This window comes from Arachis ipaensis, chromosome B5, assembly GCF_059453495.1.
Source record: "Arachis ipaensis isolate K30076 ecotype BB chromosome B5, ASM5945349v1, whole genome shotgun sequence".
In the NCBI taxonomy this organism is placed as follows: Eukaryota; Viridiplantae; Streptophyta; class Magnoliopsida; order Fabales; family Fabaceae; genus Arachis; species Arachis ipaensis.
In genome coordinates, this window is record NC_142440.1 from 152377784 (window position 1) to 152449872 (window position 72089).

Genomic DNA, 72089 nt, shown 5'->3' on the forward strand with positions numbered 1-72089 from the left:
ACTGCCGCAGTCGCCGTTCACCGCCGCAGCCCCTTCTCTCCACCACCACCGCAACCCTTTTCCTCTGTTTTAATTTTTTATTCCTTTTTCTTTAATTTTTCAAATTCAAAAGATTCCATTGTTGTTGTTGTTGATGATGCTTCTGGTTGTTTTTGTTTATTCCTTTTATTTCATTGTTGTTGTTAATGCTTTGGTTGCTTCTATTTCCGCCTGTTTTTGCTTCTGACTGTGTTTGCGCTTTTGCTTCTGTTCCTGGTTGAGGAAGAAGAGGGAAGGGAGGTTTGCGCTTCTGCTTCTGGTTGAGGAACTGGTTTGCTTCTGTTTCTAGTTGAGGAAGAAAAGGGGAGGGAGGTTTGCGCTTTTGCTTCTGGTTGAGGAACTGGTTGAGGAAGAAGAGGGGAGGGAGGGGTATTTTTGTCCGAAGGACCATTTTAAAACAAACTGAAACCTTGGGGGACCATTTTGGAGCGAAAAAAAGGCGAGTGATGAAAAGAATTTTCAGCCCCTACGTTGGGGACCAAAATCATACTTATCCCCAATAAATAAGTAGGGATATAATGGTAAATGATTAATATTGAGTTATTCTTGTAATAAAGAAGAGATATAATACTAATGTTGCAATAATAGGCTGAGGGTGTTTTTGTAAAAAAAAAAAAAATTCAATTGTGTTAGACAAAAATTATGAGGGACCAACGTAAATGCCACCCTCTCAATGCGTCTCACCTTTCAACGCATGCTCTCTCTTCTCTCACCGCCTTGGTTCCTTTTTTTTTTTCATTTCCTTCTACTTATTTAATATAATATATACTTTTTTTTGAAAGATCTACTGTATATATCTAAAAAAATATACACACGTATAGATTTTAAGTGTTTAACTTATATTAATGACACCAACCATTTGCCAATAAGTCGGAACATTTTAAGTGAAGTTGTGTCAATCATGACACTAGCAAAAAGTGGCATAATTTTGTTCCATTTTAATAACATGAATTAGTAGCTATAATTTTTTTTTGTTTTCTACGGTATCCCCCAACCCAACAGGTCAATGACTAATTCGTCGCGGATCACCCTTGACACTTGTTTAAGCAGACAAGTGAGCTGACCACTCGACCAACCCAAGTTGGTTAATTAGTTGCTATAATTTACTATTAATAACTAGTCCTTTTTTTTTACTTGCTATGTCATTAGTCCACTCAACAAATTGCTTTTTGATAGTTCATATTTATTTTTTATTGTTGGTTTGTCGTTAAAATCAACCATGAAGAATTATTTAATTTTTTAATTAATAATAATATTTTTTAAATATAATATTTTTAGATATATTTTACTGATTTTATATAATTTAATAAATATATTTATTATAAAATTTTAATTCATATAAATATTTCAAAAACTGAAATTCAATTCAATTATATAGTTTTATTAATTTATTTTAGACTCTAAAATTCAATTTAAGATTGAAATTCAATTTTTGATAGAATTCAATTTAATTTTATACCATTAAAAATTTTTAAACAGACTATTAGCCGAATTAATTCATTATAGATTTAAACTCTATTTAAAAATTTTTCGTTAGCCAATATATTTATTTAAATAAATTAATGAACCAACCTAACTCCATCCAACTTAGTTAACAACATAGATCACTCCAATACCACTCACATGTAGATCCGAAACTTGAGCTACGGACATAATCCACTTTTTTTTTTTTTGGACTTGGGACATAATCCACTTGATTTGGCAAATTTTGAAGAAAAAGAAAAGATTGGTAGGCCCAAAAGTTTGAGCCATTTCTGTCCAAACAATATTAGAAAGAAGCATGACCAAAAAAGTGTTGTAGTTGGAGGCTTGATTTAAGTGATATATAAACCAAAAAAAAAAAAAAGTGATATATTTTATACTTTTCAAATAATTACATTCTAATTTAAAATCTTGCTTTAGCCCGTGGTGGAAAAAGAAACTCATGTAGTGTTTTTGAGTGTGTATGAGTGTGTAGTGTAAAAATATTGTGTTGTAAAGACTAAAAAAAAAAGAAAAAAATAATAATATTAGAAACTAGAAAGAGGAAATTTTGTGTATAGTATTGGCCTCGATGTTAATTTGAATGTCCACATCCAAACTGAATTGACCATTCCCCATAGGCCCATACACAAAAGTCAATAATAAATTCTTACAATAAATAAACAAGAGCAACTGAGCATTGTGGAATTTGTGGTGAACTCTTCCAAAGTGAAATAGCTAATAGGGACATTCACCCCTACCCCCATCCTAAGAGACGGTAGAAAAAACAATTCACATAGAAAAAGAAAACATCCAACTTGAATTTAATTACTTCTCTCAAACGTTTCTAATGTTTACTAATTAACCTATCAATTCAAGACTTCAAAAAATATTTTATTTTTGTTCTTCCGTACATCCTTACTTCCAACTCCTCTAGGACTATTATTAGGTGAGCCTTAATTTTTTTTGGTAAAGTATTAAATTGGTCTCAAAAATTAGGGTATAATCATGTTTTAGTTTTTGAGGTTTAAATTCTTTTATTTAAATCTAAAAAAGTTTTATTTAGCTTTAATGTAGTTCCACTGTGAAGTCAAAGTTAAATAATTAACAGAACATCTTACATGACAGCAGTACAAGAATAAGGTCGATAATCTGAAAAACAAATACAAGTTCTAAAGGCAAAAAATCAACCGTAGATGCATCAATATATTTATTTATCATTCTCCTTAGTTGTATAAAAAATATTTCATTTAAATTGTAAGAAAAATTATAAATAAATATATTGATGCATTCACAGTTGATTTTGTGCATCTAGAGCTTATATTTGTTCTCCAGATTATCGATCTTATTCTTGTATTGCTGTCGTGTAAGACATTCCGTTAATTATTTAACTTTGATTTCATAGTGGGACTACGTTTAAGTTAAATGAAACTTTTTTAGATTCAAATAGGATACTTTAAACCTTAAGAACCAAAACAGAATTACACTTTTGGACTAATTTAATACTTTACCCCTTTTTTTCGAAAAAAATTGAACATATAAATAATAAAAGAAACAGATTTTATTATTATATAATAGAATTGTTGAAATTGATTAGTGGGACTTTAAAGCAAGGAATTTTATAAATTTATGAAGTAAGAAATTTAGTATCATTTGATTAATTTTTTTTTTATTATAAGTGGGTTTCCAAAAATATGAGTAATTATCCATCTTGATTTATTATTTTATAAGTTTTTTTTTTAATTTTAAAAGATCAAAATATGATCGAGCAGTATTATTATAAAAGGTAAAAATATAATCAAAATATTTCAAAGGTCAGAAATAAAATTAAAATTTAATTCATTAACAATTAAGTAATTTATTTTATTTTAAAATTAAATTATATTTGTTAGAGAATAAATTAGAATTAATATTATATCACTTAGTATCATTTATATTTATATAGCATATATGTATATTAATTATAGGATTGTATACTTTTATTACTCCAATTCTTCTGACACCTATATATCTCTTGTACATTGTACTTTTTCACAACCTGAATAATACACTCTTTTATATTACTCTCTTGTTTCTAACATGGTATCAAGAGCATAAGTTCTTTTTTTCCATGTAAATTCGTTTATAGCCCCTTTGTTTCTTCTCCTCCAGCAGTATTCTTTAGCCTCGCTTTTTTATCCTTTCCCGACGCTTTGATTCATCATAACCGTTCTCATTGTGTTCGTCTCACTGTTGTGATTCCAACGCATCTAGATTCACCGTCATCCGCCGCCGGACGTGCCACCAGAACCTCCCTGCCCGCATCCATTGTTCTCCTTCAGCAACCGTTGGATCTTTGGTGACGATCGTACGGTCCACAGGCTTTCACATGTCGCGCCGCAACCCTTCCAGCAACCGGTGTATGACCCGATCCGACCCGCTGTTTTGACCCGCGTTCCAACCACCCTTCAGTGTGTCTTCTCCTTCCAATCAAACGGTGTCACGTGTCATTCCTTACTGACGTGGTAGACAGTGGGACCCTCCCTAAGTTTTTTTTGGTGAGCTCTTTTCGATTCTGCACTCCATTTTTTCATTTTCTGCTCTGAAACTACAGTTTTCTCTCCTCTCTTTGATCTCTGTGTCTGCTATTATGAAAAAGTCAGATGTTTTTGCGGCCACAAATAGAAAGGGTAAATTCTGTCAAAACTGTAACCGTTTCGGGCATCTCTTCTCTGACTGTCCTTTTGTTGAAGGTCGCACATGCCACCAAAAAGGTCGCATTAGCTACCATTATTCACAGCTGTTCTGCCATTATTACAAGCTCTCGGGACATTTGATTACTACATGTCCTACTCGCCCACCATGTCCTGATCAACTCAAGTATCATTATCGTCCCAACTTCTCCAATATTGTGCTTGCTTCTGCTGTTGCTGCTACTACTAAATCTACCACCTCTTCTCCTCTCAACCCGTCTCCTGTCTCTCTATCTGATATTATGTCTCTTCTTCAGCATCTTCTCTCCCTTTCTGGTAATACTCCTGCTGCTTTTTCGACTCCTCTAGGTAATTCTAAATGGTATTTTGACTCGAGTTGCTTCAATCACATGTCTCTGTTGTGTAATATTTTCTCGTCTCTGTCTACCACTATAAATGCACCTTCTGTCAATACTGCTAATGGTTGCCTCTTGCATGTAACACACAAGGGTTCTAACTCCCAATCGACTCTTAATCTACCTGATACTTATTATATTCTCAAATTTAACTTTAATCTTATTTCTGTTGGTCAACTTGTTGATTTGGGTTTTGATGTCACTTTTTCTATTTTTGGTTGTCATGTACAGGATCGTCGGACAAGACAAATCATCGGGACTGGACGTAAGGTCGGAAGGTTGTTTGAACTCAAAAATCTTCATATTCCTCCTGTGCCAAATCTCTGTGCTGCTTCTTTGCCATCTACCCTTCACTTATGGCATCAACATCTTACCCATAGCTCCTTAGGAAAATTGCGTCCTCTTGTATCTCAGGGTGTTTTGGGTTAGGTTCCTAATGAGTCTTTTGATTGCATTTCTTGTCAAACTGTCAAACAACCTGCTTTATCTTTTCACAATAATTTCTCTCTTGCTTGCTCTTCTTTTGATCTTATCCACTCTGATGTTTGGGCCCTACTCCCACCGTTTCTATGGGAGGAGCTCAATACTTTGTCGTTTTCATTAATGATTATTCACGCTTTACTTGGGTTTATTTGATGACTAATTACCATGAGTCACCTCAGATTTATATTAACTTTGTCACTATGATTAAAACTCAGTTTTCCAAGGTCATTATGGTTTTTCGACGTGATAATGCTATGGAATACCGTGATTCCAAACTTTTAACCTTTCTTGCAGAACATGGTACTTTGTTTGAGTTTTCTTGTGCTGGTACGTCTCAACAAAATGGATGAGCTGAATGCAAACACCGTCACATTCTTAACTCTGTTCAGGCAATGCTTCTTTCTTCTTCGTGTCCTAAGCGTACTTGGGGTGAAGCTGCTCTTACTGCTATTCATGTTATCAATAGATTCCCTTCTTCTGTTCTTGGTAACGTTACTCCCTTTGAGCATCTTTATCATACCTCTCCATATTACAGTTCTCTTCGAGTTTTCGGTTGGGTCTGTTTTGTTCTTCTTCAGCCTCATGAACATAGTAAACTTGAACCTCGGGCTCGTATGTGCTGTTTCCTTAGTTATGGCACTGAACACAAGGGTTATCATTGTTGGGATCCTCTCTCTAAACGTATTCGTATATCTCGTCATGTTGTCTTCTGGGAGCATCACATGTTTTTTCGGTTCTCCACCTTTGAGTCCATTCTTCCTAATCAGTCACCTTTTTTCACTAACCCCAATGTTGATCTTTTTCCTAGTGATGATTCTATAGGTTCTATCTCGAGTCACCCTCTACAGCCTCCTATTCTTTTACCTTCTCCATCTCCCGATGATTCCAGACCAGACGACGATCCTGCTCCTACCGTCATGCCTCCTCCTTCCACTCGTTCTTCTAGAGTAAGAAATTCACCTCTTCATCTTCTTGATTATCATTTTTTTTTTTTACTATTCTTCATCAACATGAACCTCAGTCATAAGTCTCTACAAATCCAAATTGGCAACAAGCAATGCAGGAAGAAATACAAGCACTTGAGAAAGTACACACTTGGGATTTGGTTGATCCTCCTTCTAATCAGGAAGTTGTGGGAAGTAGATGGGTATACAAGATCAAGACTCGCTCTAATAATTCTATTGACCGTTATAAGGCATGTTTGGTTGCTCAAGGTTGTACACAAGAATATGGTATTGACTATGAAGAGATTTTTGCTCATGTTGCTTGTCTCACATCTTTTCGAGCTCTTCTTGTCATTGCTTCAATAAAAAAATAGTCTCTCAGTCAGATGGACGTGAAGAATGCATTTCTTAATGGAGATTTGAAAAAGAAGGTCTATATAAAACCCCCTCCGAGTTATCCTTGTCCTTCTAGCAAAGTTTGTCTCATTCGCAAGGCACTTTATGATCTTAAGCAAGCTCCTTGCGAATGGTTTGACAAGTTCAGCACCACTATATGTAATCTCGGTTTTGCTTGCAGCTCTCATGAGAATGCTCTCTTTATTCATAAAAGTGAACGTGGAGTTGTTATTCTACTTTTGTATGTTGATGATATGATCATTATTGGAGATGATATTGATGGTATCTCTAATCTTAAAGACTCCCTTCACCGTATTTTTGAGATGAAAGATCTTGGTTCTCTCAGTTATTTTCTTAGTCTCAAGGTCATATCCACAGATGATGGTATCTATTTCTCTCAAACTAAGTATGCTTCAGATCTTCTTGCTCGAGCCAGTGTTACAGATAGTCGCACTGAGTCTACTCCTCTTAAGCCTAATGTTCATTTTGCTCATATAGATGGCACTGTTTTGGATAATCCTACTCTTTATCGGCAGTTAGTAGGAGGACAAGTCTTCTTAACTGTCACCCGATCAGACATTGCCTATATGGTTCATGTTCTTAGCCAGTTCTTGTCAACTTCTCGTACTACTCACTATGCGGCAGTTCTTCGCGTTCTTCGCTACGACAAAGGCACCCTATTTTATGACCTTTATTTTTCTGCTCATTCATCTTTATCTCTTCAGACGTACTCAGATGCTGATTAGACTGGTGATCCCACTAATCGTTGTTCTACTACTGGTTATTGTTTGTTTCTTGGCGGATTTCTCATTTCCTGGCGAGCTAAGACGCAAACATTCACTGCTCGATCAAGCACGGAAGTTGAATACCGTGCTCTCGCTGACACCACTGTTGAGGTGTCTCGATTCGTTGGCTTCTCGAAGACTTGAGTGCACCGCAATCGTCCTCCACTGATTTTTTTATGACAACTACAGTGCTATTCAAATTGCCCATAATGATGTGTTTCATGAATGCACCAAGCACATTGAGATTGATTGTCAATTTGTTCGACAACACATCCTTATTAATGTTGTTCGTCTCATCACTATTGAAATACTAGATCACACTGCTGATATATTCATGAAGACTCGTTATCTAACTCGTTTTTAAATTTTTTCCAATACATAAGAAAATAATAAGAGTTTAGTGTTAAGCTTAGAAATCATCTTTGAGATTAATATTTACACACCAAAAAAATATCGAGTTTTCAATTGCACGTAAATATCTTTTAATTGAAAATATAGCATTACATTAATCTCCTATTCCTTTTTTATCGAGGAATCTGAAAGTGAAAATAGATAAGCTATTCGACGAAAATTTGTGGCTCGACTCGATTTAACTTGGTTCATTTTATTGAACAAGTTAGGTTTGGATTTTTTTTTAAAATTATTAATTAAAAAAGTCAAATAATAAATTTATAAAAAAAATCTATAAAAATCGTTGGACTGGTTCATTAATTTGTTTTTTATAAAAATAAATTATTTTTAATTTAGACTTTTAACTATTCACTTGTATTAAATACAAAACAAAATTAAAAAAATCAATGGTCAAGATTAGTTAAAATTGTTATTTTTTTTTAAAAAAAGTTTATAAATTGTAGGTATGATTATGATATGTGATTAACGATTGATATATAAATGAAGAGCAAAGTACTAAATTAGTCCTCTATATTTGAGCGTAATTCTGTTTTGTTTCTTAAGGTTGTCTTATTTGAATCCAAAAAAGTTTCATTTAACTTCAATATAGTCCCACCGTGAGGTCAAAGTTAAATAATTAACGGAATGTCTTACATAGCAGTACAAGAACAATGTCAATAACCTAGAGAACAAGTACAAGCTCTAGAAGCACAGAATCAACCATGGATGCATCAATATATTTATTTATCATTCTTCTTAGTTCTATAAAAAATATTTCATTTAAATTGTAAGAAAAATGATAAATAAATGCATTGATGCATCCACTGTTTGTGTTTCTAGAGTTTGTACTTGTTTTCTAAATTATCGACCTTGTTCTTGTACTGCTATCATGTAGGACATTCTATTAATTATTTAACTTTGACCTCTCGGTAGGACTACATTAAAGCTAAATGAAATTTTTTTGGATTTAAATAGAACACTTTAAACCTTAAGGACTAAAACAGGATTACGTCTAAACGTAGATGACCAATTTAGTACTTTACCCTATGAATGAATTATGTTTTATAAATGATGAATTATAAATTTTGGAATACATTTAATGTCAATTTAAAATTTTTAAATTTATTGTTTTGAGTTATAATTCATAAAACAAATTTTTTAAATACGTTTGTAGATTTGTCAGGTTTTAATCAGGTCGACGAATTTGAGTCTAAGAAAATGATGAGATAATAGATCTAGACTTAAACCATCTATTTACGACATAGAATAGGCTCGTTAAAAATAAAATTTGATTTAGCTCGGTCCATTTTCATTCGTAGACCATTTTTAAATTTAAGCCTTCGATATTATTTTTATTATTCGCAATATTTTTTAGCTTGACAAATTACAGATTAATTTATTATAAATTTAAACTTTTTTTAAAAACCTGTTACTAATCAATAAACTACTATATACACAAGTCACCAAAATTACTATATACACAATTCAACATTTAAATTTTTGATACTGATTAAGTGCTTGTTTGGACGTCATTATTTTGATAAAAAAAAAGATTTTTTTGTAATGAAAAAATATCTTTTTTTTAGCGTATTTGGCAAATTTTGAGTAGTAAAAATAAAAGTATTAGAAAAATCAGAAAAACGTCTTTTTTGAAAAGTTGTAATTTACATCTTTTTTTAAAAGATATTTAAAAAAAAGATATTTTTTATGTAATAAAAAAATAAAAAAGTACTTTTATATTGTTATATCTAAACATAATTGATAGATAAAAAGATCTTTTTGTATGAAATACCCAAACATAAAGTACATGTTTGGGCGCCATTATTTTGTTAAAAAAAGATTTTTTTCAATGAAAAAAGATCTTTTTTTTTTTAACGTATTTGGCAAATTTCTAGTAGTAAAAGTAAAAGCACTAGTAAAATAAAAAAAAAAGATCTTTTTTGAAAAGCTATAATTTACATCTTTTTTTAAAAGATCTTTTTTCCTTAAAAAAAGATGTTTTTCATGTAATAAATAAACAAAAAAGTATTTTTATATTGTTATATCCAAACATAATTTATTGATAAAAAACCTTTTTATACGAGATATCCAAACATAAAATTACTTTTATTTCTCTATAAGATTTTTAAAAAAAAGATAACTCAAAAAAAAGATGTTTTCTTAGAAACTCACCTAAATTTTCTATAAAAGGGGCGGAGTGACTCCGACTCGACCAGCTAAAGTTGGTTGCATTTCTTAATCTTATGTTTCTTAATCTTATATGCTAAGTATCCGACACGATACACTAAGTCACTAACCCCACAACGATACTCGTTTCTTCTTAGAAGCCCAAATCCATTAAAACCATTTTCCATTTTTACCCTTTTTCCCTTCTCTTCTTCCTTTCTTTTCTTTCTATCTCATCTGTCAGTTTGGTTCAGTTGAACAGAATTGGGTTTGCCGTTTGCCGTTTGCGTTGCACCGATGAATACGACGCCGTTTATGGACAAGCAGATTATGGATCTCACCCACTCTGGTTCTTCACAGAGCAAGGACCTCATCGACCTCATCAACAACAACAACCATAATCACAAACACAACAACACTGATGACGAAGATGAACGCGTTGAATCCCAACTAGAACATCATCGTCAAGAAACCCTAAATAATAATCTCAATGGGATTGGGGTCACCAAAGATGACATCATTCCTAGCTACGATTTCCAACCCATTCGCCCCCTCGCCGCTTCTTCCCCTAATTACGATTCTGCCCCCAATTTAGCTGCTTCTGCTGCTTTCTCAACTAGGTCATGGAACTCCGATTCCAATGCTAACACTTCCCCTCCGCGCCCTCTCATCAAGGTAAGACTTCACACTTGTTTTGCCCAAGTTTTAATCTTTTCGTGATTTCCTCATCTGGGTAATTGCCTGCTGTTTGAGGGTGAGGTGTGATTTGATTTGTTGCTCCCACTTACCAATGATTTGGTGGTTATGAATCATGGAGTCATCACTTAGTGGAGTTTACATGACTACTAATTTTGGAATTGTGTGTGGTTGAATAAAATTGAATGTAAGATTTTCAGTTTGTGAATATGACAAGTTTCAGCATTGGAAGTTAGGTTGTCCCGGGTTTCTGTCCAGCATCTTTGCGGTTTCTAGTTTCAACCATATTGCCATATGTCATGCTTTGTTATAAGATTTTGATATTGTTGTGTAACTTCGAATAGCAAGTTGAATCTTCATGCTTCCAGAGCTTTCAAACCCTGTGTGTAAGATGTTGATATCATTTCGATAATTATCTTCTGACTCATTTGATCAAAGTTAGCTGATAAGATTGAAACCATGTGATTTGTTTCTTGAGCCTTTATAGTTTAATAACATGCATGCTGAATTGTCTCACTATTTTGTAGTGTCATGAAAGGTTTGAGCATTTGAAAAATCTTGTGATCTTATATAGTTTGGTATAGGAGAGAGTAAATACTTAATTTACCATTTCTAGTGTCTTGTTTGCCCTTAAATATTAAGTATTATCCTATTTTGTACAGAGTTACAGTTCTCTGGATACTATTGAACCTACAAAGGTTGCTGCGGTAGGAAAGGACCAAAAGGCTCTTGATGCAATAATTTTGTCTGAAATTGATCAAACCATGAAGAAACATATGGAAAATCTGCTTCATGTTATGGAAGGTGTTAGTGCGCGGTTAACACAGCTAGAAAGCCGAACCCACCGACTTGAGAATTCTGTGGATGATTTCAAGGTATCTGTTGGAAACAATCATGGAAGCACTGATGGAAAACTAAGGCAATTGGAGAATATTCTGCGAGAGGTATATTTTTAATTATTATTTATCAATCATGTTCCCTCGTAAGTCTTCCAACCTTAATGGTTAGCAGCATTTATTATGTTGAATCAATTAACAAAACTAGCTGTAATAAACCAATATTTGTACTAGGTGCTATTGATATGATCTGACTTTTACTTTGTGTGCTACGCTTCAATTCATGTTTTTGTTATTGTTTATTCTCATCCTGGTTCTTGCCTAGTCATCTTACTGTTTGATGATACAAAATATACAGGTGCAATCAGGGGTGCAGACCGTCAAGGATAAGCAAGATATATTGGAAGCTCAGCTGCAGCTGGCAAAGCTGCAAGTGTCGAAGACGGATCAGCAGTCAGAAACACAGACTAGTGTAGTTACAAATCCCATTCAGCAAGGTGCATCTGCACCCCAGCAATCTCAGCCACAGTTTCCTCCTCCCGCTAATCTCCCACAATCAATTCCTGCAGTCCCTTCCCCAAATGCGCCTCCTCAACCTCCCCCTCAACAGGGATTGCCACCTCCAATTCAACTTGCAAATCAATTCCCACAGAACCAAATCCCAGCTGTTCCTCAGAGAGACTCATACTTTGCTCCACCACCACCTGTTCAACCTCAGGAGGCCCCAAATCAGCAGTACCAAGTGCCTCCAACTCAGCAGCCGCATCCTCAGCCAGGGGCACCCCCACATCAACAGTATCAACAGAGCCCTCATCCCCAGTTCTCACAGCCAGCACCTCATATACCTCAACAGCAGCCAGCACCTCATTTACCTCAACAGCCGCCAGCAATTACGCCCGTAAATCTGCCGCAAATTCAATCTTCACTTGGCCAGCATGTTGAGGAAACACCTTATGTTCCTTCTCAAAACTATCCACCCACTCTGCACCAGCCAACATCTCAGCCACCTAGTGGGCCTCCGCCTACCCAACAGTACTATGGCGCACCAACCCATGCGTATGAACCACCATCAAGTAGACCTAATCCAGGCTATTCTTCTGGATATGGTACATTATCGGCTCCTGCTGAGCCGTACCGTTATGGTGGATCATCACAATATGGTGGCACACCTGCACTTAAGCCACAACAACTACCTACTGCTTCATCAGTGTCTCCAAGCAGTGGAAGTGGCTACCCACAGCTCCCGACTGCTCGTGTACTCCCTCAGGCATTACCAACTGCATCTGTAGCAAGTGGGGGTTCAGGTTCTACCGGAGGTGGGAATAGGGTTCCCATTGACGATGTAGTTGACAAAGTTTCTAGTATGGGATTCCCTAGGGACCACGTAAGGGCAACGGTTCGGAAGCTGACAGAGAATGGACAATCAGTTGACCTGAATGCAGTTCTGGACAAGCTTATGAATGATGGTGAACTGCAGCAAAGAGGTTGGTTCAATCGGTAGCACAAGGTAAATTGACCGAACTTTGTATAGAAGAATCACTTATTTCCTGAATCCTGATGAAGGCTTATGAGGAATGGGGACTTTTTATGGTTGGATTGTGCCAAATTGGATGCCTTGACTCTAATTTTTCTCTTTTCCCCTTGTTCTTGTTTCTTGGAAATTTGAGATTGTTATGTTTGCTTGTCTGGATCCAATTATGACTTGATCTTGTTCTGTATATTCACAATAAACATAAGTGGATTTGCAAAAAATTGATTTGGACATAGAACTGCTCCATGTTCTGCCACCCAACTAATTGTCATCAGATTTGGTGACTAGTTTTTCATGTTAACATCTCTGATTAGGCTTTATGAGAGGCCTTTCTTTTCCCCATGATGACCAACTGAAGCTGTTAAGTGTTAATGCCAAGTTCTTCTCTAAGTATCTTCAAAACTTGTTGACTTTGGTGACGAGACCAACTAAATGCAGAAACAATTGGCTTGTGCAGATTTATAGCCTCATAAGTGGAACGGCATAACATGATAAAATTGGTACCTCATTACTTGATTCAAAACAAAAAGGGAAGTCAGTGATACATGGTTTTCATTTTTACAAGTGTATAAAATGCAGAAAATATATACATATGCATCAATATGTATTAGTTATTATTTGTAAATCTATTTAAACAAAATCTGAATATTCAATACAAGCAAGGGGTTTTTGTGTGATACCAAACTTGGTTAACTCCAAAATGCTAAAAATTGGTTACTTTGGTGGAATTTAAAATCTACGAAGACCCTATTCTTCTTAGTTGATGGAGACTTTTGTCCCTTACGACTTTTTTATAAAAGTAGTTTGATAACTTTGATTTTACAAATCTTTTATGCCATAATCAATGTCAGGACAAAACCGACGTAATTTTAAAATATTTATACAATAATGCTCCACATTCATGCAAAAAATCTAACCAAGTTATCCAAAGTAAAATTTCATTCACGCACCCCCTTCCCTCCCAAGTTATGTGAAATACATGCGCGCCCCCTTCCCCCTCCTATTAACGTACAGAATTATGTAAAGCTTCTTCTTCAACGTAAACATTCTTAAATGTTAATGATCTGCATTGCAATTTTCGAATCTGCTCTCATCGTTCTTCTTTGTTGCTCGCTATTCTTCTACTTTTTCTTCTCTGTTACTTGTCGTTCTTCTTCCTATTTTTCTTCGTTTTCTTCTTCGATCTGTGAATTTATCTTCTTCGCTTTCAGATTTCAATAGGCTATCAAAACAATGAATGATTCAACTTCAAATCAGTTGAATGAGAGCGATTTGGATTATTCTTCTTGATCCTATCAAGCGGACGAGGTTTGGATTATTCAATTTTGAATCGAATTGAATGGACGCAGGTGTTTTGAATTGAATTGAATTGAATTGAATTGATAATATCTAAATTGTAGACACATGTGTTTTGAATTTGATTTTATATATACAATGTTTGATTCATTTAGCATTGTCATTGTTTTCACATTGATTTATATTTTCGTTTCATTCTGCAGGCAGGTGTTCTGAATTTATATAATGGACGATGTTTGGTTCATTTAGTATTATACAATGGTTTCGCTTTAATAATATTTTCGGTTCATTCTGCAGTCCAGTTTGTTGTAGATGAACAATTTGTCCCAAAGGTTGGGATGACTTTCATGACACTAGAAGAAGCTGAAAAGTTCTACAAAAATTATTCTAAACTTGCCAGTTTTTCTACCAAAATAAGGAACACGACTCGGAAGGGAGACGAAATTAAGAATCAACTAATTGTATGCAGTAGAGAGGGGAAGTGGAAATCCAAGATATTTCCAACTCTGAAGACAAACCCCTTAGCCGGCATAAACTGTCTAGCCAGGATTTACGTACACATATTGAATGACGTCAGTCTTTGGACAATTTCCAAAGTTGTTTTGAATCATTCACACCCCTGCTATCCAGACCGAGCAGAGAGGCTCAAACAACACAGGGAGTTAAGCATGTTTGTGCGACGCACCATCGAAAACAACGGGAAAGCCGGAATCAGACCGAGCAAAACATACCAATCATTCGTAGCAGCAGCGGGCAGTCATCAGGAACTAAGTTTTATAAAAAAAAACGTGAGAAATTACATCACAAGAGAAGTATGAAATATTTTCGAACAAGATGATGCCAAAGAATTTGGGAAGTACCTATTAAGAATGAAAGAGAAGAATAAAAATTTCTCTTTCGAGCTCAACTTCGAAGGCGATCACTCCATAAAAAAATGCATTCTGGGCCGATGCAAGAAGCATGCTGCATGCGAGTATTTTGGAGACGTTTTATTTGACACCACTTACAATACAAACAGGTATTCGGTTCACCGAAATTAAGTCTTAGGTTCACACAGGCAACACATTTCAGTTCATAACTGTTGCCAGTGTCCATTTTTGCAGGTATAATCTGGTTTTTGATTCTTTTGTGGGCATGAATCACCACGGTCAGTCGACACTTCTCGGATGCGCTCTGATGAAAAATGAGGACATTCAATTATTCAAATGGCTATTCGAGTGTTGGCTCCGTTGCATGGGAGGGAAAGCACCAAAAGGCATTCTCATCGACCAATGCGCATCGATGCAAAGGGCCATCGAGATGTGCATGCTAACAACAATTTACCGGTGGTGCATCTGGCATATCATGAAGAAGATCACAAACAAATTAAACAGCTACAAGTGACACGAAGAAATCGAACAAGAGATGAGTCACATCGTTTGAAACTCGTTCACAAAAGACGCATTCGACAGAAACTGGAACGATTTTGTCACAAAGTTTGGCATCGGAAGCAATAAGTGGCTCTCAGGTAACCGACATTTTTAATTTAAATTATTTTGATGCTGTTACTTTTTTAGTTAAAACGAGCATAACTTTTGGTTTATCGGAGCTTATATTTTCGGTTCATTATGCAGAGCTACACGAAGATCGCCATTTATGGATTTCAGTTTACCTAGATCACTACTTTTGGGCCAGAATGAGAAACACACAAAGGAGCGAGAATATGCACGCATTTTTCAACAAGTTCATCACACGGAACAGCTCCTTGATTCAATTTGTGAAGCAATACGATAATTGCCTAGCAAGCAGAGAGCAAAGAGAGAGAGAATTTGATGCTGCAGATTTTTACACCGGAATACCGTGCGCAACAAAATCGACAATAGATGCTCAATTTCAGCATGTATATACCCACTAGAAGTTCAGAAAAGTTCAAGCACAATTCAGAGGAAAGGTGAACTGCATCACAAGATCAATGCATTCCACCATAGGTTTTACGACATACGAAGTCGTAGAGTAAGTTTCTAACTCCACATTCAACAGGTTTTTCGTCACCTACGACGTAGTATCACAAGAAGTAAAGTGCATGTGCCTGTTGTTCGAGTCAAGGGGCATACTTTGCCGCTATTCCTTGAGCATCTTAAGCTTTGAGCGAGTAGATAAAGTGACACTGAAATATATACTGGAACGCTGGAGTAATAACATAAAGAGGACGCACACACACATCAAGAGCAGTCAAGATGAGCCTCTATTGGAGCTGAGAAGCAAGAAATTCCACGATTTAGTGTTTCGGTCACACAATATTTGCGAATTTGCGTCAGAGTCCGAGGAGCTGACCAAAATTTTGCACCGGGCTTTTGACAATGTCATGGCCGAGATACAAGAATATCAAGCGAAAAACAAAGGAAAAAGTTCGTTATCTCACGAAGAAGTGACATTGAGCGATGTGAACAACCTTCAAAGCCCGCCATGTGTGGGAACAGGAGGCCGCCCCAAGAACAGACCTGGATCGAACTTGAAAAAAAAGGTCGCAAACGCCACAAAGAAAAAGAAAAAGCCAGCTCCAAGCGAGGTAACATTGATTCACTTTCGATTAGGGAAAAATTCGTTTGTGCATTTTACTAATATACCATTTATTTTGTCTTTTGCAGTTGAACCTTTTAGACGGTGGATCAACGATTCAATCAAGCTCCAGCCTTTACAATGCACAGGATATGAATTATCCCGGAGAGGATTATAGGAGTTTCAGTTTTTGTTAACATAAATTTTCATTCATGTATCAACAAATTTCGGTTCATTAAAGTTATAGGAGGGTTAATTTCTAATTGATGTTAGTCTTTATTGAATAGTCATTTTTTTTGTTTTCGAATTTAGCTTTTTAAAATTCTTTATTGAATAGTCACTTTTTTGTTTATTGAATAGTCACTTTATTTTGTTATGTCAAAGAGTTTAGGTGTTTCTAAAACTAACATTTTTTCCAAATTAACTTTCTGCAATAGTGATATATGCACTTTTTCGGTTTATCTGGTCTATTAATTTCGGTTCATTGGTGTTTTTTGGGCTCTTAATGTTTGATAAATATCCTGAATCCATTCACTGTGAACCTAGAAAAAAACAGCAGCCAGACAGTTCCAATAGATATATACATTAACATTAGAATTTTCATTAACATTAGATTTTTAATAACATTTACATTAATATTCACATATATACATTAAAGAAGTAGTGTTTGTTTTTTTAAAAAAGTTAAACAAAATAGTATTAATTACAACCAGTCAAAAAAACTATAACCTATTTAATATCTATATCCCCATATGTGAATTTACAAAAATGGTTGGAAAGGGCAGCAGATGGCTTCGGGAGTCTTATGGCTTCAGATGCCTGAATTACTTGGTCTCTGATTTTGTTCATTTTGTGTAACAAAATGTTTGGACCATATTTGTGCCTAAAAGCATCAATTTCTTTCTACAATTCAATTGAAAGGAATTAGTTACATAAGAAATGAACCAAACTGAAATAAGGAATGAAACGAATTTTATTAATTTAGAAATTACTTACTTGTATCCAGTTTTTATATTGATACCTCTTCCTTTTTTTGATCTTTTGAGGATCAATTATTTTCAGCCATTTCATGACGTATATTGCGCAATCATAGCTAAGCAAGAAATAAGTAAAATATGATTAATAGTTTAAAAAATAAAATACATTAAAAATAGCATTATAGCAGAGAAAGATTTTTACTTTGTTCATTGACCACTGAGCCTGATATATTCTAGTTCTACTCCCTTTCCGTCCTCCATTAAGAGCCCTCATCTGGAAGACTATTAATCCCTGAAAAGGATACAAAAAGTAAAATCAGGCACAAGCAGCGATTGAATAAAACGTGATAAACATTCAATCAGCAAAATATGTATGATGTAAATAACTTACAACAAATTTGTTCAGTTTAATTCTTAAGTCAGGTATTTCATCTTTCTTTTTGTTGACAGAATCAAGCACATAGAATGCCTTCTTCTTGACATTGGCAATCCACAACCACCAGTGTCTTCCGTTGCAAATCGGCACAAACAGCTGAAGTTTGAGAAAATAATAGAATATTTCAATCTAAATGATAGCAAACAACAGAATTATCAAAGAAGTTTTAGAAATCATAACCTACAGATGGATGTGTTAGGATTTGGTTGAATTAGTCCCACATTGCTTAGGATAGCAAATGGAGTGGGTGGCCTAGGCTATAAATATGAGGCTAAGTTCTCCATTTGTTTTTGCACCAGTCAGAAACACTTTAAGCTTGTATCTGATTTTTCTTTTCCTCTGTACTCTTTGATTAGAAAGTGTTGTGAGGTGTAGTTAGATATTTGCTTTGAGAGAGTGTGGGTGTACTGGGGTGCCGGTGTTAGAGAGAAAGAAGTCTATGTGTTGTAACAATTTTCACATAATGATATTCTCTGGTTGTCATTTGACAACGGCCGTGGTTTTTTCTCCGGTAATTGGAGTTTCCACGTTAAATTCTTGTGTTGTGATTGTGTCTATTTTATTTCTCTGTCAAAGGTGTTTTCTCAAGGGGGAATGGTGTCTTATTCCCAACAAGTGGTATCAGAGCTTCGGTTCGGTAGGATTTATTCTTAGTATGCTCTGTGGTTGCAGCCTAGTCTGACCTTCCACATCAAAAAATAATTTTGTCCTATGGCTTGAGGTTGATCTTTGGTTGCTGTTGTTGTTGCTGGAAGGCAGTGTGACACTGTGAGAGTGCTGTTTGGAAAGGTTCTAGCTAAGGAAAGACTTGGTATTTAAGTGTGTCCATTGTGACCCACCTCTCTTTCCTGGGGACCCTTCCTAGTGCACAGTTGAGTTATACTATTCCAGTATACAGTTGCAACAATGTCAGGATATTCAAGTGCTGTGAAGCTTGAAATAGATAAATTTGATGGAAGAATCAATTTTGGCCTGTGGCAAATACAAGTCAAGGATGTGTTGATACAATCAGGTTTGCACAAGGCGTTGAAGGAGAAGATCTCTGGTTGCTCTCTCTATGAGAGAAGATAATGTTCTCTAGAAGACAAGAAGTATCCTCATGGTATTACCGCACTGCCATGGATAAGGATAAGTTGTGGCAATCGGGTCCACAATTGCACACGGGCATTGGTTGGCGTTGAGATGCAAGGTGTGTGGCGGAGTTAGGTCGATGGCTGAAGAACTTCCAGGAAAAGCCAATTTGGAAGTTGCACCATGAATTTTCAGCAAGGTTTCGATCTGTACCAAGGCGAAATGCTTGGAGTGGTCTAATTCCAAGTGAGTATACTTTCATGGTGGAGTATGATAGTTCTCTGAACTATGATTGTCGGTATAGACAATGGCAGCAAAGAATTGTCGGTGTTGACAATGGAAGCTGAAGATGTGTGACTATTTCAATCAAGGTGGAGATTGTTAGGATTTGGTTGAATTAGTCCCACATTGCTTAGGATAGCAAATGGAGTGGGTGGCCTAGGCTATAAATATGAGGCTAAGTTCTCCATTTGTTTTTGCACCAGTCAGAAACACTTTAAGCTTGTATCTGATTTTTCTTTTCCTCTGTACTCTTTGATTAGAGAGTGTTGTGAGGTGTAGTTAGATATTTGCTTTGAGAGAGTGTGGGTGTACTGGGGTGCCGGTGTTAGAAAGAAAGAAGTCTATGTGTTGTAACAATTTTCACATAGTGATATTCTCTGGTTGTCATTTGACAACGGCCGTGGTTTTTTCTCCGGTAATTGGAGTTTCCACGTTAAATTCTTGTGTTGTGATTGTGTCTATTTTATTTCTCTGTCAAATGTGTTTTCTCAAGGGGGAATGGTGTCTTATTCCCAACAGGATGCAATGCCAGTTTTATTTTGTCAAGAAAACGGCGGTAGTGCGCATATTGATCGATATCGATCCGATAGGCCTTGTTGGTATTTGGATCAATGTAATTCTCGCCATGGTTTTCCAACATAAAACTCTGCAAAATGAATCTCAATTAAATCACAAATGAACCGAATTATTTATCAGAACTAGTAAATTACTTAGGGAATAAAAAATTTGGCTTACCAAAATATCCGTCGGCACACAATAAATTTCTTCCTCAAACCGGCGATATTTTCTGTCGTTGAGAATCATACACACGGCATTGACCACCTACATGAAGAAAAGTTATGAGATATACGGCATTGACCACATATTATGTTCAGTTAACATAATAGGCAAAGAATTTACCATGTTTTCTACATCTTGTCCAGGCATTAGAGACAAGAAATGATGTATAAGCCCATCCAAATGCGCTTCATGGTTCAAGACGAATATGACGTCATATTCATTGGTAGTATCTTTGGTTTCCTTTACATGTATCATCCAATGATAACACTTCTCCTTCAATTCTTCCGTGATTTTTTTTTCTTTTTCCGGAGTTTTGTACCCTGCAGAGGTGGTCAAGCTCGGCTCAGCACTTGCTTCCTGAGCAAATTTCAATGATGCCGTCACTCCAGCAACAATCACCGCATCCGCCAGCACTTCAAGTTGCGTAACTGTCAATTGAGAGGCCGGGGGAGTTGGTTGAGATGTTGGAGGACTTATCCCAAGGCTGAAGGAAGGTGCATCATCTTCCCAGTTCTAAAGAGGAGCAGCACTGCAAGACGACAGACAAAAGTTTTAAGTAATAATGAAAAAGCAGTATCATATAACATGAAAGCTAATAAAAATGATATTAATTAAAACTTACACATTCAACGGAGGTTCTGGCTCTGTCTTTCTTGGGAAAGATTAACAAACAGAAGAGAGTCCAATAAAGAACACATCGAATTGATTTCTGGATTCAAATGAACCACAAGTAAACCAGGTAATGAACCGAAATTACCCAGATTTGAACAAGCAGTAAAACTTACAAATCAAGCTGTGCTTCTTCTTCCGATTGCCCTGCCACCGGAGCTTATTGGCACGATTGTTGTTGTTCTTCCGGAGGGCTGGTGCATCAAACAGAAAAGAGTTCAATAACGATCCGAAATTAATATCCTATACTATTAAAACTAATAAAAAGAATTTTAAGCACAACTTACTCATTAACAGAAGTTTCTTTTGTTTGACTCTCAGAAGAGACATGGGTGAAGGTCTCTTGATGTTTTATTATCTCTTCCACCAGAGAACTCAGAAGAGACACTACAATAGGAGCTCTAAGGAAGATAAACAAAGAAAAGTTAATATTGAATTACCAAAATAGGTACTGAGAAATCGAAGGCTGCACATTGAAAAACTCACATATCGAGAGATTTAGAATGAGTTTCACCTCCAACAGCAATGAGTTGGAGTTGAGGATCAGGTGTAGTGCTACTGACAATTAAACACAGATTTCGTGTCATTAATTAAACAAAAATTATTACCTAAATCTAAAAGACCAACATAAATATTTCAACTTACATAGTTGGAGTTTGTAAACTCTATTTTTGATGGAGTTTCTTTCTTCTAAAAATTTTTACTAGGGTTTTCGGGGTATTTTTCTTAATAAAAAAGGATACCAAATTAAAATCATCAAACAAGATTAAAAGCAAATGATTAAAAATATATCAAATTCATTTTTGGAATCCAATGAACCGAATTTACCTGTCATTGGCTGGTGTATTTACAGACGGTGTGGAGCTCGTCTGGGTTTGTAAAGGTTCGCTGCCCAAATCTACAGTCGGCAGTCTAAGCAAAAAAATAAATATTATTCAGTAAATCCAGAGGAATTACAAGAGGTTTTAAGAAAAGTTAGCAAACAAAGAAAAAAGAACTCGATATAAGAAACGGAATCTTACGTCTCGGATAAATCATTTCACGCCTCTGTCGAGTCAAAATCATCCGGAGGAACATTTGTTTTTTGAGCTCCATCATTTTTTCTCTTTGATCTTTTTTCTCTTAATAGCTGCAATATTTCTCTTCTTTTTTTCAGTAGCCCTGACCTTTACTTGTTTACTTCTGAAAATTCATAAAATAAGTATCAAAAAACCTAAAATAAAAGTATCAATGAACCGAAAATATCATTTTAGAAACTTACTCCCTTTCAGATTTAGTTTTTCTGTCTGAATCTGTCAGAACAAGCTTCCTTGATTTGGTTTGTTTTTTGGCAACCCTCTCTGGTTGTTTTCTTTTCATTGTCGGTGTTTTTCCGATTTCTTTTTCTTAGCGATACATACAAACACATCGAATTTATACTAGAGACAAATATCACAGCTATAATTTATTTAACAAGCACACATAAACAATGTTCAGCAAATAAAAGCGAAACTAAACCAAATAAATATCATACAAACATATCAATGAACCGAAAATAATCAATTCCCAAACTTACTAGTTTTCAGATTCACTTGTGCTCTCCGAATCTGTCGGAACAAGCTTCCTTTTTTTGCTTTATTTTTTAACCACATTCTATGATTATTTTCTTGTTTTTGTCGGCGTTTTTCCAAGTTTTGTTAAAATAACATGATGAAAATTTAAATAAATAGATAGTTTTCAAGAAGTATACTTAGATTCAGATTAAAAAAAAAAACTATCTTGATTAGATACAAATATCAGAGCTGTAATTAACTTAACAAGCGCATAAGAACAATTTTCAGCAAATAGAAGCAAAACTAAACCAAATGAACATCAAACAAACAAAGCAATGAACCGAAAATAGTCATTTCCCAAACTTACTGGATTTCGGATTCACTTGTGCTTTCCGAATCTGTCGGACTGCTTTGGTTTTTAGATTCACTTGTGGTTTCCGAATCCGTCGGAACAATCTTTTGTTTTTTCACCAGCCTCTGTTGTCTTGTTTTTTTGTTTTGCGGTATTTTCTTAGGTTTAGATTCAAATTCGGATTCAGAAAAATTATCTTCTTCCGAAGAAGAATCCAGAACAACAATTTTCTTTTTTATTTCTTCTGCTTTCTCTTCTCTTCCCCCTTCAGAATAACTATTTTAGACACCTTCTCTTTTGCTGTCTTTCTCTCCCTTAATTCTGCTCTGTACAAAAGTTCCTAAAACACAAACTTATTAGTTAGCAGAGTATTTTAGAAGCATCTGAACCGAATTTTTAAGAAAATTGTTTGTTTAATTTACCACTGTATCAGTTGCTTAATTAGCAATCCAGTCGAGCAGAAGACTCCGTGTCCAGTGGGCCACCCACGGTGGCCCGGGAGTCTCAGGTGCATCCAGTCGAGGAAACTTGCATTCATGGAAATATATTATTATCAAAACAAAGACGCAGCCGTCAACGGACTGTTTCTTTCCTTGTCTTTGGGCTTCAATCCCCTTCCTCAAGAAGCTCAGCACATGAGTTGCCCAATCCCATTGACAGATGTTGTCCACATGAAGGACATGCGGCTTATGGATCGGGGAGGCCGTGCTCACTGTTGTCGGCAGCAAAAAGCACTTCTGGACGAAGACGACAAAAGTCCTCTTGAATTTCTGCCGGTTCTCCTCTCCTTGAACACTCATATCAACCACATATTTTGTCAAAGATGCCAATGTAGCACTTTTGAAGCTGTTAATTATCTCCTTGTCTGCCTCACTCAGTTTGCCGTACTCAACTTTTTCAGAAAAACGCTCCCCTATAATATTTTAATAGCAACAAATCAGTCAAATATGCTCAGTTTTATTTTCTGTAATCAAATGAACTGAAAATAAAGCAACTAATGGACTAAAATAAGCACAAGTTGGAAAGTATATTACCGCCATGATTTATGCCCAGCGCATTTGCTACCTTATCAGGTGTTATGTATATTCCCCCATAGAAAGTGTCCAGGTATCCATAATAGTCATCATAGCAACCAATCAATTCTCTCAAGAGCTTGTGAGAGACGTTCATTTCCGGAAAATGTGCCAGTGCACCGAATCCCATTTCTTCAACAATATCTTTCTTTTGCTAACTCATTGCCTTGAACACCCTTGCTATTGCTTTTGTTTGGCATCTGAGATCGTGAGTTTTCTGCAAGGTTTTGAAACAGTATGTTATGATATATTTATAATACAAAATAGAGTTTATTTGAATGAAAGGTGATAAATATATTTAATGTGTATATATGCTTATGTTATAGCGCGGCTTCGGCATTTTTGTCACCATCATCTTTTTTATTTTTGTTGTAAGAACAAAAAAATTTAGTCAATACTTCACTCAATACACCGACAAGCACAAGCATGCATATTTTAATCAAGTGAATCAAAATCACCAACTCCGATGAACCAAACTCCATTCATGTTTGAATAAAATGTGTTAAACATTCAATCAACAAGGAAGATATTTCTGCATGCAAAAGAACTCAACTGAACACATAATAATCAGGTGAATCAAAATCAGCAACTCCAATGAACTTATCTCCATTCATGTTTTGAATAAAACGTGATAAACATTCAATCAGTAAGAAAAACATTTCTGCATGCAAAAGAACTCAACTAAACACTTAACAATCAAGTGAATCTAAATCAGTAACTCCAATGAACCGATCTCCATTCATGTTTTGAATAAAAAATGATAAACATTCAATCAACAAGAAAAATATTTCTGCATGCAAAAGAACTCAACTGAACACTTAACAATCAAGTGAATCTAAATCAGCAACTTCAATGAACCGATTTCTATTCATGTTTTGAATAAAACGTGATAAACATTCAATCAGCAAGAAAAACATTTTTGCATGCAAAATAACTCAACTGAACACACTAACAATCAAGTGAATCTAAATCACCAATTCCAATGAACAGAACTATATATCACAGAAAGAAAATAACAACACATTTGCATTCGTATGCCCTAGTTACGCAAAAAAAATGGAATTAGAATAAGTCGATCTACTAAATGAAGCAACTCAATCCAGTAAACCTTAAATCCAATTAAGAGAAATGCGAGATTGCGAGATTTTAAACAAACAGTAGTTTTTTTCATACATTTCGTAGTCTCTGTTATTGTTTTTGTTTGTTTTTTGTTCTTCCTTTCGAAACCTTCTCGCGATTCTTCAGTAGCAATTTCCGTAGAGAACGTGAACGAGGTTTGAAAGATTTTGAGAGAGATTTGAATTTCTCCAATAGCGATTTCGAGGTTGAAGAAGAAACGTTTTATATTCAAAGCGCGAATTAATGTTAACATTTTGGGAGGTTTATGTGCGTGTAATACACGCTCATTTAATGGGATTGAATTTTTTTTTATTGGGCCAACTTGAATAAATTTAAATAGAAAATTACATGGATGTATAACTCATCTGATATTTATATTTATATTCCCATAATGTTATTACATATAAAAATACTAGTCTAACTTAAATTGATGTAGTCCCAGCACTATAAAAGTATAAACTGATTTGTTTGGATCAACTGATTTTTTTTTGTTTTACTCAAAATTAGTCAAAATCTACACATATTAATCAAAATTCAAATAATAACAAAATATTACTCTCTATTTTTCGTTTATATTTTTGCTAAACATTGGTACACTTTTACCTATATTTTTTTTTTACCAAAGATAGGAGACTCGAACCCGCAACCTTTTAATTGAGTATGAGGAGATTATGCCATTTGAGCTATTACTCATTGGCCACTTTTACCTATATTGGGTTGGGCTATTTTATTAGCTTAATATATATATATATATATATATATATATATATATATATTCTAATTGAAAATAAAACCTTTTTGTAAGGAAAAAAAACAATACATATAAATTAAATTCTTAAAAATATTTTGTTTAAGCTAGCTACTCAAATATCCGTGCCCTAGCTGATTAATTATTGATGTGATTAATTGGTTAACATTAGTGACTGAATTCAACATTGTGATGCAAGGACGGACAAGCTCACAAGAAAATAATTACATTAAATCTATTTATTATTTTATGTTTAATGAAAAGAAAGAAAGAAAAGAAATTAATTAGAAGAACAAGAGGAAGAAGAAGAATGAGGAAAACATATGATTAAGGTGTGTTGTTGGCTCCTTCGTTCAACTCTCTCAACCTTCTCTCTCTCTCTCTCTTTCTCTCTCTCTCTCTCTAAGCATTGAGAGAGCCGCACCCACCAATACCACACTCTCCCCCAATCTGCCACCCGCCTCCGCCGTCAATCGCCGCCTCCCACGGTTGCGCGTGGGTCCCACGACTCACCCCTCTCTAGCTAAGGTTCTCTCTCTCTCTCTCTCTCTCTCTCTCTCTCTCTCTAAAATTCTCTGGATAAGATAGATTGTTTCGAATTTTGTGTCTCTCGTATCGTAGAAGGAAATTGCTGCGTGCGTGCGATACCTATGGATATGAACAATTGATAAGTCTCTTGCTTGCAGCAGTAAGTTTTTTAGGAGGGATTTGTAATTTGATAGTTTTATTTTTCACAATTAATTAACCCTAGGGCGGGGTGGATGTACGGTGTAGTTTGTGTTATTGGATGGTTTAGGAGAGACGGAGAAAAATGGATGGGAGAAAACGTGGGGTTTGGGGGCAGGGATTATTGGTTAGGGCAAAATAGTAGTTGGAGAAGAGGTGAGAGGGGGGAGGGGGTTCTGGGGGATCTTTGAAACTATGGAGAATCACTTTGGGTTAATTAGTGTTTTTAGCAGTGTTGATGATCCAATGCCGAATGTTTGAGTGACTATGGATGTTGGAAATTAAAAAAACAAAAAAACAAAAAAAAAAGGAAGTAGTGCTGGAGTGGTGGGATTTTTATTTGTGATTAACAAGCAACTTTAAGTTGTTGATAATTTTCTTATGGTATGTATTCTTGCTTGGAGTGGTGATGCTGAGTAGCTGCATATATATGGTTGGTTCCTAATATACATGGTATGATACTGTAATGTAGAATCTGTTGCACAATTTTTAGGAATGTAGGGTTACTCTGTAAGTAATGAATTTCATGCTTGTTATCCATTGAATATTTCTTACAGTTTGGCTTATTTTTATGAAGTTAACATTTGATTTCCTAGGGCAAGACCATTTTCTTTCTTTGTGGTGCTTCCTGAGCTTTAAAGGAATAATATCAAATGACTTATTGATCATATTACTCCCTGTTAGGGCTTCATCTTTCGATTTTTATTAAAATGTGCAACTATAGATTTCTTTTTCATCGGAAATTTTCTGCAATAGTGCAATTCAAGAATTGTCTGTGCCCCATATTCCTTGTGTCATCACTGATTGCAAGGATAGATGATTGGGGACCGTGCTACAAAATGCATATATAAATAGCAAATATCATGCACAAATGTATTCTCTAACCTTGCTCATATTTGTTGTCCTAAATTTCTATTGATGTAGGCCCTTTATTCTTTTGGAACTCTTCCTGCCAACATAAGCTGGTCATACCTCGTTGGGCTTTGGAAGAGGATAGCATAAAACTTGTTATAACAGAATTAATGGAGCTGAAAGTTTCATCTCCAAAACCAGAGACTGTTGTTCCATCTGATTGTGTAAGTAGCGATCCCGAGGAAAAGGAAGTTAGTGACGATGATGATGACGATCGGAATCATAAGCATCGGAGGAGGGAAGCTCGTTCTCAATCTTCAGAGAGAGATGTTTCAGAGCCTGTTAATAACAGGCCGTTCAGAAAACGTAACAAAAATTTTGGGAATCGGCATCCTTTCAGGGAAAATGAATCTCTAGGATTTGAAACAATGAAAACTTACAATGATGCCACCACAGATAAAGAGTTGTATTCTAAGTTTGAAAGAAGGCGCCCTGGATTGACTTCAGGTCCTCGAACACCTTTGGACATGAGACTACGGGCAAACCAACCTTTTACTGGAGATCCTAGTGTTGGTAGGGGAAGAGGTAGAGAATCTGGTTTTTGGAACCATCGGGATCCTAGGTTCAGCTCAATTGATGTTGCTACTCAATTGGTTCCAGGCTCTATTCCTCCAAGCCTTTATACTGGGCGAGGATTACCAAATGTTTCAAATGCACAAAGTGCATCCTGGAACACGTTTGGTTTAATTCCAACAGTACCCAATGGAGGACTAGATATGCTCCATCCAATGGGTTTACCGGGAGCTCTGAGACCTCCTATTAATCCATCACTAAATGTGAATATTCCTCGCCAACGGTGTAGAGATTTTGAGGAACGAGGGTTTTGCCTTAGAGGTGACATGTGCCCAATGGAGCATGGTGTTAATCGGATTGTTATTGAAGATGTCCAGGTACACTTTTTTGAAGATATTTCCTGTTTATTAATGAGTTGTTTAATCTTCAACTGCTGTAGTCATTCCATAATTGAATAAAATAGACTGACTGATTGCTTGTGAAATCACTTCAGAATTACTGCACAACAATTGTGTTCCAGTTATTCATACTATGAGGGTGTTATAATTAGGGGAAAAACAATTAGGCCATTTTTGTGGGAATATATAGTTTGTGGAATTATTTGGTGTATAATTGAGTTGAGTGCGCCAGGTGCCACAGCATATCATTTTTGTTTTTCCCACTTTGGGTGTATGCCATTGGTAACCAACCCAACCCCCAAGGAGTATGGGGATGATTTTTCAATTGCTCAATGTAGAAGATATTCTGTGAAATTTTTTCCTCTTGCTGTCCCTTTTATGAGATTCCTTTTTGATTTTTTTTTTGTTTTTGTTGGGGGGGTGGGGGGGTGGGGAGGGTGTTCTTGACCATAAAATGTTGACAACTTTTGTTGATAAAATGTTCAACATAAATTATGTGGGTTTTTTGGAACAAATGTGCAGAACATTCAGGCATTTAATGTTTGAGCAGCAATATATATCAACATTATCATTACTATAGTGTGTGTTGGTTGCTTCATTGAATTGGATGCTGCATAGTTCCTTTTCTATATGGTTGAATTCATTGCTAAACTAGAAGTTAATTTATTGTTGCCTCAGAGTCTTTCACAGTTCAACCTTCCTGTTTCGCTTCCAAGTGCACATCTAATTGGAGCTCCGGCAGGATCAGGATCTCTACATTCAGTAAATGCTTCCACCACAATAGTGAACAGCAAATGTATACCTGGAAAAATTAGCAAGTCTGGAGTTGGTGATGATGTCTTGCCATTGGATGGTGCATATCCAGGTCCTGGTTGCACAAGTGGAGCCGATGTTTATGATCCTGATCAACCCCTTTGGAATGATGGCGCTCTGGAGTCTCTTCAGTCATCCAAGATCGAAGAAACGGAGGCATTTCCTAGTGATGCTTCTGCCCACCATCATATGAGGTTATCAGAAGTTCCAGATGGTGATTGTCCAGTGGGTACTACCAGAACTTCTGTCAGTTCACAGGGTGCTAGTTCATCTGTCTGGGCCAGAATTGGTGGTTCAAAAAACAGATATGACATGAAAGAAAAGACAAACTCTACCATGAATCCCCTTCATTATCCTGAGAATCAATTGAAGGAAGATAATGATGAATTAGTTGCTGCTCAAACTGCTTCCTCTCAAGGAAAGCAAATGATAGCAGATGATACTGACCCAAAAGCCTTGGATGGTTTGATGAAGGTACAAACTGAAAGCATGCGAACTTTACGGAAACCTTCGCAAAAGGCATTGCGCACTCTATTTGTTAACGGTATACCTCAGAAAAGCAACAAAAGGGAGGCACTTCTTGCCCATTTTAAGAAGTTTGGGGAAATTATTGACATATATATTCCATTGAACAGTGAGCGAGCTTTTGTGCAATTCTCCAAGAGAGAAGAAGCTGAAGCTGCTTTGAAGGCCCCAGATGCTGTAATGGGTAATCGTTTTATCAAACTATGGTGGGCTAATCGTGATAGCATTCGCAGTGAAAGTACCACAAGTGGGAATGGTGTAATTGTAACTCCCCGTGGGCAAGCATCAGCTTTTGTTCCATCCATTCCTGTTCTCGCTGATAGGGGAAAAGATATACATCAATCTGATGCTTCAAAGACTAATGCTGAATTATCAACGCAATCTGATCAACCAAAGTCGGTCATCTTGGATGGGTCCAAGGGTCCACCTCCCATACAAAAGAAGCTAGAAAACCTGGAGCAATTAAAGGAAGAACTGCGCAAAAAGCAGGAAATGTTGGATCAAAAGCGTAATGAGTTCAGACGCCAATTGAGCAAACTTGAGAAACATGTAAGTTAAAATATCCTTGCATTTAATTTGTAATTAATAATACATTGGTTAGAAGCACATTGTTTTTTGGCTTTTGCTAGCTTAAATGGCTATAGACCTATAGTAAGTAGTGTGATCCGTTTGGTGTCAGGTACACTGCCTTCTATTTTCGGTCCAAGTCAAGGATATTACTAGCAACTAATAAAATGGCTTTTAATGACTTGTCCTTTGCATAACTATTAAAAATTGGACTTACAATTCAAGGATGATTACATATCTCCTCTTACTTTATCTTATCATCTTGTTTCCTGTATTGATATAATTCCTCCTCATAATATAAACTTTGATTTTTTCAGGCTACAGGAGTCAAGGGTGAAGTAGTTACCGAGCAAGCTGCCAAGAGACCCAAAACTGGCATGGCATCTGATGTTGCCAAACTAGCTTCTTCGCAGTTGTCTGATGCTGATACTGGTATGGCATCTCCACATGCAGAGACAACTGCTGATAAAAGCAAACAGTTGGTCAATACTGTATCTCAAAGTCCCAAACCAATTACTACAATGAGATTGCAAGAACCCACAGGCCTAAAGCAGCCAATGCAACCATTTGCGCCTGTAAACAGATACAAATTGGATAATCGTCCCACTGCTTTCAGAATCATGCCTCCTCTGCCTACTGGTCTAGCAGATGTAAGTTTCTCTGCCTATCTTCTATTTCTGAACTTACTAGAATGGATTTCCTTACCTGCGTGTGGGTAATACAATTCACTTGACTATTACACATTATTGTTCAACACTTCCACATATCTTCATGCATGAAAATATCAAATATTGGATTCAGAGTTTCAGATGTGTTCACTTACATTCATAAAAGGTTTTACTTCTTAAATTTTAAGATTTTGGTAACACCTTTGACTAAGCTATGCCATCATGCCAAGCCGCGTACATCCTTAGGATGAACCAGTGTTAAGTATTTCTTGTGTTTTAACACAGTAGATGCGGGTAGTGCCTTCAAATTGAAGGGTGTCATTTTTTAGCTGTTGTAAAGGTTTCGCGTTAGTTTTCTGTGGTGCATAAGAACTTGGTTAACAGAACTCATTTATTGTGTATCACACAGTCATTTTGTGTTGGACTTGTTCCTGTATTACTATTCTATATGGGACAGAATCAGTTTTAACTTATTATATTTTAGCTGAAATAAGTATAACTCGTTTTTGTTAGGTTGCCATTTTGAAGGAACACTTCTTACCATATGGCGAACTTTCCACTGTTGAACTAGAAGCTTCACAAGTCAATGGTAGTAACCAACAAGAGGCACGGATAATTTTCACCACTCGCCGTGCAGCCGAGAGAGCATTCGTTAATGGAAAATGCTGGAAAGACCATAACCTAAAGTTTGTGTGGCTGACACCTAGTAATTCTAGCAATGCTGCTGGTAGTAGAGAACATTCTCCTCCTGCTCCCAAGGAGCCTTTAGAAAAAGACCAACATCCTGAAGAACAATTGGAGAACTCTGCTAACCAAGAACCAATTGTATCAGATGATGATCCCAAAAGTTCCGAAATCAATAGCAGTTCAGAGCATATGGAAATGGAACAAGGTGAAGATGATCTCCAGGGTACCCCCAGGCAAGATTCCGCCAAACAATCACCTGATGCTAATGCCTGTTGAGAGGGTCTAATTATCAGATTTGTACAGCTGAGGTAAAAATTTTAAATCTATGAAACTATAATTTTCGGGAGCCTATTTTTTCAATTTATGAAAAATTTTAATTTTCCATATGTTCCTTTTTAACTATTGAGACATGTAAATTTCATCTTTTTTGGCTGCCTCCTCCTCCTCTTCATGTATTTGGTGGTATTAGTTGAATGGTTCAATGATGTTCTCAGCTTTGGATAGTTCAGTTGTAGGATCAAAGTTTTGATGATCAAAATTATGTTAGAAGCCACCGAACGGTTGCATAACAAATGTTTGGGAACCCTTCCCTTTTTTAATGTTTGCAGTTGCAGTAAATATAATTGAAGCTGTTAGTTTTTACTCCATTATGCTTCTGAATGAAACTTTTCTCTGCGTTTTTTTTTTCTTTTTTTTTTTAACGAATAAATTTCTGCTGAAGTATTTATAAAATAGAAAGAGCATTGATGTATTCCATCCACCCTTTTTATTCGTATGGCCAATAGGGAAAAAAGAACCTTCATCGTTTGATTCTTTGCGTCAATCTTTTTGATAAACTTTTTATGTTTCTGAATAATATTAAACGTTAATCATCCGAGTTTAAAACCAAGTCGAATGAGAAGCCAGAAGTGCTACTATATGTATTTTCAATTCTGGCCATTGTGTTCTATATAAGTCTTACTCTCACTCTCGAATTATTGTTTTTTTATATTAAAAAAATGTTCTGTTTATTAAAAGTTGATGTATCTAGATGCATTTACTTAGATACATCAATTTTAGTGAACCTCAAAAATTGAATGAGAATAAATTTGAGGAGACAGATTGCATTATTGCACCAATCAATGAAATATTGCGAAACTTTCAGATAAAAATCTATTTGGTTTAACCAAATCAGTTAAAAATAAAGATATCTATTCGTGTGTTTGGACGAATGATATATATGTATATGTATACACACACAAAAATGTCATTTCTTTGTATACTAAAATTATTTACCATATATTTATTGTGTAGTTTAATTCATTTTTAATTTATATTTTGTATTTCAATATGTATACTATACTAGTGGTTTATTTTGGTAATTGATTTTAGTATACACCTAACATGTTTGATACCTAGATATATAACACCATTAAAAAATCATTTATAGAATTTTCTCCTTTTCCTTTTTCCATATTTTTTTGGTTAATATTTGTTCATAATATTTTCTGCATTATAGAAATAAATAGTTTCTACAAAATATGAGCCCATGTTTGAGTGGTGAAAATTGTCATTGAAATGAATAAAACAAGTAGAAAAATGAAAAACAACTAATTTGATATTTATGAAATGTAATTTAAGTAAAAAAACCACCATTGTTTACGATCTTGAAACAATGTCATAATATCTTTTCCTAAAAAATTAATTTACCAATTATAATTGGATTAAATTTAATTTAAACACTTCAACCATAAATATACCTTCACCATTGAGGCATATATAATAAAACCAATATTTATTGCTTTTCTGGTTGAACTAAGATTTTAGAACAAAACCACGATTTATGTCATTTTCCCATTTAAACCAAAACCGTTTAGAGATTTACATTTTCATTTTCTTGTTTTAAACCACAATTCATATACAATAAAAGAATTTACACGGACGTAACCAACTAACCATTCTTATTTTATGATATTCATGTATTATTGAATTTTTATGAGTAAAAAAAAAAAACTTTTTTAGATCCAAACAAATTATTTGAACAAAATTTTTAAATATCGCAAAAAATTACATTCGCTTTTAAAATTCCTTGATCCAAAGACACTTTTAATGATTTTGGTTCGAACATAAGTTTATTATTCCCTTTAGTATCAATAAGATGAAAAAATGGTTAAAATTACTAGTTCCTATTATCATTATCTTCTAGTGGCAGTAAAGGAGAAATCTTAACGTAACTCTAATCATGGCAACCCATCCGCAGAGACCTTAGCATCTGAATCTCTACATATTCATTCCATCAAGTTCAAAACTATCCACCCCCCACAAACAAACAATGTAAAAGATGAATGTAAAATATACTAACATCTAGAATTTTAACCATTGCATCCAAATCTTACAATGTACAGCATGCTTGTATAGAAACAAGGAATGGTACAACATGCATTCTGGTTAGCTTTAGTACATTGGACAACCAAAACTGTACATAATCAGCTGTTTGCTTTGCAAGAAACATCTGAGACGGTTGACTTCCACCCAATACTGTCCTCTATCAAACTCCAGAGTTCACCTAAACCATGGAAGTAAATTTGAATCTTAAAGATTAACACAAACTCGATTTAAAGACATAATCTTGTAAGCTTGTTATGAGTTTAACCTTGAGAAAAAAGCACAATGGAATGGTGCAAATTCTCATGCCAAGAACATTGTGCCGTTGCCATGCTGTTGTGTTCCTTTATGCAAATTATTTACAAAGAACACACTTCAGATTTAGCTTCAACATATTCCTTTCATCTTCAAGAATGTAGTTCCAATCTCAGGGGATAACCATGCTGGCGAGCCGAACCTGCTTTTCTAATGGCAAGTAGCCTTTGAGTAGTACACAAGTATGATGCACCACTTGCAGCAGAGAATCAGCGCCATGATTCTCACTCTCATCAATGGGTTGCGAACCAGGAACATAGGAACCATCTGCTATCTGAATTGCCCATTGGTATATGCGTTCGGCTGACAAAAAGAGATGGGAAACAACTGTTTCTGCAACAACATCCCAGCTCTTGTCATCAAGAAGAGACACAAGGATGACTGGTAGATCGTTCAGCACCGTTTGTTGGTCAACGATCATAAAGGGCATATATTTGCAGCAGGTGGCAGATAGCAAACCAAGAAACTGAAATGCCTGCAGAGTAAATAAGGAGATTTATTGTAAATGGAATAAGAATCATAACAAATTCAACTTGTACAATTTCAACAACATTTTGTTCTCCAATTAAGTATAATTTTAAACACAAAAATATCAAATGTATGATCACAAAAATACGTTAATTTCTGAAGACATTAGCATTGACTATCAGGTCCTACCGTGGAAGGAAAACTAGATACGCAGCTAATTTCAACTGTGTCAATAAGCCACTGTCTTTTAATACTTCCATCTGCATGCTGCAAAGCTGCTGCAACTTCAACGAGTACATCCCAGAATCCTGCAAAATATGAAATTTTGGCAGACATTTAAAATGAACACATCCAAGCTTAACATGCCTCCAAGTTCCAAATAGAAGTAGCAATTCTAACTCAATTAAGAACCATTAACTGCTTAACCCTAAATTGATCTGTTTTCCTGTGCTCTAGAAAGTGTTAACATTGGGTCCCGTAGCAGAAAACTTACCTTGGATTTTGGAGTTTAATACATATGATTTCATTTTTCCAAGTTCAACAAGTGCAAGAGAATGACTCTTCACTAGCTTGATCTTCATAAGGACCTTCTTTCGCACATCAACAGATTGGACAGCACCATGAACAAACTCCTCATATGAAACCTGTGTTTGTAAATGATTGCTTAGGTCACAAGTTCAAACAGACCTTTGATATATTATAAGCTTAATGTCACTAAACTTAGTGCGAAAGAAGCTGAACTAACTGCAAAACATCAGCATGCATAAGGCATGAAACAGTAAATAATATTCTCAAAAGGAAAAGCTGATAAAGAGACAGTTCATGTATCCATACCTTCAGAAAATCCAATAACCAACTCTGTGGAGCCCTCCCTAAGCAACTTACTGCTTCAGCCCACTCCTCTGCAGAACTAACATTGCCTGACACTATACTGCCAGAAGATTGCATAAGTGGCAATAAAGTAAATAGAACTTCCATGCACCTCTCAACAAGGCAAATGTGATCAGAAGTGCCCACAGAAACTTCATCTAGGCACTCATAAAGACCCTTCCAGCATGAAATACGTAACAAGCTGCCAGAATTTTCACACGAGGTAAATGAAGACAAATGATTATTTACATCACCAAAAAGTTTTTCAAGCCTGGAGCTTGAAAATACTTTTACAAAGTCTGCAAGATGAATTAGCAGACATGACTGCAGGTTTATTTCAAGTGTCCTGAACCTAGAGAAATCAGATAGCTCATCAAGAAAAGTTAGGAGTGAATCAAATTGATTTGCGTGAGCTAATGCAAACTGTACGCATTGCTCCCTAAGAGTACCCATCTCAAAAGCAGAATCTGCTTGCAACAATTCGACAACTTTGGCCTCGTATCTCATACAACGCCTGGTAATTGCTCCCCAATCCAAACTAGGCAATCTGGGAGCTCTAGAAAGGCACCTTAATACAGCAACAACTGTAACAACATGTACAATAGTACCTGGCTGAGAATAGATAACGAAAAAAAATGAGAACAATCAGAAGAAACGAACAAAATATAAAACTTAGTGAACATGAATAGAGTTGGCAAGTTTAGAATGTATGTTGCAATTCTATCAAATATAAAGAGTCCTTACCTAAATCTGGAATGAAAAGTAAAATAGAATGATCAGATACAGTTATCACAATGGATTGGCATTCAATGATGTTATCATGGCTATTTCACATCAAATGGAGGAAAAACAATTCAGTTTGAACATATCACTTGTGAATAATTTGAGCTAATTCTGTGAAATGCCACATGATTTTTTACACAAACTATAACTTCAAACCCAAAACTACCTTCAAGTGAATGATTAATTGCACTAGAAATAAATATGACATAGTTTACAAAATCTGAAGAAGGAATTGCATATTTCAAAGCTTAAGAACTCCAGAATAATTTGCAAAAATAAAGGTAAGAGATCTACCACAGTGTATTTGAAATCCATAAGCCACGAACTGAGTTTCCAAACCACATTGTCCTCAGAAACACTTTGAGAAACAGATTTTGAAGTAGTTTCCGCTACATTATTATCACTTTCAATACCCAAATGTTCCTTGGACCATAAATGATGTCGAAGGAAGCCAAGTACCCAGGAAGCATATTGTTGTAGCTGATGATTATCAGAATGTTGTGCCACGAGAAAAATTTCTTGCACCAAAGATGTTAAGTATGGTTCAACAACAGAACTCGTTAAAAGAGGACCCACAACAAAAGACGAATCCTGTTGTTAACATGGAGGGATGTTAAGATATGAAACAAGGAACAAAACCAAATATTAACAAATATGTGTGAAAGATAGCAGCTAGTAAATTACCTTCTTCTGATAATCAGTTTGCTTGGTGTAATTTGGAAAATCCACATGGACCAAAATCCCTACGCCAGCTCCCATAGCATTAACAACTCCTAGCATACCACCAAGATGGACCAGAAAAGGGAAAGGGTTGGAGTAACATTTCCTGAACAGTTCCAGCAAACCTTTAATGTTTTCGGCCTCAACAGGGTGAACGCCTTCATTAAGTATACAAGAAAGCACCGTCCCTGCTCCAACACATGATGCCATCATTAAATTCTGGTGCAAAATGCCAGACTTCTTCACAGAGATTAAGTCAGAAATAAACTCTTTAAAGCCAACCACAATTTGGTCCAACTCAGTATCATCCATCAATTCCATTCTCTGGCAAAAAGCAACTATTGTGGGAAGTGCAAGACAGGACCCTAGTGCTAAAACAATCGCAGATTCTTCCCCATGGGAACTAGTCTTCAGAACTAGTGAATTCACATATGGAATCCATGATAATACCAAGCTTTTAATCTTGAGAACAGCTTCTAAATTTCCAGCTCTGTATACTGCACTAATGGAAGTAGCCAAACCAAGAACCAGACCAGCAACACCCCATATATCTTCTTCAAAATCCTCAGTGTTACTAAATGATTGTTCAAGTACCTTAGCATTCACCTCATGAGAACCAGGTGGAAAGCATGAGCATAGACTGTCCAAAACAACAGACAAAGATCGAGTTCCTTCACGTATCACTGTAGCTAAGGCTGTAACAATTTTTCCTAGCAACTCAGATTCTGGAACCATGTTAGCTTCATTTTCAACAGTGGAGTTATCAGCAGCTTCAACCCTGGTAAGAAGATCTTGGCATGATAAACCCAATCCAACACCACATGCCCCTTTTACAAGGGAACTTCTGCTAGCAAAAAGGACCTGGAAAAAAGCAGATTTTTTTTTTCAAAAAATCCCTCTGGAAGAGTGTATGTATGTGTACAACTACACTTCTAAATACAACCTCGTAACTCATAAGAAAGCTGTCAAATCAATAACAGAAGTCAACTACCAAATCAGTGACAAGTTTTTTTACACATCATCACCTCTTGTCTTCAATCAACCCTCACAACTCATCCATGTGATTTGGACCTAACTTGGAAAAAATGATGGGACCCCTTAGAAAAACTGCATTTTTTAGCCTCTCTTACTGCACAGCACATATATCCAATGGTGTTCTTCAACTCCCTATTCATGCACCCTTGACCCTACTACAAAGGTGAACAGGACCCCAAGTATGCTACAGCATGTGTATAATGTCATACAGGTTTGAATTCTTTTCGCCATGAAGTTTTTATTTGAATCACAAAGCAAAGACAAGGGAGAAGGTGGAGTTAAAAGACTGCTGCAAACACTTGCATTACATCTAACATATTTAGAGCATTCTTAACCTAAAACTGCTATTCTTTTCGTATTAGAATAGGTTTTGTTTCCAAAAATATTTTCTTAAACATAACCTTTTTTTTTCAGAAAGAGAAAATAATGATACAATAGAAATACTCAAACAAGAATGGGGGGAAAAAAGCACCTCAAGAAGTCCTGTGATGTTATGATATCTCTGTTTATGATCAGTTACATGAAGGCAACTTGAGATAAATCCAACAGAAATTCCAGCAGACCATTGACGGTGTTCATGTTCATGCTGAAGCAACCACTCCAAGAGAAACTTTGAAGCAGCAGATTTAACAGTATGAACAGATGGAGGCAAAACCTAAAAAGAAAAGCCAAATCTCATAACAATCTGGTGCTTATCACACAAGACTTGCTATTTCTTTAATGGTTTGTGATTATTTTATAGGCAATAATTTTTTGTGGGATTTTTTTTTTAATTTATTGTATACAAATAAGTTAAATCCAAATAATTCAATCACTGCAAATGATCATTTATATTGCAAAATTTAAGTCAAGTCATTGTTAATACCCACATAATCAGAAGTTTGATAATCCTACCAATGGCTTATTGAGATGCCAACAGGCAGCAGTGGAGCAAAACTTGAGGGAAAAGAAAAAGTGTGCATAACTATGGAAAGTTTCTCACCAAACAGAGTGCACCAATAGCCAGTGCAATATTTTCAGCAGCTCTAGGTATAGCTTCATCTGCTAGTGCCATCATTCTCTGCACAAAATAAAAAACAGAAAAGAACATGTAATAAGATAAATTTGTGTAAAACTTGCATATAGCTGAACTTTGAGCAAACAGGATATCCATAACAACATTAAGCTAAACCTTTAAAATATCACTGGCAGCTTTAGACGTTTTATCTAGGACAGTCTGTGCTTTTGTATCATAGGACGCAATGTAAGCCTTCATCCAACGTCGCACAAAGCCTTTCCACGATTGCAGCGCCATAAGTGCAAGCATGATATTTCTTGAGAGCTGAAGAGAAGAAGCCATTTCCACTAGAGCATTTCCATACCCAGCATGTACATCTCTTAGCCTCTGAATACTTATGATATCAGACTAAAAGTGAAGCCAATTCTAAAAAAATATAGCTAATCTTTTGACATCTTACTTTTGATTCCTGATAGGCTTTCACGTCTTTAGGAGTAAAAGAAAAAGATAACAAAGCTGCACCAGGCAATTTTCTAGCTTCACTAGTATTACCTGCAAATCGGAAGTCTGTGTCAGAGCATATTCAAACAAGGACCAAATTAATACATTAGACTAGGGGTGTGCATGGCCCGGCCTGACCCGAAGATCCGGCCCGGCCCCGAACATTTTACGGGCTAATTTGGTGTGATTTTACCGGGTCTAGGGTCGGGTAAGGGTCTCAAAAATAGACCCGGTCATTATTTCGGGTCGGGTCCGGGCAATGGCTCGGGCCATCCGCAATTAGCCCGGTGGCCCGGTCATCATACATAATTAATATTTTGTGTTATTAGTGATGGATGATGACTATTCTTATGTGGAATTTAAGTATTGTAAACCTTAATATTTTGTGTTATTAGTCATTATAAGACTATAAGTTAATGTTTTATGTTTAAAATGCATAAGACTTTAGACTAATGCATAATATTGTTATTTGTATTGAATTAAATATTTGGTGCTATTAGAAAATATTAGTATTGATTGTGGTTATGCTTTATTTTTAGAGAATGGTTGGTTCTTGTTATATTTTTCTAAGTGAATTTTACCATGTCAAATAATGGTTGGAGTCCTGAAAATTTGGATATTTTCACATGCTAGCTTACAAGAAGGTATCAAGGTAATGTAATGTTAACGGCCCGGTTTTCACCCGGTATAATCGTGGCCCGAAAGTGTGTAGGTTTCATCAGGTCTAGGGCCAGGTTCGAGTCTAGGGCCGGGTTCGAGTATAACAAATAGGTCCGGTATATATTTCGGGCCGGGTCTGGGTCATATCAAACCCGGTTTCACTCGGCTCATAAACACCAAAGGGTAAAGTATCAATTTTGTCTCAAACGTTTCAAAAGTGACTCAATATTATTCCCATCTTTAACCACATCAAGAATACTACCAGAGAATATATACCTTCTCAAACCCCATTCAGCAATTTAGAAGAGAAGAATATGGGGTTATATAGCACGATGACGATTGGCAATGAGGAAAAAACCCATAATATTATTAATCTTTTATAATTTAATTTTTCTTTTTTAATTTTATTGTTTTTTAACTTTTCTAAAAAAATTATTTACTATTGTATATCATTAGAGTTTGCCACATGCAACATTTAATAATATATTAATATATGTCATCACTTAGTAATTTTTGTCGGAGTTAATGGTTATGATAAACATTGAGTCACTTTTGAAATGTTTAAGACACAATTAGGACTAAGAATATTAGGGACAATATTGATACTTATTCCAAACATTTGGAACAAAAATAATACTTTGCCCAAAATATAAAGTAGCAAATTTTCTGCCACCGCACTAAAGGAAATATTGACCCCTTTTTTCTGCATTGTCATTTCTTCAACTTAGCTACAACCACTCTAGTACTCCATTTAGATTTCAGAAAATTCAAAATACATTTATTTCTAATTATCTTCTGAATTAAAAATGCAAACGTAAAAGTCACAGGGAAAAGAAAAAGGAACACCATTTAGGAATTTCAACTCCTTTTTAACCCCTTTTTGGATCTTCCTAGTAAGCATGCCATGGAATTCTTATTAAGAAGAAGACAAAATGGAAAGCTAATACTGCCATACCTGAAGAGAATATAACCTGTGGAAGTACATCCACCAATTTCTCAATCTTACTTCCTGAAACTCTTTTCTCCTTGACCAATCGTCGGCGATTTCTAAAACAAAAAAAACACAAAATTTTAATGAAGTTAATCATATTATCCATTCATCAGATTAATAAAGGTATTGTAGGATATGATGTTTTACATGTGCTCATGTGTTATTATCTTGACTTGAAAATCCTCCATGACCTTCAGTATTTTGGGACAGGTCTCAGAAACAAACAGCTCCAAAGTTCTTTTTTTAAAATCTGCAATACTTTTTTCAAGCTGTGACACCTGGAAAATGGTAATATAACAATATTAATGGAGAAAGTATAACTCCTAAAATAACAACATTCCATACATTCAGAACCAGGCAAAGTATACTTCATATTGGGAAAGAGCTTCCAGGGCTGAAACTCTAGCTTTAGCCCACTGGGCCTCCTGACTAGAGGTAGCTACGCCCCAAATAATTTGCACCACACTCTTTGATGCTTCTGGATAGGCTTCTGCATCCATTGCACCCCACCTTAAAAGAAAGCAAATGCTGCAAAGACAGCAAATTATGAGGAAGTGTTCTTTGTTGAGACAAAAGGATTACAATTTAACATGAAATTCAAGAGGGAAAATAGAATTAATTTGAAATACCATTCTAATGCAAATCTAGTAGCTAAAAGAAGAACAAGGTTTCCAATAGTAGACAGAACCAAATTTGTCAATGCTACTTGATAAGAATTGGGATGCAAAAGCCCAGGGTAAAAACTATTCTGTTTAGCCTGTCAACTATTTTTGGAAAAAAAATAAAAATAAAAATACCCCCATCACTGGTATAGTACAAGTCAAAAAAATACAAGCATATGCTTAGAACCTTAGACATGCTTACCTATGTGCAAGAACAGGATCAGAATGGTATCCTGGCACATGCTTGGCAATGACACCCCATGCAGTGTAAAAATCTAAATAAAAAACACAGCATATCCCATTAAAATGCTTTAATACGTCTTGATACTGTATTATTCCAGAAGATGTAATTCAAAGACAAAGTTGACAGTACCGATCACATCTGCTTCACAAAGGTGGGCAAGTCCTTGCAAACCAAGAACTTTAATTACAGGATCTGGGTTCTCAATGCAAGTCTGTATATTTGAACATAAGACCATGATTGCCAGAAAAGCATGCATTGAAGGATAGAATCAAGAAAACAATATACAGGTAGGGCATACCGAAACAGACAAGATAAGGTCAACACCCCTATCAGGGCTTTTATAGCAAATATCTCGAATGGAAGCAGCCATGCTTATACAGATAGCTCTCTCTGACATGAAATCAGTGAATCCTTTGGGAAGCAAAACACCCTAAACATGGAGAAAATATAAAATAATTAAGGTAATTTTGATAGAGTAAGCTTCAAAGAAACAAAAGGGATAGTATAGTGACAATTTCATATCCAATATACTACTTTGTGCAAGAGCCCTTTGAATCTGAATTGTGGACTCTGGAAAATGCAGTCTCCATAAATAATAGAGTTAGTCAATGGAACTAATAATTCAATTTGTTCAACCTTGCAAATACAAGTTTAACTCATTATGCTACCAGTTCCATTTCTTTTGGACTAAAAGAGTTGTCTCTGCCTAAAGTATTGACTGTGTAGACTGGATTAGAAACTTACTTGCAAACTTGGAAAAGCTCGATCATTGATCTCCCAGGTTCGACACAGTAATCGAGTTGCTGTAGCATATAACGAGCTGCATAATTTTTTAAAAAAGAATAATATAAAAACCTGAATTGGATGGAATGAGTAATTGAACGTAGTAAGAGTTCTAATTTATACAAAGGAATAGCAGAAACTATTCATGAAACAAATTGTTTTTCAATGTCATTGTGGTCCCTTTTTTCAACTAAATATGTATAGAAGCTCAAATTTCAATCACTGGGACCAACTCTTCTAAAGGATACTTATTGTCAAAAGGGACATCAATGGCACAACATTATTGCTATGCTAGATAAACAGATATGAGATATCATACGGCAAAACTACGACAATAGTAATATTTATTCTCAATATCTAATCGAGTACTCACACTTTTGCATCTTTGTTAAGCATCGGCAAGAGAGTTTGAACTACCAGTGGAATCATTGCTGAATGTGAAGCAAGTGATGGCAGCATTTCCAAGATTTTTAGCTGCAACAACAGTTTTAAAATGTGTGTGTGTGTGTGTGTGAGAGAGAGAGAGAGAGACAGAGCGAAATAAAGGACCATACTGACAAATAATCGAGACAAATGAACAGTATGTCGAGCAATAAGTGCCAGTGAAGAAGGGAGAAATTACCAACATATCATGGCTAGCAACATCTTTTCTTGTGAATATATTGCTGTAAAACATAATGGTTAGCAACAAAGGAACTCCCAATCTGGGATCCATAATGGCAATAGAAGACAAAGTATCAACAGCAGCAGCCTCCATTGATGGATGAATCAACAAAACACCAATAACAGCACTGAGTAACAAGGGCATCTCTGCAAGAGCATACATTGAAATAACATCAATCTCTTGCATCCTTCTAACAAAACAATGCCAAATAACTCCATTCCCATAGGCTAGCGTCTCATACCAGTCAAAAGTACTTCCTGAAAATGTGTGAGAGGTAATGAAGACTTTCGCCGGTCAATAATTGACGAGCAGAACCCTCGTACACGGGAAACCCAAGATATTGGTCTATCATGCATTATTTTGGTTTCATTTGTGCCATTCAAAACCAAATTTAGAAGGAAGATTTTGGAAGAATATTCTCCATCCTGAAACAGAAGAGTGATAGTATTTCTAAATTATATTATTACTAGTTATAATTCTCATTATTATACTTCTGTCATTCTAGTTACACTATTGGAGAGCTTGTAAATGAATATTCAACCTACAGCATTTTAATCTCTATATTCTGTGTTAAATGAAAGTTGGAAGGAGGAGAATAGAGAGTGGGGGAAAAAATAATGCCAGACAACAACCAAAAAAAGGAACCTGATACCACAGATGTTGCACAAGTCTTGAAAGTATAGTTCCTGGTGTGCTTAGATAGTGAGCTCCCTTCTCAGTTATTGGTTTATCGTTTGGCACCACAAACATTTTTACAAGGAGCTTCTCCAAAACAAGAAGCAAATCGGCAGCCAGTCCTTTCACACATTTGGAAGGAGAAGACATAAGGCTGACAGTGGGAAGTAAAAACAAAATCTCTTCAATTGGAGAGGATTTAGTTCTGCTAATAGCATCATCTGCATGGGTAATTATCATAATAAACAAATTATATTAAAAAAATTGTCATTATACAGGATAACTTTAAAATTTTGAGCTGGAGCAAATTACAGCAGGAAGAAGTGATATAGCTACTCCCATATCAAAGAACCATATACGGCTATTCAGAATCCTGGAAGATAACATGCATAAACCACACATAGCATACTGCCAAGTAGCTAATAAACCAACCAACCAAAAAAATTGAACCGAGTTCATCACACCAGGAAGAAAGAGTATGCAAAAGCAATATTATGTGCATAACCTTGTCTACAAAATACAAATGTTATTGGCTTAGGTTAACTTGAAACTCGAGGATTCTAAAAAGAAACTTGACAATTTTAAAAAAAAATCATACTTCAATTATATTCAGTTTGAATGTATGAATAAACTCTGAAATCAGGACAATTATAGCAAACTTACCACTATCATATTTCCACTTCAGGATTAAGAGAAGAAGTTTCAATACTGAAGCCTGTTCATGCTCAAGTTCTGATTGAACAAATATTGTGAATAATGCTACCAAAGTCGATGACAGACCAGGTACCCATTGCAGCCCAAGATCCTTCTGTACAGATAAGAGGCGCCTTGATAATTCAAAGATGCGCTCGTGACCACTTGGGTACCACTTAAGACAAGTGAGCAGGGAAACAACTGTTTCTAGAAATTCCACAGAAGAGTTTTGAGCCCCAGTAATCAGCTGTTGACAGGGACCAAGAACAATATGAGTACAGGGTAGAACAATAAGCACCAGTGTGGACTGCGAATTACAAGAATACAAGGTACGTACCAATTTCTTTCCAGCCAGAGACTTCAGTACCACTATATATGCCTCCGTCATGTGTTCTACAATATATACAAATTTATTGTAGTCCTAAGAAGAGCCAATAAGCAATAAAGTAAATAATAACCATTAAAAACTTATTTAACCCAAGATAAGCAGTTCTTCTTTCACAATTGCACTTACTTCTGAGGTCTCGTGTGGAAGATACTTGAGGCATCCAACTACGAGCCTAAAAACAGGAATAGACTCATAAGGAAATGAGCAACAAAATGAAGCCAAAGATGAGACCAGTTGCATTGCAAATGAAGTGGAAGATGACTCGGAAACTAATAATCTTATGATTGAGAAATTCAACAATGGCCTCAAGAATTCACAAACTTCGTCCATTCCCAGTCGCTTATTTTGCAACATAAACATCAACACTTGCTGCAGTAGTTCAGGTTGAACTTCGGAACAGCTAGACAACACCTGACAAATATCAAATCACACTTAATTCTATATTTACTACAGAAATGAGATGATAAAAAATGTAAAGTCAGTTTCATTAGCTTACTAATTGCTTTATGCACATGTGACATATTGTTCCAATAGCTAACAAAAAATACTATGTGCATGCCAAATATCAGTCTCAATAATTATAAATACATGTGTTGTTTCACATACTATTTTGTATTTCAACATGTATTCTGTACGCGACACATGGTTGATAATTATCTCTACTCAACCAGCTAATTCTATTCAACTAACTTTATCACATGTCTAACACACCCAACTAAATGAAATTTTCTCTGTTGCATTGTGTTCTGCATTTTCCAGATACTTGCACAAACCTACACACTCCTCAGAATTTCTTACAGAATCCCTTGCAAAACTAACACGGCATTTGCGGCACAAGATACCAATAATTATGAACTCAAACTAAAATGTTGATTCAAAATAACTCATAATCATAATAATAATTCAAAATTGAGCTGTTATATTAACAATCAAGAAGCTCATAACGGATGCAGTGAAAACGAGAGAAGAAACCTTGACGAAAGGGTGCGTTTCAGTGGAGGAGAATTGCCACGTGGCATTGTTCTTCTGGAAACCGTAACGAACAAGGAAGCCCAAACCCTTGACGAAAACGGGGACGAATCTCGGGTGGGATCCTTCGAGGGCAGAGTGGAGCTCCAGCAAGGCGAATTGGAGGGGGACGACGGAGTCCGTTACGAGGCGGCAAAGCTCGCGGACCGAAGTGTCGACGACGTTAGGGGAAGAGGAATTGAGGCATTGGGAGATGGCACGCCTTCCCGGGTCGGAATGCGGGTTGGATCGGATGTTCTGGAAGATTGATGCCACTGCGAATTTCTGGAGGGAAGGTTGGGGGAGTCGGGTCTTTTCGAGAAGAGGGTCGTAGGAATCCATGGAGTCAAGTGTTGCGACCTCCAGGAATCAAATTCAGAGAAGAAGAAGAAACCAGAGTGAGATTTTTCACTGAAATAAAATAAAAAATATATATATTATTTTTCAAAATCCCATTTTTCAATATTAATATTTTAAATACATTTTTTTTTTTTTTTACACTTTGTTTGGATGGAAAATGAAAAATAGAAGGAAAGAAAATAAGAAAAAAAAATGGAAGGAAAGAAAATGAGAAGAAAAGTTGATTTTTTGTATGTTGTTTAGATGAAGAAAAAATAAATAGAAAAACGGTTCCGCTACGTTACCAACATCATATCTGCCAACTTCTGCCAACTTTTATTTATAATTGTGTTTCATGGAAGTGTGTTCGTAGATGTGTCTAATAAAAATATTTTTTTTATAGTTGTGTTTAATAGAAGCTTCTTTATAGATATATTTTTTGGATGTGTCTCTTTATATATGTATTTAAAATATATTAATTATTAGACACATCCACGAACACACTTCCATGAAACACAATTATAAATAAGAGTTGGCAGAAGTTGGCAGATAATATATTGGTACCCTATACTTTTCCATAGAAAAAATGAGAGGAAAAAAATCATAATCAAGTAAAATTACATTAATACTCTTCATTTTTCTTTTACTTTTTTTAACACTATGGATAAATTAATAATTTGACTTTCATTTTAAAGTTATCATCCATTTTCATCAAGTTTGAGAGGAAAACTTGGAGGTGGTCCCATGCCACTATTTTTCCTTTTCTTCTAATTTCCATTGTCATTCAATCAATGGAAAATGAATTTTTCCTTACATTTACCTTTCTTGCATTTTCTATTGATCCAAACAGTACTTATAGTGTTATTTTGTATTGAGTTCACATAATAACCGCGCTAACTTCCCTTCGATCTTTTCTAAAAGAAAAAGTATAGGTATCAACATATTATCTGCCAATTTATTTGTCAACAATAATTAATTATTATATTTTAAACACATATATAAAGAGACACATCCAGAAAATATATCTATAAAGACATTTCTATTAAACACCGCCATAAAAAAGATATTTTTATTCCACGAAGACACTTTCATTAAATATAATTATAAATAAGAGTTGCCAGAAGTTGGCAAAAATGCTGTTGGACTGTTGGTAACATAGCGGGACTGTTTCTAAAATTAGAATGAGACCCGCGCAATGTGTGGGGCGAATATATTAAGGATGAGTATATAATAAATATTAAAAATTATTATATTTTGTAGAATTAAATTAAATATGTGTAAACTAAAGTTAAATTTAAAAGGTATTTTATTTAAAATAATTTGTAGTACAAAAGTTTTTGATGTCGGAGTTGTATAAAGTGATATTTTTATTTGGTGATTTGATTTTTGCATTTGTTTTAGTTGATGGACTTAGTCTTCTTATGTGGCCCTTGTCCTCTTTTTCTTATTGATTGTTGTTAGAGTTGTTGATTTCTTCTTTCTATAGTAGGTTCTTGTAAAGACATGTTCTTTATGAATTTTTTCTATTTTTGCATGTAAATTTTTCGTCCGAAGATGTGTCTTGAATTTGTATGAGTTTCTTTCTCTTTAATTTCTTGATGGGTATGTGAAGTGTTGGCAAAGTTGGTTCCTATAATCAATGAAATAACAATGATGTCTTGAATAAGTATTTTTTTTTTTTTAGTATTACTCGTTTTATTTGTTGTAATGGGTGTGTTGAGGTTCAATATTCTTGGTTAGAATAAATATCTTAATAATAGTGTATTGTTGACAACCTTTTTTGAGATTAAAATCATTTACTTTAACTTCAAATATAAGTGTAAGGTTGGACAAATTTTTCAATTGAGGTGGTACTTCAATGTCATTAATTTTTTAGAGTGTCATTAAATTTGAAACAATTGTGTTCAACTTTTTTTTCTTTGCCATCAAATAGTTGTAGCACTTTGATATGAAATAAGTATTTGGTTAATAACTAATGATTTGATAGATGGGATTATAAAAAGTATATAGAGTTACCTTATTAATATTGTGGTGTTTGATTACACGTGCCACAAATGTAGTTGTCTCCTTTTCATCTAATATAATTATTTTTAAGCAAAGTGGCTCCTCTTCATTTGTGGGCGTTAATGTTTTTTATAGACGAACCACGCAAACTTTGATCAACCAATGGTCTGTTTATTTGATAATATTGTCCAAAGAATGATGCTCTATTGAGTAAGTTTGAGATGTTGTGTAGTTGGAAAATAAATTTTTTGTGCTAAATTTGATGTAATTTGAGAGAATAGTGATAAGAGACTTATATAAGTTGGTCAAATGGTATGGAATTTGAATATTTGTAACGTAAAATTTATTATGATTAATAATATTATTATGACATTTGTAATATAGATGTTTATTATATTTAATCAGTTATTTATAGAAATTAATTATTGGGAATTACAAATTTATTGTATGAGGTCTGCTACACATACAATTCTTTTTGGCTTACAAGTCTTACAAGTTGGCACAAACCCAACAAAAAACACGCATTACACTCCCACATTCAAGAGTAAATAAACGCACGTTATTCAACCACTTCCTGTTTTCAAAGCGCGCTACTCACCATGCATTATAAATGACTCTTCTTCTTCTTCCTCCATGAAAACGAATTTCTTGCCAAATTTTAAGATAATAGAACTTCAGAAATACACCCAAACGATTACATAAATACACCCAAACGATTACAAAAATACATCCAAACGGTTACAGAAATACACCCAAACGATTATAGAAATACACCCAAAGGATTACAGAAATACACCTAAAGGATTACAAAACTACACCCAAAGGATTTAAGAAATACACCCAAAATTCGTTGAAGTACATCTTATGCATAATTCAGAACTCTTACTCTTTCTTCTCCTCGTCTTCTGCTGCTTTTTCTTCTTCAAAAATGATTTTAGAGCTTGATGTCAAAAAACAATGGAAATCGAGAATAACGAAGAAAGAAAACAGAGATAAAAGCACGTAAATGAAGAAGGAGAAAGAGAAAGCAAGAAACGAAAGAAAAGAAGAAGAAGAAGAAGAGGAAGATGAGGAAAAACGTGCAGCAAGAAGAAGAAGAAGGTGCAGTAAAAACGTGCAGTAACAGTTGAAGAAGGAGAAAGAGAAGGCAAGAAACGAAAGAAAAGAAGAAGAAGATGAGGAAGAGGAAGAAGAACGTGCAGCAAGAAGAAGAAGAAGGTGCAGTGAAAACGTGCAGTAACGGATGAAGAAGGAAAAAGAGAAGGCAAGAAACGAAAGAAAAGAAGAAGAAGAAGAAGAAGAAGAAGAAAAGGAAGAGGAAGAAGAACGTGCAGCAAAAAAAAAAGAAGAATGTGCACTTGTAAATACTTGTATAAAAAAACACTTGTATGTGAAGAATTTATCTTATTATATTGTTTATAACGGTAAGATATAATAAATATAGGGATATGGATTAAATGTCTTTGTAGGTTACAAATTTAGTTATATACTATTAATTTCTAATTACCGATATTTTTTATTTTTTTGTATATTTTATTTTTTTGCTGATTTGGAAATAATAGTTGATTTGGCAAAAATTGAGTAGTTGATTCTAAAATTTTGCCAAATAAGCGATTTTGCTGACATAGTATTAGTAGGAGGAGAAATTTGTCTTAAAAGTAATGCGGGTAAACCTATCCATCTACTTTTATATATTAAGAATAGATACACGGGATTCAAATTTTTAAGTCATTATCATCGTATTCAGAGTACATAGGAGTACACAAAAATACACAGACATGACTTCTTCAACATTGCTGACGACAATGGCAACCATTTTCATCGTCTCTAAAAATACACCGATACACAGGAATAAGTCATATTTAACAAGAATTTTTTTCATTATAAATGTGAGATATATTAGCTAGAGTTAGCTATCCTTGGCTATAAAATAGCAAGGTTCAAGTGTATGAGCATACGAGAAAAAAAAAAGGAGAGATTCTCTTAATAACAAATTCTTTTTCATCATGTTCCAGACTATAGTTTTCTTCGAATATTTGGTTGCTTGTGTTTTCCTAACTTGAGACCTTATAATCAACATAAATTAAAAATACGATCACAACCGTGTATTTTTGTTGGATATTCTAGTACTCAAAAAGGATACAAATGCATGATCTCCACTGGCAAAATTATTATATCCAGAGATGTTGTGTTTCATGAGAAAAAATTTCCTTCCTATAGTTTCTTTATTGCTAACAATTCTAGTTGTGATAGTACTACTGCTGCAGGCACTACTACTGAGATGCTTCCAATTATTGTCACTCTTCCTCCCTCTCAATTGAATCATTTTTCTATCTCTACAACAACCCAATCAGACCTCATAGCAGGCCCGTCTACTTCTACTTCTATTTTTCTAAGTGCTTCAATGAGTCATCAAGACATTAATACAGTACCTGATAAAAATTCTCTTATTCCTTCTTCATTTTTCACTAACCCAATTCCTATCTCAACAATTGAGGATGCTTTGCCCTTTGATAATACTACATTACCCCTCAATCACATTGTCCCTAATAATATTCATCCAATGCAAACTATATTTAAGACAGCAAGTACAAAACCAAGAGTGCTACATGCCAGCATCGATACTCATGACAATTCTGCTATACCACATCTTTTAAAATCGGTCACAGCTGCTCTTCAATCCACTCACTGGAAGGAAGCTATGCTGGCAGAACATAAAACATCAGTTCATCACAAGACTTGGAGTTTAGTAGAACTTCCACCAAATGAAAAGGTAGTTAGTTGCAAATGGATATTTGCCTTGAAGAAAAATGCTCAGGAGCAGGTTGTGAGACATAAAGCCTGTCTTGTGGCAAGAGGTTATACTCAAACTGCTGGGATTGATTTCGATCAAGTATTCTCACCTGTAATCAAGCCTGTCACTATAAGAATCATACTCACTCTTGCGTTATCAAAAGGCTGGAGAGTTAAACAATATGACTTCCACAATGCCTTTTTAAATGATATCCTCAATGAAACCATTTATATGTCTCAGCCTCCAGATTTTACACACTCAAATTCCCATCTTGTATGTAAATTATACAAAGTCATCTATGGCTTAAAACAAGCCCCTAGGACTTGGTACCTCACCATTACTGCTGCACTTAAACAATTTGGGTTCAACTTGTACTAAGTCTGATCCTTCACTTTTTACGAAATTTTCTTCTAATTCTACTATCTATATACTTATATACGTTGATGATATGTTAGTGACAGGGAACAATGACACTGAAATCACTTCTATCTTAAAGCAGCTTCATTCAACTTTTCTTCTAAAAGATTTGGAGGACTTAAACTTCTTTTTTGGCATCGAGGCTGTCACTCACTCACCTAATTTAATTTCTCTTAATCAAAGTAAATACATAAAAGAATTATTATGCAGGGTTGGTATGCAAGATGCTAAACCGATTAGCACTTCTATGATTAGCTCTTCAAAATTATCGGCAAATACAGGTACTCCTTTTGAGATCCTACATTGTTTAGATCAATTGTGGGGAGACTTCAATATGCCACTGTCACAAGATCAGACATCGTATTTGCAATAAACAAACTCAGCCAATTCATGTCAAAGCAGAGTCAAGATCAATGGATGGCGGCAAAGCGTGTTCTTCGATATTTAGCAGGTACAGTTGATCTTGCTCTTCAATTTCATAAGACTCACGATCTTTGTTTAATTAACTTTTCAGATTCGGATTGGGCTGCTGATGTTGATGATAGAAGATTTGTGTCTGGATACTGTGTGTACTTTGGAGCAAACTTGATTTCCTGGAAATGTTCAAAGCAACCCACTGTTAGCAGAAGCTCCAGCGAGGCTGAATTCAGGGTGTTGGCAGCTACTTTCTCTGAGTTAATATGGATTCAAATCCTACTTAGTGAACTAAAGCAGCCTTGCACTTCATCTCCCACAGTATTTTGTGATAACATGTCCACTGTATTATTAGCTTATAATCCCATCTTACATGAGCGAACAAAACATTTTGAATTGAATCTATATTTTATACGGAATAAGATGATTCAAGGACAGCTTGCTGTTACTCATATTCCAGGCTTAGAACAAGTAGCAGACATTATGACTAAGCCCATATCTCCATTGCTATTTAGCAAGTTCAAGAGCAAGCTTCGGTTGACACAAAAGCCTCCCTAAGTTTGTGGGGGGGGGGGGGGATGTGAGATATATTAGTTAGAGTTAGCTATCCTTGGCTATAATAGCAAGGTTCAAGTGTACGAGCATAGGAGAAAAAAAAAGAGAGATTCTCTTAATAACAAATTCTTTTCATCTTAATCTATTCCTCCTCTGTTTTCTCACTTCTTGGTTTCTCACCATAAGTCTTCTTTCTCTCTTTCTTCAACAAGTTTTAATAATAAATAAAAAAAAACCATTATTTTCCCTGTAAAAATATGATTTATTTCTGTGTACACTTGTGTATTTCTATATACTCTGAAAACGATGATAATGGTTGTCATTGTCCATTGTAAAGTTTAAAAATTTGAGTTAACCATTTTTTATAATTTGAAGGAGAGTTCACCAGAAATTATGCAAACTCTATAAAAAAATATAGAATTTGCCGAAGTACAACGAACTTGCTCTGAACTAGAAAAATTGTATTTGAAAAATTAACGTTAAAAAATGAAGTTTAGGAAAATAATAATTTTTTGGATTTTGTTTAGTAGACAATGACTTTTGTAAATAATGTGAACAATGGACTCTAGAATTGACCCAATAAAATAAAAAAAAAACATGGACTTTGCTATGTAGACAATAGTTTTTGTGAACAATGTGAATAATGGGCTTTAAAATTGGCCCCAATAAAGTAAAAACGCACTATATCCAAATTATTCATCTAAATCTTAATATTAAGATAATCATCCGCACACCTAATAAATTGAACATCCGATATATCTATTGTTCACATTGTTTAATATTTTCATTATCTACCTATATTTTTTTTAATTTTTTTATTTTATTTCAAAAAAAATCCAACGAGAGGGTGCTTTCCAAGCTCGGACTTTACCTTAGTGAAGTACATTTTAACCATATCTACTAACCTTGTAACTAAGGGCTAATAATTTGTGGTCGGTAAATGAATTGTTGATTAAGATCTTTTAAAACAAAAGTGTCAGTAAAATGATAAAATAATAATAAAATAAGACATTAATTAATTTTTGAAAAAAAAAGGGGTTTAATTTTTGGTTTAAAGATATATAAATTTTTTATTAATTAAAATTAGAGTAAATTACTATTTTTACCTACGAAAATTAAAAACGTTGACAGATCTACCCATAAAAAAAAATAAATTACCATTTGTATCTATAAAATATGGGTTCCAAACAATAAAATTATCTAAATACTAAAAAATAACATAAAAAACCCCAAATTACTTTTATCATCATCGCACCTAATGCCCCTGCAACAAATCAATTGCCAAACTCAAACAGGACATGTGGGGAATTGAATGAATGAGTAATCCTCACCTGAGTAGGGTGTTCATGAATCGGATCTGATCAGCATATCCGCGGTTTTTATTCGAACCCGATTCAAAAATTGCGGATACGGATCCGATCCGCACACTAATCGAATCGGATTGCGGATTTTGTGTTGGTATCCGCATTTTTGCGTATCCACAAAAATAAAGAAATAAATAAGCAAATATTCTTTTTATGTTTTATTTTAACTAATAATTATCATATATGTTGTATTATTTTAATTTATTATTTAATAAAAGTATGTTTGACATTATTTTAAGAGTAAACATATTTAAAAGAATAGAAAAAATAAATTTTATTGATATTTTTTAAATAAAAATAAGCTTTTAAAAATATTTTTGTGTTTTTGTGGATATATCTGATATTCGATCCGACCTGATCCACAAATGTGCGGATCGGATCGAAGTTTTGGCCATATCCGATCCGCATTCACCCCTACACCTGAGCCAAACTCTGAGAGGCAGGGGTGAGCTAGGGTTCGGTAGAGTAGAAGAGAGAGTGAGAGCAGGGCCTGAGTTAGGGTTCGGTAGAGGAGGTGCGAGACTGGTGAGTGGCTCGCTGGTGGTGGTCTAGACTGAGAGAAAGAACGATTGGAAAGGTGAGGGTGGCTCGAGTTCATCGCAGATGGTGGAGACAACGGTGGTTCGCGGCGGTTCTGGCGGCTGGAAGTGCGGACGGCAATGATGGTAAGGCTGTGATGGTGGTTCAGAGGTCTTTGGTTCTTGAAGAGGAAAGAAGAAGGGGAAGAAGAGGAGAAGGTGAAGTGAATTAGGGTTCTGTGGTTTAATACAGATGGCGAAAGAGATAGAAAGAGAGAGAGCTCGCCGTAGTTTTGACCGCGGTGGTGGCGACTGGCACGGTGGCCCGTTGGTGGCACTAGTTCGGTGATGAGGAGAAGATAGTCACAGTAGGTGAGGGTGGTCAGCGGTGAAGAGAGGAGAGGCGGGGCACTGCGGCTCTAGGGTTGCTGGCAGCAGCGAAGCAGAAACTGGTGCGAAGGTCCTCTAGTCAGCGAAGGCGAGACAGGGAAGGAAAGAAAGAGGGGTGGCCACGGCAGAAGGAGGACGGCAGCGGTAGTCGCTGACGCTGGAAGCTGCAGGAACAGAAACAAAGGCCGCGTTTGTCACAGAGAAAGAGAGGTGGCTCGTGGCTGAAAAGATTGCTGCTTGGATTGTTTGAAAATCAATTAATTATTGGTGAGAGACAGAGGATGAGATTAGTGGTGGTGGTGGTGGTGGTCAGGTGATGAGTAGATGAGGATGATGAAGTGGTTAATGGGGAAGGAAAAGATGATAAGGATAATTTGTCAGTGTTTTTAATTTTCGTGAATAAAAATGGTAATTTACTCTTAAAATATAAAAATATTTTTTATTTTTTAAAATACGAGACATTTAAGTTTTTTATTTAAAATATATAATGACAAATTAGTTTTCTAGAGATATTTAAATGTTTTATATTTCAAAAAATAAAAGACATTTTTTTATTTATTTATTCTTAGTCACCTATGTTTCACTCCACTTAAATGGTTCTAGATCTATTGTTAGCTTTTTATTCCTCTTTCTTCATATATCTCATTGTTTATATTTTATACCTTAACGTCCCATTAAATTTATCAAACATTACAAGGAATAAAAATTTCAATTCCACTTTAAGATCCTATTAAAATTATGAAATATTACATCTAATAAAGGTCCCACTAAAATCAATGTAAATTTCACCTTAAGTTCCCATTAAAATTATAAAACATTACACCTAATAAAATTTAATGTACAAGAAAATTTTAATTTATTCTTAAGATCCCACTAAAATGATAAAATATTACAAGAAATAAAAAATAAACGTATAAATTCTTTTAAGCTTTCACTAAAATTAGGATAACTAATCTATTTTAAATGTAATCAATTGTAATATTAATTTTAAAATGTAACTAAACGGATTTTTAAATATAATTAAAAATAACATAATTATATATTATATAATCAAATATTATAACAATAATTATAACGGTCACAAATAACAAAGAACAATATAAATATATGTACATCTAAATATATATTTTTAATTTTTGTATATAATCAGATATTATAACGGTAACTACAATTATTTTAATGGTCACAATTAACAACTTTTATCTTTACATTATAGCATTTTCATTATATTTTTATCTCATTATAATAACTTATCTTTATATAATATTAAAGAATTTTTTTAATTTAATTTTTTATATTCTCTTATCTTTTATTTTTATGTAGGTTACACTATTATTTTTAATATTAATTCTTTTTAATAATAGGTATAAATTTAATTAAAAACTAATTTCTTCTCTTCTCCTTTCATATCCATCACTCATTCTTATATTTACTATATAAATCAAAATTCACTTCACATATTTTTTTATCTCCTCTCACGTAATTTCATACCCAGTGACGGACCCAAAAAAAAAAAAAAAAAATATATATATATATATATATATATATATATATATATATATATATATATATATATAAAATAAAATTTAGGTATAAATTTTTTTTTTGCTTTCCACGATACCCAATAAATTAAGAACTAATCCGTCATGAATTTGAGTTCCATTTGAGTATCTACAATTGGCCGGCAATGAGTTGCTATACATACGAGACGGAATTCGAACCCTCAATACTTACTTAAGCGGACGACTAAGCTGATCACTTGACCAAGCCAAATTAGTTTAGATATATTCAAAATTTAAAATTAGAACTATCTATACATATAAAAACTAGAAATATACACACAATCACTATTATAATATTTAAGATAATAAAAATATAATTTCATACACACAGTATAATATTTAAAATAACAAAAAAATATTTATAATAATTTTTTTAAATTTTTAACATGACTAAATATTATTTTTCTATATATGTTCTTAAAAAAATATTTTATTTTTTATTATCTCATATTCAATTGTCAAATCTACTTATTATAGTCTTTATAGTATAAATAAATTTTTTAACCAAAATAATTACAGTATATTAATGTAATACCCTACCACACAGAGTTTTACACCTAGGATGTAAAGTAGAGGTGGCGAGGCGCTACGACCTCTAATCTAAAATACATACGTATAATAGCAGAAAGAATATAATAAACTAGGAGCCTTGAAAAATAGGTAAAACAAAATCACAAATTAAAAAGCGCAACACTCAGGAAACGAGATTACCTGTGTGCTAAGAAACCTAGAGATTATAGGTATAACAAGTAGAAAATGGAAATGGAGGGTCAAAAGTACAGAATAACAAGCTCCTAACTCAGGTTGCGAAGCTAAGGCTGGCCGGAGAATATTTACATATATATACATATCCCGAAAATCTAAAATACATAGCTGAAAACTTAACTCTCCTCAACCCTCTAGGAGGGACAAAATAAACAAGTTTCTTGGAGAGAAGGCTAAGTACATATATATATAAAGCTGTACATCAAAATAAACCCAAAGACTACTCCGCTTCAGAAGTTCAGACGCCTAGCGAGGAGCCTCTCGACTTGCATATGAAAACAATAACACAATATGGGGTGAGAACCAGAGGTTCTCAGCATGGTAAAGGTGTCACGCACATAATATATAAGGTCCTGTGAATGTCAGAGGCAATCCTAGAACGCCGATACTCAGATTAAAAGCCTTAAAGTATTAAACAGAAACCATAAAGGGGGTGGCTTTCTAGAGATATCCAAGCCTAACATAACTTAACCTTAATCCTATTTCCTTCCGCCTTTCCTCTGAACCTCCATCTCCAATGGTATGCCACACATAGTTAAACAGATAAAATCAAACACAAGAAGAGTACAAGTACTGCAGATAACAATTATGCAATTAGCATAGCAAATACATTTAGGCATACTCAGTTAATGCACAAACAAGTAATTCAGGTAATATGCATATGGTACATGTATGTCCTATGGCTGATGAGTCTCATCTGTCGGTTATTAAGCCAACCCGACAAGTCCGATTTGCTAAACCTTTGGACTGTCCCCCAACGCGCATCCCTAAGAGTCTATGCATAGCTTTTTCTCATGTTATAGATTGCTCAATGGGTTCAACCTTCCCGGAAATTTAGAGTACCCGGTCACATCTTACGTTGCAGGGTCAACAGAGTATCAAGTCTCAATCTGGAACATGTGGTGGCAAGCCACGGTATTTTACCCAGAGAAACCCGTATCTCAGATAATTTAAATGTGTAAGCCTCATACATTTCATAGTAATTATAGAAATCAATCATTCAAGCCTTAGCATCTTCAATCATTCATGCATGCATCTCCTTTTTACATGATTTCATCATTTTTAACCTTTACTTCACCCTCAAGTTACCTTAATTTACTAACTCCGCCTCATTACTAAGCTTCCTAACCAAGTTTAGAACTAACCATAGGAAAATAGAGGTTTAGAAATTTGAAATTCAGTTTAAAAACTCAAAATATAGTTTTTGCAGAAAACAGGACCACGTGTGCACGTGGGCCACGCGTACGCATGGGTATGCGTTTAGGCCAAGACGCACACGCATCCCCTTATTACATGTACGCATTAGCGCCAGGCAGTAGCTACTATCCGCGAATGAGGGTTATGTGTACGCGAAAGTCTCATGTCACGCGTATGCATGGGCCATGCGTACGCGTGGGCGTACGTTTTTCTAAAAAATTTTACCAAGTCAAAATTTTGCAGATTTGCTAATTTAAACACCAAACTTCTGACGCACATAACTTTTCTGTTTTAAATCATTTTTGCTCCGTTCTTTGAACGGCGTAAACTTCACGGACCCAATTTTCATACAAAATAAGTTTGAAATCATTTGGAGATTTGGAAGCCAAGTTATGGGTTGCCAAAGTTCGGCTAAAAACCAAATTTCACAAAAAGCTTCAAAACCTCATTTTCTTTGCAAAGTTGTTTTCAACCCAATCCATCGTACCTATAATCAGCAATATAACTTACCCTTAACAATATCACAACAATCTTTGCAATCCTACAATTTCTCAACTCAATAACAATCTCACTTCAACCTAAATTTCACAAGTTTATCAACAAACATCAACATACCAACCTATTGTTGGGAAAATTTCAACAAAGGTTCAAAAACAATAACCTGTTTAACAGCGGAAGCACCAGAAATAATTTTTTCACAACCTGTGCAATTAAATGGGCAACATCAAAGATACTCCAAGCAGCAAATATAGTGGCAGAAATTAAATAATCAGACACCAGAATTTTAACGTGAGAAAACCCCCAAAAGAGGGACAAAAAATCCACGGGACCTAGTCCAGAAAAATCTTCCACTATCAGAATAATGGGTACACAAACAGTCTTCCTAGTGACACTAGGGCATCTCAACAATCAACAAAATACATCACCAAAACTGGTGGCATCAACATAAACCCTCCACAAAGTGGGTATCTCAAATCAGGCAAAAGAGAAGGCAATACAACAAATAAGTTATATCCTAATGTTCATCTCTACACCAGGAATAACATACTAAAATTTCATAAGAAATGGAGAAAGTTTACCAAGTCAATGTGATCAAGATTGGCATGCCCTTTTTCCCCAATTTCTCTTCTCCTTCGACGCCGTGCTTTCTGTTTCCTTCTATTCTTTTCTTTTGAAAAGAGAGGCCTTTTAAACTCTCTCTCACATGGCTATTAGGCCACTCTTTCTTTATTTTTTTTTTTGTTTTAAAAACTGTGGGCCCCACTTGGTTGGGGACCCACCAACACCTATATATACATATTGCCATGATCACAAGTTCTTCAAACATCATCATATCATCATCCATCATTCCTGGTTCGTCCAAACACTAGGGAGGCCGAGCTTAAGCGCTTCCGAGTGGGTTGACACCGAGGAGGAAGAGCTTGACGTCGGCCGGAAGTGAAACACCGCGGCGGGAATACCTGCACAAGATACTCCGACGCTCAAGTCAGTAGTGGTTCACAGTGAGTGAGTTAAGAGAAAAGAGTGAGAGAGTTAGAGTGATAGAACCTGAGACCTAGCCGAGTGTATTAGCTAGGTTTTATAGAAGTTGGTTTCTACCCGTTAGTGGGTGAGTCCTAGTTTATAGATTTAGTTAAGATATTCTGTTATGGTGCTATAAATCCGCTGAGCACGTTTCTCATTTTCAATTAGGTGATGCTGCTTCGGTCCTGATCACGTGCCGAGATTTTCGGACGGTTGATACGGGACCGAGCTTTATGATGCACGTGTCTTTTTATTCGAATGAGTGAGGCCGAGCTTATCTGCTTTTGTTCCGAGCTTGTTTAGTGTGGCGTCGGCCTCGGATATTAGTGTGCCGGGTATTCCGGGCGACCGAGGATACAGGTAACGTATCATAGCCCCCAAGCTTGCCTTGGTTTGGACAAGACTAAGGCGAGCTTTGTATACTTCGGATGGCCAAATCCTCGGTCGCTTTATGTGTGCTCCTCACAGCCCCCGAGCTTGTCTTAGTTTTGGCGCATTGGTGTTTTGAAATGGTTTGTAGCATTTATTGCCTGCGTTGTTCTTTGTGCGGTAATGAATGATTGATTTGATTGCATTTGTAAGTTTCGAGGAGCCCCTGACCGTTTGATTTGCTGAGTGTTGATCGTGGGCTTTCTAAGGGTGTAGATCAGAGGGAGACGTTTCATATGTAACTGCCCTTCCACTATGTAATAAACGTGCTCCCCTTCCCTAATATTTTTTGTGTTTGGTGCCTCTGCGTTTTTCGGAGAAGATGAGTAAGAAAGGTGAGTGTTGATTCATTTTCTTGCTGCTTCTCTTTTCTTCTCTTAGTTTTGATTTTCTGCTCCCTGTTCTTATGGAAGGTACAGTGTCTAATGAAGGTGGGGGGGTTTATATGGTTGGGTTGATTCTAGGGTTAAGGAGTATGTGTCTCAGTTTAGCGATAAAGAGTCTGTTGATATGCTGGGTTCGAATGTTTGGGTTAGGAGTGGTAGTGATATAAGGATAGAGATACTTCCCTGTGGTGTTGATGACCGGGTTTTTCATTCTCGTGATGATTGGGCTTACTTTTATATGTACAGCTGCCTTTTTACTGAATTGGGGGTTAGGGTCCCTTTTACTGACTTTGAATGTGGTGTTCTTTATTGGTTGAATTGTGCTCCGAGTCAACTTCACCCAAACTCCTGGGGGTTCGTTAGGGCTTTTGAGGTGTTGATGGAATTCCTTGAGCAGCCGCCCTCTCTTCGGTTGTTTTTCTCCTTGTTTCAAGCTAAAGGGGTTAACCGAGGTCTCTGGATTAATCTAAGTAGTTACCCCCGTCGCGCTATCTTTGGCCTTTATAAGTCTTCTTTTAAGGACTTTAAAACTATGTATGTTAAAGTGAGGAGTGTACCTGAGGAGTTTCCTTTTTATCTAAATGAGTTTCTTGTTGAGAAGTTCCCTTTATCTTGGTGTTCCGAGCCTGTGCAAGCGTTAGACGTGGATGATAGGTCGGTTGATGATCAACTTGTGATGGAGTTTCTGTTTGAAGAGTTGGGTCCAAAGGGTTTGCTATCTGTGTCCGAATTGTTAAAATGGGATTCTGATAGAGAGGCGGTTCTGAGATATCTAGGTAAATTAGTTGTTTTTTGATTAGTTTGTCGTTTTTGTCCTTGTCTGTTCTTACCTTGTTGGCTTTTTGGTGCAGGTGAGAAGGTGCCTACGATTACTACTGCTGGTTTGAAGTCATTCTTCAATCAGCAGAAGAGAGCTGAGAAGGGGAGCTCGGCCACCAATGCTGATAGAGACCTTGTGATTCAGTCCGAGGCTGCTCTTAAGTCTAAACGAAAGAGGGGTTTTGCGAAAGAAAAGATTGCCGAGGCTTTCCTGAAGGAAGGGGAGTCTTCTGTGGAGCTTCAGTGAGTGGAGTCTACCTATGAGTCTCAAAAAAGACTGCATGGCTATTCGGAAGATGTTCATTGTCGCTCGTTGTGGGGAAAACTGTACCCTTTTTTTGTCATGGCTGATGAGTTATGTTGCTTCCCAGATGATATGAAGATGATCGAGGATGTTGGTCATGTAGGAGTGAGCCGTTTTATGCAGGTGAGGGTTGTATTTTATCTTAGTGTGCATTTGTTATATTTTGTTGATGTTCTGTGTTTTGGTGTTAGGTCATTGGTGCACGTATGGTAGCTGTTGGTCGTGCTCAAGAGCTAGTTTTTGAGAGAGAGCACAAGTCTGCTGTGGATGTTGCCGAGCTGTCTTCGGCTTTGGAGAAAAAGGATAAGACTATTATGGAATTGTCCTCGTCGCTGAAGTTGAAAGAGTCCGAGCTTGCTGAGGAAAAACGTCTTCATCTTTCTTGTGCAGAGGAGGTGAAGACTGTTAAGGCTGACAATGATTGCTTGGGGTCAAGGGTGAAGGAGTTGCAGACTGAGGTTTATGAGTCATATGCACAAGGCTTCGAGTGCGCTGTTTCTCAAGTGCGGGTGTTGTTTCCTGGATCAGATGCGAATATGCTTGATGCAACTAAAGTGGTTGTGAACGGGCAGCTTGTGGATGATGGTGCTGCTGCTTCAGATGGTAGCGGGGAGTCTAGTATTGGCGATAAGGCAGACTAGGCCTTTAGTATTTGTTTATTTTGTATATGTGTAGCCTCTTTTGAACTCTGTGGCTGTCTATCTTGAACTTTGTTTATGAATATTTGGTGGAAATGTTTTGGGTACCAAGTATATAATCTTGGTTGTGACACTTTTTGTTTTCCGAGCATACAGCTCGGCATGATGACTTATAAAATTTGATATTTTGGATAAACTTATGATTGTGTGTTTAGAAGTAGTCGTGTATATATAAATCGAAGATGGCCGAAGCCATTCTGTTTAAGTGAACTTGTTTGGAAATGAGAGTAGATGTTCTAGTGTAGAACTTATATTTTTGAATGGAAGCGCGTTAGGATTTGTTTAAGCGATGTGATGATATTATTTGTTTGTACTTCTTCCGAACAGTATGCTCGGCATGCGCATGTTGTTTTCCGAGTATGAAGCTCGGGTCAGTTTAATTAGATAAACTTTGACTTATCCTTATGCTGGCAGTTTTCCGAGGAATATGCTCGGTTCGTGATGTTAGGGTTCCGAGGAGTATGCTCGGATAATTTGAAGTGTTTACTGACTAAAACGTATGCTAACTGTCAAAATGAGAACTGTTTTGATTGCACATTGAGTAGTATGGGTATAATGATTTGTTGCGTCCGGCCTCGTTAAAACCCTTTCCGAGTAAAACCCTTGTGTTTTGGGAAAAAACCTTCGGAGGGAAAAAGAGTACCATCATTCGCTATTATTCAGGCTATGTCATGACTAATATTTCCTTAAAGAGGAGACGTTCCATGTTCCTGGAAGTTGTTCTCCTCTAAGGGTTTCTAATTTGTAAGCCCCCTTTCCGAGGTTTTGAAGGACTCGGAAAGGTCCTTCCCAATTTGCCGCTAATTTGCCATGTGAGGAAGGTTTCCGTGCATCTTCTGTTCGTCTGAGTACAAGGTCTCCATTGTTGAAAGATCTGCGAACTACTCTTTAATGGTGTCTCTGCTCTAGGTAGCGCTTTCTGGCTCGCTGCTTTATGGCGGAGATGTCTCTGTCTTCTTCTACAAGGTCCAATTCGGCCATCCGAGCTTGTTGATTGTTTGCTTGATTATAGAGCTCCGCCCTTAATGTTGGGACGCTGACCTCTATTGGAATGAGAGCTTCTGCACCATATACCAACTTGAAGGGAGTTTCCCCTGTGGCAGATTGGATGGTGGTGTTGTAACCCCATAGGATTTCTGGGATGAGGTCGGCCCACTCTCCTTTAGCTTCGCCGAGCTTTTTCTTTAATCCCTGCAATATAATTCTGTTAGCTGATTCAACTTGTCCATTAGTCTGCGGGTGCTCTACTGAGCTGAAGTGGTGTGTAATGTTAAAATTTTTCAAAAAAGTGGCGAGCTTGTGATCTGTAAATTGTCTCCCGTTGTCCGAGATTATCTCTCGTGGGATACCGTATCTGCATATGATATTTTTTCATATAAAGGATCGCACTTTTTCTGCTGTTATGTGTGCTAGTGGTTGTGCTTCTATCCACTTGGAGAAATAATCGATTGACACTAAGAGGAACTTTACCTGGCCTGGTGCTTTCGGAAAGGGCCCGAGGATATCCAATCCCCACCTATCGAAAGGCCAGCTTACCTCTATGGTATGGAGCTCCTCGGCTGGGGTCTCTGAGAGGGTGGCATGCTTTTGACAATTGTCACATGTTTTGACTTTTGTGATGCAGTCCCGTTTTATCGTCGGCCAATAGTATCCTGTTCGCAAGATCTTTGCTGCTAATGCTCGGCCGCCGATATGGTTGCCACAGACTCCTTCATGCGTTTCAGCCATGACCTCCTCGGCTTCCTCTTTGCTGATGCACTTGAGTAATGGTTGTGAATGTCCTCGCCTGTATAAGGTGTTTCCGAGCACTGTGTAGAAGCTTGCTCTTCTTCTGAAGAGCGGCAAGTTCGGCTCACCTTTTGGAATGGTGCCTGTATTGATGTAATCGAAAAAAGGTGTTTGCCAATCTGGGACCTGTGTAATACTTAAAATTGTTTCCTGCTCAAAACTTGGTTTGTCAAGTGTTAGCTGGGACAGTGCCGATGTGTTTTCGGCTTGCCGTGTGGTGGCTAACTTAGATAACACATCGGCCCTGGTGTTTTGTTCTCGGTTTACATGGGTAATATCAAATTCTTTAAATTTTGAAATTAGATCCTTTGTTATGAGCCAATATTTCTCTAACAAAGGATCTTTTACCTGAAATTCACCCTTTATTTGATGTACCACTAAGGAAGAGTCGCAGTAGGCTGTTATTCGAGGTATTTGTAGTTGTAGGGCGAGCTTTAGTCCAGCAAGTAGGGCCTCATATTCTGCCTGATTGTTGCTTGCGTTGAAGCGGAACTGTAGTGACTGCTCGGCCACCACCTTGTCTCCTTCTTTTAGTAGTATCCCTGCCCCACTGCCTTCTTTGTTTGACGCTCCATCCACATGTATGCTCCAACTGACCTCTGTATTATGTGTGTCGTTAGTCATCTCCGATATAAAGTCGGCTAGCACCTGTGACTTCAGTGTTTTCCTTGATTCGTACTGGATGTCGAACTCGGAGAGCTCGACCGACCATTTTATCAATCTGCCGGCGAGCTCGGGTCTGGTCAATATCTGCCTTAGCGGTTGGTCCGTTCGTACTATGATTGTGTGGCTCTGAAAATAGTGCCGCAGTCTTCTTGCTGTGGTGACTAGTGCTAACGCCAGTTGTTCTATCTTCGGGTACCTTGTTTCTGTTGGTTGTAGCACCCTACTGATGAAGTATACTGGGCTTTGCTTTCTTCCTGTTTCTGTTACTAAAACCGAGCTTATAGCATGGTTAGATACTGATAGGTATAAATACAGTGGGTTACCTGTCTCTGGTCTTTGGAGGATTGGTGGTGATGTTAAGTGTTGTTTAAGTTCGGTAAAAGCATTTTCGCATTCGTCTGTCCAGCTGAACTTCCTGCCTTTTGAGAATGTCTGGAAAAAGTGATAAGATCGGTTTGCCATTGCAGGTAGGAAACGTGACAGGGCAGCTATTCGTCCTGCAAGTTGCTGGACTTCCTTTACCGTTTTTGGGCTTGTCATGTTCAGCACAGCTTTGCACTTTTCTGGGTTGGCTTCGATGCCTCGAGATGTTAACATGAATCCCAGGAACTTCCCTCCTTGTACTCCGAACGCGCATTTGTCTGGATTGAGTCTCATGTTATATGCTCGGAGTTGTCTGAAGATTTCTACTAGGTCGTCACAATGTGATCCCTGCATAGGTGTTTTTGCTACCATGTCATCTACGTAGACCTCCATATTGCGGCCTATCTGTTGTTGGAACACCTTGTCCATTAGCCTTTGATATGTCGCCCCTGCATTCTTTAGGCCAAAAGGCATTACCTTGTAACAAAAATTCCCATGTTCTGTTATAAAAGCTGTTTTGCTTTGGTCTTCTGGGTGCATTAGAATCTGGTTATAGCCAGAGTATGCATCCATAAAACTCAAAGCTTTGAAACCAGAGGCGTTATCAACTAATTTATCAATGCAAGGCAGTGGATATGCATCTTTAGGGCAAGCTTTATTTAAGTTTGTAAAGTCGACGCACATGCGCCATTTACCTGAGCTCTTCCTTACCATTACCACGTTGGACAACCATGTGGTGAAGCGAATCTCTCTGATGAAACCTGCATTGAGGAGTTTCTGGATTTCTTCGAGTGCTGCTTGTTTTTTCTCTTCTCCGAGGTTTCTTTTCTTCTGTGCAACTGGTCGGATTGTTTCGTCGATTGCTAGCTTATGGCAGATGACTTCTGGGTTGATTCCGGGCATGTCATCTGGTGTCCATGCAAAAAGGTCGGCGTTCTGACGCAGTATGTGAATGAGTCTTGCTCGGTCTGCCCCTTCTAATGCCTCTCCGACATATGTGCATTGTTTGTCGTCTGCTGTTAGTGTTATTTGTTGAAGATCGTCCATTGGCCGAGGTCTTTCGCCGAGGTCTTCCCTTGGGTCTAGATCGGCTAGTGTTGCTGAGTTGGCCGTCGTGTGGATTGCTTGAACCTGGGGCCGAGCTTCCTGTTCTGTTTGGGCTGGTTTTAGGCCAGCGTTGTAACACTGCCGAGCTTCTTGATGGTCGGCGTACACCGTAGCGATCTTGTTTTCCTGCACTGGAAACTTGACACACAGGTGTAATGTGGACACCACTGCCCTGAATATGTTCAGTGCGGGTCTCCCAAGTATAATATTATAAGGGCTGTAACAGTTTACTATTAGATATTGAATATCAATTGATTTTGACATAGGGATCTCTCCCATTGTGGTCTTTAGCCATATATGCCCCATGATGGGGACTCTCTCTCCGGAGAACCCAATTAGCTCTCCAGAGGAGGGTTGTATCAATTTCTCTGATAATTTCATTTTTGTAAAAGTAGAGTAAAATAAAACGTCAGCGCTACTACCTGGGTCTAACAATGTTTTTCTTATCAACAGCTCTCCGACCTGGATGGAAATTACCACGGGGTCGTCGAGGTTAGGGCTTGCCGATTTGAAGTCTGTTTGGTTGAAGGATATTGTGACGTCTGGTTCTTTGCCCTTCTTTGGTTGTATGGTTCCTTCGATTGCCAGCATTGCTCTATAGCTCCGCTTCCTGGCCGAGCTTGTTTCTCCTCCGCCTGCGAATCCTCCTGATATGTGGTTGATGATTCCTCTTGGCGGATCAGGAGTCATCCTCTCTTTTTTGTTGTCAGCCGTTGCTTGCTTACGTTCTGCCTTGTCCGAGTTTCCTCCTCTGCCCTTCCGGGTCTCAATGTATTTGTCCAGGAGACCTTGGCGTGCTAGTCTTTCCAGGAGGTCCTTCGCAACGATGCAGTCATCTGTGGTATGACCGAACTTCCGGTGGAAGGCACAATGTTTTGTCTTGTCCACGAATCGTTGATCTTGGTAGTTCCCTGCTCGGGCTGGTGGTTTTATGATTCTGGCGTTGAGGATCTCTCTGATGATGTCCTCTCTTCTGGTGTTAAATCTGGTGTATGTGTTGTACTTTGACGCGGGCTTAGGAGGTTTCTTTGTGTCCCTGTTTCCTGGTGATCTGAAAGTCCTTTCCTCATCTCTCCGATGTGGCTGTTTGTCTGATTTCTGTGCTTCTCGGAGTTCTTCAATCTCCATTTGCCCGGCCGCCCTTTCTCGGAATTCCTCTAGCGTCTTTGGTTTTGTTATGGCAATGGTCTCCCGAAATTTGCCAGGTCTGAGGCCGGCCTTGAGAGCGTGCAGGTGAACGGCCGGGTCCAAATCTTGGATCTCCATAGTGGCGTCAGCGAATCTGGTCATGTAGTCTTTCAGACTCTCGTGCTGTCCTTGTTTAATGGTGCCGAGAAAGTCCGAGCCATGTACATATATTCTTGATGCAGCGAAGTAATCAATAAATGATCTGGCGAGGTCTTCAAAGGAGGAGATCGAACCTGCAGAAAGTTTAGAAAACCAGAGTAACGCCGCACCATCTAGGTAAGTGGGAAATGCTCGACAGAGGACGGGCTCATTGTTCGGGCCGTTGAAGAACATCATCGATTGGAACTTCTTCACATGGGCTCGGGGGTTGCCGAACCCCTTGTACGGCTCCAGCGCGGTGGGCAGCGTAAAGTTTTTTGGCATCTGGTAATTCGTGATCTCCTCGGAGAAGGGGTTGTCGAGGGTGAGCTTTTCCTTTGGCGGGACGATGTTTAAAGGGTCCGCCGTACTTTGATCTGAGCCCTTGGAGTTCTCTCCATTACTTTGTGTTGAGAGCTCAGCTATCCTTCGTACCTCCGCCTGAAGCTCAGCGATCTGAGCTAGGAGGTCGTCTTGTGAAAGTTGTGGATTTTCCTTGTCAGCCATGTCCGAGGATCGGGGATCCTGCAAAATAAGGTAAAAGACTAAACAAAGGAAACAGTGGGGTTAGATGGACTCCGGCCCCACGGTGGGCGCCAAGTGGTTCGTCCAAACACTAGGGAGGCCGAGCTTAAGCGCTTCCGAGTGGGTTGACACCGAGGAGGAAGAGCTTGACGTCGGCCGGAAGTGAAACACCGCGGCGGGAATACCTGCACAAGATACTCCGACGCTCAAGTCAGTAGTGGTTCACAGTGAGTGAGTTAAGAGAAAAGAGTGAGAGAGTTAGAGTGATAGAACCTGAGACCTAGCCGAGTGTATTAGCTAGGTTTTATAGAAGTTGGTTTCTACCCGTTAGTGGGTGAGTCCTAGTTTATAGATTTAGTTAAGATATTCTGTTATGGTGCTATAAATCCGCTGAGCACGTTTCTCATTTTCAATTAGGTGATGCTGCTTCGGTCCTGATCACGTGCCGAGATTTTTGGACGGTTGATACGGGACCGAGCTTTATGATGCACGTGTCTTTTTATTCGAATGAGTGAGGCCGAGCTTATCTGCTTTTGTTCCGAGCTTGTTTAGTGTGGCGTCGGCCTCGGATATTAGTGTGCCGGGTATTCCGGGCGACCGAGGATACAGGTAACGTATCAATTCCAATATCAACAAGACCAAGTGAACACCACACATACTCAAATCATATCATTATCACTAAACATTCCATACACATAATCATTCCAGCTTATCCTATGGTTCTCTAGCCTAAGTTTTTACACGACATTATATATTATATATGCGAAACCTAAACCATACCTTAGCCGCGTTTCACGTATTAATCAAGGTAACCCACTAAACCAAAACACAGCTCCAAGGCCCAAAATCACCCAATTAAAGGCACTTAGCCTCCACCAAGTTCTAAGGCTTATAATCCAAGCTCCAACATATACATATATACACCTAATACATATATACATCACACACATACTTAAATTCAATATCCAACTCATATAGGCTAAGAAATTGTAGAATTTGAGAATCCTTACCTTGTCTATGTCTTGATTGAACAAAGATCCACAAGTTTCTCAAGCTAAACTTGAACCAAAATCATAATTCTCAACATAGTTTTTCACTAATTTTTCGAAAATTAAGGGGGTAGAGAGGTTGGAGTGTTAGAGTGGCTCACCAGAGAAATTGTTCTGGTGTAATCGTAGAGCTCGACACGGTGAATGCGTAGCCACAAACGGTGCAGCAATCGGAGTTCGGATGAAGAAGTTATAGCAAATAGAGTATTTGAATGAGAGTTTGGAAGCTTTAAGTGTTCTTCCTCCTCATTAAATGTTTCCGAGCATGAATGAGGCTAGAGAGGAGAAGGGAAGCTGTGTTGGTAAGGTATGGTTGGGCCTAATTGGGTCTTGGGGGCCCATTTTGAGTTTAGTTTAGTCCGTTTGACTCAATTTTGGGTCAAATTTTTTGAGATTAGTGTCAAAATTCTTATTTTAAAGATCTTTATCCTATTCTAACGTAAGATTTTTATTTCTAATTTTTTTTATTAAAATTTAATTTATTGACTAATTATTTACTAATTTTAGCGGAATTTATAATTAATATATAGATAATATGTTTTTTTTATCTTAAATTTTTTTTAAAAAATCACTAATAATTTAAGTTGTATTTAATTAGAAAACTAAGTTTTAATTTAATTATTAATTAATTAACTAATATAATAAAATTAATTAATTAACTAATTATTATTATGTGTTAAGTTTAACAAAATATTTTTTAACATAAAATACAAAAGAACTATTTATATTTTATTTTGAGACAAATATAATATAATAAGTGATATATATATATAAGTATTAATTTTTTTAAAAAAAATTGTGGGGGCAAATGTCCCCTCTATATTAAACGTGGGTCCGTCCATGCTCATACCTCTTTCTCTTTCTCCTTTTTCCTCTCAATTTTTGCTAATTTTTTGCACAACTAAATTTTGATTGATAACCATAGTTTTTTTTTTTTTTTAATTTGCTAAACGTATGTATTAGGTGATTGTGTTATTGTATTCATTAGTTTTTCTATTATTTTCTATTCATGAGTTATATATATTGTCTTTATCGCCTATATATTATTTCTTTTTCCTTTCAACAATTTATATTATTTAATTGTAATAATATCGTTGAAAATACATGTTGTCATGATTCATGAAAAATAAAATTAAAAAAATTAGATATCGTTTTTAATTATCAAAACATTATACTTGTATTTTATCTAATAATTTACTAAAAAAAATAAAATAAAAACTATTTAAAAATAAAAATAAATATATGAAATCGGGTGAATAAACTTTAATTGAATTCTTTTATTACTTATTATAATATATTAAAAGAGAGTACAAGGTAGTTTCACAATCATTCTTAAACATTTAATTTCACTTTATATTACCACATAAATTTTTTTTTTCTAGGTGGCATAATCTTTTATCTTGTATTATGCCATAAGATTCTCATGGTACTTTTATCTCATCATAATAATCTATTTTTTCATAATATTACAGGATTCGTTTTTACTCTTAACTTTTCATATTTTTTTACCTTTTGTTTTTAGGAAGATTCTATGGTGCTTACAGTCGAGAAAAGCATACTATGTTGACCATATGCGTCGAAAGAAGATTGCTGCGTGATTTTGTGTGCTTGTCTCTACTTCACACTGTTACCATTACACATAGTCACCGTCACATACACAGTTTTCCGTTTCTTATTATGAACTAAATTACAGCTTAATATTTTGATTGATTTTTGAAAAGCTAGAATTCATTTTTGGTAGTGGACTGAATCTATTTATTTTTAGACTAATAACTGAATTTACAATTATTAATATTTTTTGGACCAAAGCTTGGTTGAAATCATATATAATAAATATATATGACCCCTTGAATGTGTTGAATTGGCATAAGGTTATCTCATTCTACATAGGTTCAGAGTGAGTCGTTCATCGGACAATGATGAACCACTAGCTTGATTATACTTCTCTTAGACGGCTAATCCACGACTTCATTGGAGACTTCTCGAGACATCAGTTCAACCGAGGTATGGGGAGATTAGGGTCTTTGTGGTAAAGGCTAGAACCAAAGGCGCAGCATTATCTGATCCGGAAGATTCGACCTTGTCTGTGGCGTTTTGAGTATGATCACTAAGGGGAATGAACTGCAGGAGTTTCACCCTCAATCAGACTAGATCCGCACTAACCCTGGGTTTAGATCTGGAGGAGCATTGGCGACCTCTCAAGAAAGGCGTTGATCACATACAGTCTGCCATAGAAGAAATCATTCACAGTTGGAGGAGATAGTAAAACCGAATTGATCCAGAAGAATAAAGTATCTCCGAAGTCTTAACCATCTTCTTATCATTGCTCTCACCATCAATTGAGTAACGTTTTCTTTATTTTACTTTTATGCACTTTAAACAACCAACCAACTTTTCTATCTGCCTGACTAAGATCTACAAGATAACCATAGCTCGCTTCAAATCACAATTTCCGTGGGATCGACCCT

General features: G+C 36.2%; 4 protein-coding genes across 6 annotated transcripts; 2 read left to right on the top strand and 2 right to left on the bottom strand.

Moving 5' to 3' along the window:
• The first annotated feature begins 9799 nt into the window (after positions 1-9799).
• On the top strand, positions 9800-13048 carry LOC107644537 (basic salivary proline-rich-like protein (DUF1421)). Its single transcript, XM_016348416.3, has 3 exons — positions 9800-10427; positions 11111-11392; positions 11643-13048. The coding sequence occupies exons 1-3, from the start codon at positions 10050-10052 to the stop codon at positions 12783-12785; spliced, it is 1803 nt and encodes a 600-aa protein (XP_016203902.1). The 5' UTR covers positions 9800-10049; the 3' UTR covers positions 12786-13048.
• A 12826-nt stretch (positions 13049-25874) lies between these two features.
• Positions 25875-32144, top strand: LOC107644538 (zinc finger (CCCH-type) family protein / RNA recognition motif (RRM)-containing protein). The gene is made up of 5 exons (XM_016348417.3): positions 25875-26216; positions 27339-28216; positions 28916-30124; positions 30460-30792; positions 31324-32144. Exons 2-5 carry the CDS (start codon positions 27437-27439, stop codon positions 31771-31773), a joined length of 2772 nt encoding a protein of 923 aa, XP_016203903.1. The 5' UTR covers positions 25875-26216; positions 27339-27436; the 3' UTR covers positions 31774-32144.
• A 1597-nt stretch (positions 32145-33741) lies between these two features.
• On the bottom strand, positions 33742-46744 carry RST1 (ARM repeat superfamily protein). Of its 3 annotated transcripts, none has more exons than XR_015883476.1 (26): positions 46283-46744; positions 45437-45721; positions 45260-45343; positions 44893-45169; positions 44200-44450; positions 43796-43979; positions 43513-43700; positions 43264-43364; positions 42852-42927; positions 42406-42537; positions 42237-42318; positions 42066-42138; positions 41570-41729; positions 41349-41479; positions 41166-41257; positions 39510-39601; positions 39224-39436; positions 39035-39112; positions 38525-38707; positions 36982-37878; positions 36592-36888; positions 35479-36126; positions 35138-35288; positions 34834-34952; positions 34130-34651; positions 33742-34042 (listed from the first exon to the last, which is right to left on the bottom strand). XR_015883476.1 is itself a non-coding variant. In XM_088488036.1 (25 exons), exons 1-25 carry the CDS (start codon positions 46658-46660, stop codon positions 34289-34291), a joined length of 5535 nt encoding a protein of 1844 aa, XP_088344162.1. In that variant the 5' UTR covers positions 46661-46744; the 3' UTR covers positions 33742-34288. The 3 variants fall into 3 exon arrangements, 1 of the variants encoding a protein (XP_088344162.1); XR_015883477.1 differs by having other exon boundaries at positions 45260-45315; positions 46283-46723; XM_088488036.1 differs by having other exon boundaries at positions 33742-34651.
• Positions 46745-63685: 16941 nt separating this feature from the next.
• Positions 63686-68554, bottom strand: LOC148566250 (uncharacterized). Its single transcript, XM_088487471.1, has 4 exons — positions 66326-68554; positions 64268-66160; positions 64147-64151; positions 63686-64049 (listed from the first exon to the last, which is right to left on the bottom strand). Exons 1-4 carry the CDS (start codon positions 68552-68554, stop codon positions 63686-63688), a joined length of 4491 nt encoding a protein of 1496 aa, XP_088343597.1.
• Positions 68555-72089: the final 3535 nt, after the last annotated feature.

What these genes read in the sequence shown, in the direction of transcription:
- LOC148566250 (XM_088487471.1), bottom strand. Translation starts at nt 68,554, where the DNA reads ATGGCTGACAAGGAAAATCCACAACTTTCACAAGACGACCTCCTAGCT. An exon ending in GGTTGTCCAACGTGGTAATG is followed by an intron (nt 66,161 to 66,325) that starts GTAAGGAAGAGC and finishes GGCTATAACCAG; the next exon opens with ATTCTAATGCACCCAGAAGA.
- LOC107644537 (XM_016348416.3), top strand. Translation starts at nt 10,050, where the DNA reads ATGAATACGACGCCGTTTATGGACAAGCAGATTATGGATCTCACCCAC. An exon ending in CTCCGCGCCCTCTCATCAAG is followed by an intron (nt 10,428 to 11,110) that starts GTAAGACTTCAC and finishes TATTTTGTACAG; the next exon opens with AGTTACAGTTCTCTGGATAC. An exon ending in TGGAGAATATTCTGCGAGAG is followed by an intron (nt 11,393 to 11,642) that starts GTATATTTTTAA and finishes CAAAATATACAG; the next exon opens with GTGCAATCAGGGGTGCAGAC.
- LOC107644538 (XM_016348417.3), top strand. Translation starts at nt 27,437, where the DNA reads ATGGAGCTGAAAGTTTCATCTCCAAAACCAGAGACTGTTGTTCCATCT. An exon ending in TTGTTATTGAAGATGTCCAG is followed by an intron (nt 28,217 to 28,915) that starts GTACACTTTTTT and finishes TTGTTGCCTCAG; the next exon opens with AGTCTTTCACAGTTCAACCT. An exon ending in TGCCTACTGGTCTAGCAGAT is followed by an intron (nt 30,793 to 31,323) that starts GTAAGTTTCTCT and finishes CGTTTTTGTTAG; the next exon opens with GTTGCCATTTTGAAGGAACA.
- RST1 (XM_088488036.1), bottom strand. Translation starts at nt 46,660, where the DNA reads ATGGATTCCTACGACCCTCTTCTCGAAAAGACCCGACTCCCCCAACCT. An exon ending in ACCTTATCTTGTCTGTTTCG is followed by an intron (nt 42,319 to 42,405) that starts GTATGCCCTACC and finishes TCAAATATACAG; the next exon opens with ACTTGCATTGAGAACCCAGA. An exon ending in CTGCCAGTGATATTTTAAAG is followed by an intron (nt 39,113 to 39,223) that starts GTTTAGCTTAAT and finishes TATTTTGTGCAG; the next exon opens with AGAATGATGGCACTAGCAGA.